We start from the raw sequence: 69,631 nt of genomic DNA, 5'->3' as shown, positions 1-69,631 counted from the left end.
ATCATCAAGTACAGTTCTAATTGCATCATAATTGTGGTTTCTAACCCAGTGGTCATTCTTACGTATGTTACCTGGAAACTAAGTGGATTACCCAAGCACCTTGTGATTGGAAGTGGGTATAATTTGGATTCTGCTAGATTTTGCTACCTTGTAGCTGAAAAACTTGGCATTCATCTCAGCAGCTGCCATGGATGGATTTTGGGAGAACATAGTCATTCAAGCATTGTTGTTCGGAGTGGTGTGAACATGGCAGGTGTTTCTCTCCAGAAATTGAATCCAGAAATGGGGACCAACAATGATCATGAAACTTGGAAGGAAGTTGCATTAAGACGGTGGTTGAAAGTGCCTATGAGGTCAACAAGCCAACAGGATACACCAACTCGGCTACTAGATTAAGTGTAGCTGATCTTGTTGAATCCATGTTGAAAAATCTATCCAGGATTCATCCAGAATGAACAATGATGAAGGGGATGAAGGGCATTGAGAATGAAGTCTTCCAGAGCCTTCCATGTATCCTCAATACTCGGGAATTAACCAGCGTTATCAATCAGAAGCTAAAAGATGATGAGTTTGCTCAGCTCAAGAAAAGTGCAGATACCCTGTGGGACATCCAAAAGGACCTAAAAGATCTGTGATTACTGAGCTGTGTAGGCTGTAGAAATTTTAAAACTACAATGAGATTAACCCTGAGCCTTTAGTTTCCGTCCATGTACACGGATCACAATTTTCTTTTGTTCTCTTCAATATGTGTATTTGGGCTCACAGAATCAAAGCCCATGCTTGGATTTATGCAAGGACTCATAATTAAATTAACTATTATAGTATGCTTCTAAAAAAAGAAGAAGAAAGAATTTGTGTGAGACTAATGAAGGGTTTTGCTTTTTTTTTTTTTTTTTTTTTGAGATGGAGTCTCGCTCTGTCACCCAAACTGGAGTGCAGTGGCTGGATCTCAGCTCACTGCAAGCTCCGCCTTTGGGGTTCACGCCATTCTCCTGCCTCACCCTCCCAAGTAGCTGGGACTATAGGCACCCGCCATTTCGCCTGGCTAGTTTTTTTGTATTTTTTAGTAGAGACGAGGTTTCACCGGGTTAGCCAGGATGGTCTCGATCTCCTGACCTTGTGATCCGCCTGTCTCAGCCTCCCAAAGTGCTGGGATTACAGGCTTGAGCCACCGCGCCCGGCCGGGTTTTGCTTTTGAACTTAGACTCTAGTAGACTCAGGGGCTATGTTGAGAGTTTGTTTATGTAATTAACATATTTGATACCCAGCAGCAGCTCTGCAAAGTGCTCTTGTGTTACTCACAGTCACGATGGCCCAGCCCCTTTCCCGACCTATTCCCACCACTGCTCTCTGGAGTTTGTGTTAATCACTCCCTTAATTCTTGCAAATGGCTTGACCCCTATGTGTGTTTTCCTGAGAACCGTCTTGTTTTTTGCTATATCTGAGCTTTATAAACAAGTGACTCTGCATAATCTGCTCCATGCTCCTCCGTTCAGCTTTAGGTCTTTTTCCATTACCAATACAATCATAATGTGTCCATTCTCCTGAGGAGGGAGAGTGGACCTTTCCAGGGTTTTGCTATCGTGAACTGTTTTCCTGTAGATGTTTCTTGCATGACTCTTGGTCACATGCACAAGGGCTGCTCTAGGTGCAGCCCAACCCAAAATGTAGCCACAGTTCAGTCCCCAAGAGTCAGTTGGTGCTGGTCCTCCAGGAGGCCAGGAGCTTGAGCCAGAAAAAGCATCAGCTCTGGCACCACTGCGTTCCAGCCCAGAAGACCTCTTTATTGGTACCAGTGCTCCCCCACCAAAGGAAGCTTATGTTTGTTTATTCTCTGGCTGCAGCTCCATCAACTGCATAGGTGGTTTTCACCAGTTTGTTTGTTTGTTTGTTTGTTTGTTTTTCTTTAAATACAGAGTCTCGCTCTGTCACTCAGGCTGGAGTACAACAGCACGATCTTGGCTCACTGCAACCCCCACCTCCTGGGTTCAAGCAATTTTTGTTGTGCCTAAGCCTCCTGAGTAGCTGGGATTACAGGCATGTGCCACCACCTCCTGCTAATTTTTGTATTTTTAGTAGAGACAGGGTTTCACCATGTTGGCCAGGCTGGTCTCGAATGCCTATCCTCAAATGATCTGTCTGCCTTGACCTCCCAATGTCCTAGGATTACAAGCATGAGCCCACGTTGGCAGGTTTATTTTTATAAATGCTAAGTCAAGGTTTTTGGAATTGTGAATATCTGCTGCACCAGGAGCTCCAGTGTGTTGCTGTGGCTGACCCAAGTCACCCATTGAGAATTATTACAAATTGCACAGTCCATGGCTCTTCTATAAAATCAGAGAGCAAAAATAATTGTAGAAAATCTTCCATTGTCAAATCATCTAGTAGGCTGGGCGCAGTGGCTCATGCCTGTAATCCCAGCACTTTGGGAAGCTGAGGAGGGCCGATCACTTGAGGTCAGGAGTTTGAGACCAGCCAGGTCAACATGGTGAAACCCCCCACTCTACTGAAAATACAAAAATTAGTCAGGCATGGTGGTGTGCACCTGTAATCCCAGCTACTCAGGAGACTGAGATAGGAGAATTTCTTGAACCCAGGAAGCAGAGGTTGCAGTGAGCCAAGATCACACCACCACACTCCAACCTGGGCAACAGAGCGAGACTGTCTCAAAAAAAAAAAAAAAAAAAAAAAAAAAGTCATCTAGAGATACTCAGGATTATTTGTCTCTGCTTCTAGTCATGGTTATTAGTATTTTCTTAGATTCTGTCTTGTATTCTTGTCCTGTGCTTGGATTTGATATGATCATATTCCCTCAGTGCTTGCCCCATTTTACAGATGAGTAACCAGCCTGAGGTCACCCAGTGCTGCAAGACTGTCCTGGGGCTGGAGCCCAGACCTGTGCTGGCTCGGGGCACACACTCCTAACTAGGGGTCAGTGGGCACAGTTGTTCTGAACAGCTGTGGTAATTTCCTTCATGTTCCGTGATCGCATAAGCATTTTCTTTTGTTATTCAACTCATGATCATTTCAACTGGCTGCCAAGACCTATGCATGTCACTGTGACCGCTCACCTGTGATCAATGTGCAGGCTAGTTCCTGTGAGGAGGTTTGGAAGCTCAGCCACATAGGATGAGGCCCAGGCTTGCAGGGATAAAAAGGAAGCGAGCTTCTGCAGCAAAGCTTTCCTGTTTACAAGGCCTCCCACCTTGCCCCGGAGTGCTTCTTTGAGCATGCTGAAAATTTATCCAATACCCAAATTCCTGCGCTTTTGTGTGGCTTGTGGTCTACAAACTATTTTTACCTTCTTGAATATCTGGGAATTTTTCTTTCTTTTTTTTTTTTTTTTTTGATGGAGTCTCTCTCTGTTGCTCAGGCTGGAGTGCAATGGTGTAATCTCAGCTCACTGCAACTTCTACTTCCCAGGTTCAAGCAATTCTCCTGCCTCAGCCTCCCAAATAGCTAAGATTACCAGGGCAGGCCACCATGCCCTGCTAATTTTTGTATTTTTAGTAGAGACAGGGTTTCACCATGTTGGCCATGCTGGTCTTGAACTTCTGGCCTCAAGTGATCTGCCCACCTTGGCCTCCCGAAAGCGCTGAGATTACAGACATAAGCCACCATGCCCGGCTATCTGGGCTTTTCTTGGTGAGACCTGGTGATTATTAGATTGCCTCTTCAGCACGTAAGTTTCACAGTAACTTCTCCTCTGTAAGAAGCAAGCTTTGAGGGTAGTGTTCTTTCTTTTTTCCAGTGTGTTCCTTTTCTTGCCACGTGTCCTCCTGCACAGACAGTGCCCCCTAGGTGTGCCCAGTCCCTCCTGAGCAGTCCAAGGGCCTTCATGACAGGGACATGTAGCGGGAGCGTAGGAACAGCCTACAGAGGCCACGCCAATGTGGGAAGGTGTGGGAATGCAGGCTCATCTTCCATTGGATCAGCCCTCAGTGACTGTGAGGTGCAATAACCAATAACCACACCCAGCTGCTCTCAGAAACAGTCCCCGTGCTGTGGCATGCGACCCTGCTACCAGCCCTGGGAGGCCTCTCCTCCTGGGAACAGAGGGTGTCAGGGTGGTGCAGCTGCTGCTCTGAATGGTGTGGGACTCCGGAAGCCCCCAGGCAGAAGCTCACTCACTGAAGTTTGGGGCTCTTGGGCTCCCTGCCTCCTGGGCTGAATGTCTGGCTAGTGGGGAGAAGTCAGGGATCCTGAGCTCAGTGGTGTCTGAAAGCCACTGTGCTGTGCCGCTGTCTACATGCCTGTCCAGCTGTGCATGCTATGGTGCCCCGCATAGAGGGACCTGCCATTGGCTGAGCTGCCACCTTTCCCCTCCACCACCTACTGCCATGCACGGACCCCTCCCTGGCACTGCCCTGAGCCTTCCTGGGCAAACATATCTGTGTCCAGACAGCTCTGCCTCCAGCCTGAGCAGGGCACAGGGAGTGCTGTCCCTGGCAGCTAGAAGGAGTGTGAATGAGTATAATGGGGCTGGTGGCCTACCTGGCCTGGTAGAATGTGGACAGTTTGTTTTCAGGTCCCAAAGCCCACCATGGTGAAGAAGGGATGGCAGCAGGCATCCATGGTCATCTGACTGCAAGCTCTTTCTGCACGATCTGCCTGAAGGAAAAGCCACCCAGCCTGGATCTCAGGTCTGTGTTCGAGGCAAGGCAGATCTCAGGGCTTCTGGGGAGAGGTGGAAGCTTGAGGGGAGGTGTGGGTCAGGGTAAGGGGATGCTTACAGGGGTCAATTTCCCCGAGTTATATGACGAGTTGGGTTCTGTTTGGTACTCCCTGAGACCTCATTGTCCCTGGTAGGACAAGGGCAGTGACAGCACCCACCGAAGAGAGCCATGCAGGGAGAAGACTGTGGGCCACAACAGGCAGCCCAGCACCCGGCAGGGGCTGCTCCCTCAGCTCTGAGTCAGGCAGCACAGCCTGGGCTGCTGCGGGAACAAGCAACTCAAATGGAAGCAGAAAGCATCTCTCTCCTTCCACAGTCCGCCAGGGGCAGGCCCCTGCTGGCACAGTCACATCCATGAGTGTGGGGCGAGCATTGGGTAGCAGGTGGTTTGGGGTCAGCAAGGATTTGCTTCCTGTTCTGCACCTGGCACAGCAGTGAGTCAGGACTGAAAAGTGCACGTGCGAGTGTCAGCCACTTTTGAAAAATGAACTATGGGCTATCGGAGTGAACTGCGGCATTCACAGGATGGGATACTATCCAGCACCCAGAGTCACGCATTCAGACACGCAGCAGAGGTGCCATGCAGTGCGGGTGCCCTGATCCAGGTTACAGGAGGCATCACCGCAGCTAAGCCAGGCCCCTAGGCAGAACACTCCCTGAACGGGGGCCGGGCTATCACTGGCGGCGCTGGTGACATCTCCAGTCACTTTGCTGCAGTCCAGCTGTGCACACGGGGTTGGTGCTGTGGTGCACACACATGGTCATGCCTGTGTGATTTGCCTTCCCACAGTGGTGGCATGAAGTGCCAGCTGGGTCCTAACTCCAGCTACTCAGTGCTGGCATCTGATCCCCAGATCAGAGCCACCCTGAGAGGTGGAGGGCACAGCCTCATCTTGCAGTAAAGGACACCAAACACCACTATGAGGCAGCCCACTCAGCAGGGCCCCAAGGCCTTCTATGTCCACCAGCAGCCTGTCCCTGCCCCAGCCCAGGGGGCCTGGCCCTGAACAGCTTGGCACGAGGAGGGAGAAGAATTATAGGAGTGACTCCTATGTTGAAATAAGCACAGTTTTATCTCTGAGAAACTGCCAGTTCTTCAGAAACTGATGTGACCAGAAGCCTAGAAGACAAATGGACTAGGGACCTCGAGGCACATTCCTGGGGTACTTACTGCCCTCACCAAGTTAGAAATAAAATTTGGAGAGAATACTTGGAGCAAAATATCTTCTCCCAGATGTCGGTGTCATCGCCTTATGACATGAATTGGTGATAAGCCATCTAGAGATTTGGACACTTCGCTGAGTCAGGAAGGAAATGGAGCATGGTTTATTCGGGGTGGGCATTTCCTATTATGGGATGTGGACTTCAGCAATAACCCTGAGGGCTGTGGGCAGCTCTGAGCAGAGCAAGGTGCAGCCATGGTGGAAAGCAGGCCTCGTGGTTTGGAGGCTGCAGAGGACTTCATACCAGTCGGGGAAAGTGCTCTGCCCACGTCCGGGGAACCAGGTGAGTCGAGAAGCTTGGGGCAGGAGTAGATAGATCCACCCTGGTGTGCCGGTCCTGCGTACACTTTAGTGCTCTAAGCACACTGTGGGTGGAGGAAGGTTAGGATGCTCATAACCCCTGTATCCCCTCCTCAATGCCAATGGCCACTCTCACTGTCTCACCACTCCAGTGATGAGATATTCAGCTTTCTCCCTCCACCATCCTAAAGGTCTTGACCTTTCCAGCACTTTTCTGAGCCTGTGGGCACTGATCTTGACTCTATTCACAGCACAGCAAGATCCAAAGCTGCTGCAGGATGATCCTTGGAAGTTTTTTTTTTTTTTTTTTTTTTTTGCCTGATAATGACCCTGATCCTGCTTCTGTTATTCTTGGTGTCATCCTGGTTCAAGGTAAGGTGGCCAGACCTGTGGGAATGGGTGATGGGAAGACACCTGGCCCCTCCTAATCCTGCCATCCTCAGAGGAGGGCCTGTCAGTGATGAGCAGGAAGGGATGGTTGGGCTGTCTTAGGACATAAGGATTTTAGGAAGAAACTGTTCTCCCCACCCTAACCAGGAGATATTAGAGGTAGGAAAATAACGCAGTAGCTTAAAGATCTGGAGTGTATTATTTTGTGCTCCCTTTCCCCCAGTCTTGCAGTTTATGTACAAGATGCAGCAGGAACTGAAGCAACCGGATGCCCAGTGTGAGTGTGAACTGAAACGGTGGGCCTCCTCCCGACCTCCCGCCCCTTCCCCTATCCAGGTCTTGACCATTTTTCCTCCATAGGTCGCTTAGCTCTACAGGGTCTGGCAGATGCTGGACGTATGTGAGATACTTTTTGGGGAGAAATGTTCTGGCACATGGTAAGGGGGCACAAGGCGGGGTTGAGTGGTGAGGAGTGAGAATTGGGAAAGGATGGGATGTTTGTCTTCACAGCATTGACAATAGTGGGTTTGCTGCCTGTAAATCTATGAGGGTTATTTTAACCAAGCCCTCACTTGCAGTTGATGCTGACATCAAGTTTGAGTCATTCTGCCTCACAATATTCTGCCTTGGTCATGTCCACTCAGAATGTATGCCCAGAGAGTTCATGTGCTCCTCATGCCAATGTGTGAAGGATGCAGTTGGTGGGTCAGGTTGAATCATCCCGCTTTGTTGGAGGCTCAGTTTGGTAGCTGGTGCAGCTCCCAGCCCCAGAAGAACTGACCTGCCTTCCTCTGCAGCATCCTCCTGTGAGCCCTGCCCGACAGCCTGGGTGACATTTGAGGGCTCCTGTTACAACTTTTCCACAAACACACACACACCTGGTTCCAAGCCAAGGATCACTGTGCTGAGGAGTGAGGCCATCACCAACAGCCAAGCAGAGCAAGTAGGAAGAGAGAAGGGGCATTTTAGGGAACTTTCAAGGCATTGCAAGCTCCTGTTCCTAATCCTTGTGGAAATGAGTGCAAATTCTTCATTCTACTCCTTGTAATTTACATCGACTTCAGGACATAGAGTGGTCACTATTCACTGGTGCCTGGCTTCTGAGCAATTATTCACACTGCCCTCTGTCTAGAATGCCCTTTCTCCTTTAATCTGCATGGATGATTCCTACTACTTCATGAACAGCTCAAACATCATCCATTAATATCCTTCCCTTGATCTCCTTAACTCTGGACTCTACTTACAGATATGGCACCATTACCCCACACCATGAGGAATCCCCCAGGCAAGGACTGAATTTTACTTGCTTTTGAGTCCCTAGTGCCTGGCACCGGGCTGGACATACAGCAGGACTGCACCTTTGTCAGTGGAATCCATTTGCTTGCCAGCACTATTGCTTCTGAGCGGAGCCCAAATTCCTCGCCCTGTCTTCCATGCCCTTGAATGATACTCCTCACTACCACTCATCCATAGCATGCTCTTATTCCCTCACTGAACCGTCAGAAATATCTGGAAGGCAGCTGCCTTTGGTATCCCCATTTTACAGATGAAGAGCCTGAGGATCACAGGGGCCATGATTTACTGAGCACATATTCCATGGTCAGGTTGGAAACAAGATCGATCCAGAGCTTTCATCCAGTGTATGCAACTGCTACACTGGACAATGCTCCCTGCCTGTGGGGACATCTAGGTCTGGTCTCATATGTCTTGACTTAACCTGCCTTCTTTCCATTTAGAATTTCTTGAGTCTAGCTAAAGATGTTACCTACCAAATTGGCCCTAGGAAAGGATACTCAAAAGGCATCTACAAGTAGTAAGATGGCTCAGCCCTCACCTTCATGTGAGTATCCCTGTGGGGACTCAGAGCCCCTCAGGCCCAATCAGATTCCCTCTGGAGCTGGAGAGATGTCGTCCATTAGATGGCTTCTCCACTGTCTCTATTCTTCTTTCGAGACGCAGTCTCACTCTGTCACTAGGCTGGAGTGCAGTGGCGTGATTTTGGCTTACTGCAACCTCGGTCTCCCAGGTTCAAGTGATTCTCCTGGCTCAGCCTCCTGAGTAGCTGGGACTACAGGTGTGTGCCACCACACCCGGCTAATTTTTGTATTTTTAGTAGAGATGGGGTTTCACCATGTTGGCCAGGATGATCTGGATCTTTTGACCTCGCAATCCACCCACCTCAGCCTCCCAGAGTGGTGGGATTACAGGTGTGAACCACCACACCCAGCCTCCATTCTAATTTGCTATAAACCAAACTACTTATCTATGGTTCTGATGCTTAATTTTATTTGTTACTTGCAAGCATGTGTGTTTGTGTGTGTGTGGCACATGCTTGCAAACCATACATTAAACAATATAAAACAAGAATTCATTCTTCAAGATAATCACAATACCTGTAACATGTTAAAGAGGAGAGCACAGTTTATGGAGGAGGGTAGAGAATGGAGGACTCCCAGGCTTTTTAAGAGGTAGACCTCCTCTGGAGTTATCTAGAGCTCCTAGTGAGCACACTGGAAGAAAGTGCCTGGGGAATCCCCTCCTAACTTTTCAGTATGGCATTTAAAAGCCCTCCTAGACCAGCTATCACCTGTCTTTGAGCTTTCCTTGATTTCCATGTACCTTACAAGAATTTCACCCCAGCCTGCTGGACCTCTCCTGAGAACTCCTGGTAGTCTTCATGCCATTGCTTCTGCTTCAGCTCAAGGATCAAAGTTTCTGGGCTGAACAATTGCTGTACATCTAGACTTACCCTTCTCAACCTATGTTCTATTCAAGGCCGTGGTGCCATTTTTCTACAATGTGTCTTTGACCATGGCTTAGAAAACATCCAAACAGGCCAGGTGCGGTGGCTCATACCTGTAATCCCAACACTTTGGGAGGCTGAGGCGGCCAGATCATGAGGTCAGGAGATCGAGATTATCCTGGTTAACACGTGAAACTCCGTCTCTACTAAAAATACAAAAAAAAAATTAGCCAGGCTTGCTGGTGGGCACCTATAGTCCCAGCTACTTGGGAGGCTGAGGCAGGAGAATGGCATGAACCCGGGAGGTGGAGCTTGCAGTGAGCCGAGATTGTGTCACGGCACTCTAGCCTGGGCAACAGAGCAAGACTTTGTCTCAAAAAAAAAAAAAAAAAAAAAAAAACCCAAAACACCCAAACACCCAACATACATGGACAAAGTCCAGACTTACCCATGGCACTGCTCAGTGCCCACACATTGGTGACCACTGATCTTGACATTCTCACCCCCTACCCTCGCATGTGCTGTCTACCTCTTTACAGTAGCTAAGTGCCAAATGAGTCCTCTTTTAAGACGTTGACTGGTATCTTATTCTGATATTGCTCTTGCCATGCCATCTGCCTGTAACATTTTATTTTTAGTCTGGTGAATTGCAATGTGACTTTTGTGGAAGATCCATCCTGTGTCCAGCAAGAATTAATGAGAATCTCCTACTGTCCCAGCCACACTCTATTGAGATTTTTGTGATTCTTTCTCTATTAGAATCTTCCTTTGCTTATGCATGTGTTATGCACCGAACAGGTTGCAACTTGAGGGGTGAGAGGGTACACACCTACATGTCTCTTACATACCTACACATCTCCCATACCCATCAGAACACTTGGTATGCAGCAGGTGTTCAACTTAAGAAAGAGGGCAGGGACGTATTCCACAGATTTAGCACCTCTTCTATGCCAGATACTGAAAAGCCTCATGTCCTCAAACTTTAGACCCGGGGATCCAGAGCTGTCAGGTCACTTATCTATATCAGCCTCATTTGTATCATGTACAATGCAAGAAGTTGCACGAGATGATTGCTATGAGACAGTAGCACTCAACAGGAGATGGTTTTCCTCTCAGGGATCCTTGGCACTGTCTGAAACTATTTTGGGTTGTCTCGATGGGGATGGAGATGCACTCGTGTCGTGTGGGTGGAGCCCAGGGATGCTGCTCACTACCCTTCAGTGCACAGGACAGTCCCTCACCACACATGATGATATGGCTTCAAATGTCAATAGTTCACTGTGGTCAAAACTCTGCTATAAAACATAGCAAGTATTTTTTTATTTATTGGGATTTCTCTACAATCCAAGAGGCTGGACCTTCACTCTGGTGGGCAGATCTTTCTCTGGGAGCTTGATGGGAGGACCAGCTAGGCATGGCTTAGTGTGCCCTGTCCCTGCTTGCGATTTGGAGACTTAACTAATTCTAGTTCATGTTTTCACAGTAATTGGCAGCCTGAAAAATCTTATACATATGAATGTGTCTACATGGGGAAGGCTGGTTCCTGGCTCACAGATCCAAGTGAGCACTATTGGGAGAAACACTGGATCTGCGAGAAGCCACAGATTTGCTGAGCTTGCTTCTTTTCTCTGTCCCCAGGCTTGTAAAAGATTGTTCTGATACGTGACCTCATAGCAATTTACTAAGTGCTCTGCAGAATAGGAAGTCTCTGAACCCCATTCTCCCTGGTAGGACTTTCTCCTCTTTTGCCTCCACTCTAATTCTGCATGGGGAATGTGTAAAAGGACACCTTGAAGAAACAATAAGCAAAACGTAGTGTGTAGGACAGTCTCCAAAACAATCCAGGTTTCCTAGACAAAAAAATGGCATGAATAAAGGAGGATGTCTGATTACCAGAATATAAAAAAATTATAAGAGGCACAACTAGATCAACCTGTGTTCCATGACTGGATTTTGATTTGATTCTTGAGTAAATCACAGCATTTGAGTATGCAATGGGTATCTGGAAGTATTAAGTCTTTTAAAAATTAATTTATTAGGTGGGCTAATAGCATGGTAGTTTTCTCTCTTTATCTATACCTATATCTTATCTATATATCTATCCATCCTATCTATCTATCTGTCTATATATCTATCTGAATTATATGGTAGCAAATCATACTATGAAATTATGGTAAAGTTTTGTAGTATGTGAGATTTTACTTAAAATAATAAATTTAAAAAGTGGATAGCTTATATATAAAAAGACAATTTGTCAAGTGATTATAATTGTTGAAGCTGAGACATAATTCATTATATATACATATTTTTCCTTTGTGTCTGGTGGCTTATTCTGTATAACACTTAAGTTAATCAATGTAATTTGTAATAACTCATATAAAGTAAACATGATTCAAAAAGAGACTCAGCAAACTAGTAATAGAAAGAAAATGCGCGGTGGCTCACGCATGTAATCCCAGCACTTTGGGAGGCTGAGACAGGCAGATCACTTGAGATCAGGAGTTTGAGGCTAGCCTGCCCAACATGGTGAAACCTCGTCTCTATTAAAAATACAAAAAAATTAGCCAGGCATGGTAGGTTCATGTGATTCTTGTGCCTTAACCTCCACCGGCTGAGAAAGGAAATGCCTTAACCTAAAAAAGGCACCAGCCCAGAGTCCTACCATTAATATCATACTGAACAGTGTAGTGTTAACAACATTTCATTTAGGCCGGGCTTGGTGTCTCACGCCTGTAATCCCAGCACTTTGGGAGGCCGAGGCGGATCATGAAGTCAAGAGATCGAGACCCTCCTGGCTAACACGGTGAAACCCTGTCTCTACTAAAAATACAAAAAATTAGCCAGGCGTGGTGGTGGGTGCCTGTAGTCCCAGCTACTTGGGAGGCTGAGGCAGGAGAATGGTGTGAACCTGGGAGGCAGAGCTTGCAGTGAGCCGAGTTCACGCCACTGTACTCCAGCCTGGGCGACAGAGCAAGACTCAGTCTCAAAAAAAAAAAAAGAAAAGAAAAGAAAAGAAAAGAAAAGAAAGAAAGAAAGAAAGAAAGAAAGAAAGAAAGAAAGAAAGAAAGAAAGAAAGAAAGAAAGAAAGAAAGAAAGAAAGAAAGAAAGAAAGAAAGAAAGAAAGAAAGAAAGAAAGAAAAGAAAAAAACATTTCACTTTAACGCAGGCAAAATACACAGGTTCTAACAGTTACAACTTCTCCTCAACACTAAACTGAGGGTCCCAGCAAAGGCAGTAAAACCAAAAGGAAACGAAAACAAACAAAATAAACCAAAGTACTTAATACTGGAAAGGAAGATACAAAACTATCATTGTTTCACAGATGACATTATTGTGTTCTCAGAGACCGAAGGATCTATGCACACCTTTAGACTCTTTTTTTTTTTTTTTTTTTTTTGAGACGGAGTCTCACTCTGACCCTCAGGCTGGAGTGTGGTGGTGCTATCTTGGCTCACTGCAAGCTCCGCCTCCCGAGTTCACGCCATTCTCCTGCCTCAGCCTCCCGAGTAGCTGGGATTATAGGCGTCCGCCACCACGCCTAGCTAATTTTTTGTATGTTAGTAGAGAGGGGGTTTCACTGTGTTGGCCAAGTTGGTCTCAAACTCCTGACCTCGTGATCCGCCCGCCTCGGCCCCCCAAAGTGCTGAGATTACAGGCATGAGCCACCGCGCCCGGCCTATGTATTTATTTTGAGATGGAATCTCACTCTGTAGCCCGGGCGGGAGTGCAGTAGCGCAATCTCGACTCACTGCAACCTCCACCTCCTGGGTTCAAGCGATTCTCCTGCCTCAGCCTGCCGAGTAGCTGGGATTACAGGCACGTGCCACCAAGCCTGGGTAATTTTCTTTTGTTTTTTATTTTATTTTATTTTACTTTTGAGACGGAGTCTCTCTCTTTCGCCCGAGCTGGAGCTGGAGTGCAGCGCACGATCTCGGCTCACTGCAAGCTCCGCCTCCCGGGTTCTCGCCATTCTCCTGCCTCAGCCTCCCGGGTAGCTGGGACTACAGGCGCCCGTCACTGCGCCAGGCTAATTTTTGTATTTTTAGTAGAGACGGGGTTTCACCATGTTAGCCAGGATGATCTTGATCTCCTGACCTTGTGATCCGCCTGCCTCGGCCTCCCAAAAAGCTTGGGATTGCAGGAGTGAGCCACCGCGCCCGGCCGCACACCTTTAGAATCTTAAGTGTGTAGCAAGTTTTCTGAATTCAAAATCAGTACAGAGATTAATTGGTCTTATAAATCAAGAAGAAACTAATAGAAAAAGAAATATTTAGAAAGATAACATTTCTCATAGCACAGACAGATTAAGGGGCCATAATGACTGCAGATAGTTCAATGTTTTTGAGTGAAAATTCCAAATTTATGTATGAAGATACATAAGTGGACCTAAATAAATGGAGAGTTATATCACATTTGTGGCTAAAATTTCAATATTATGAAGATGTTAATTATTTATTATTGTTCTAAAAAGCTATATTGTCTGGGCATGGTGGCTCACGCCTGTAATCCCAACACTTTGGGAGGCTGAGGTGGGTGGGTCACTTGGGGTCAGGAGTTTGAGAACAGCCTGGGCAACATGATGAAACCCTGTCTCTACTAAAAATACAAAAATCAGCTGGGCGTGATGGCACATGCCTGTAGTTCCAGCTACTCAGCGGCCTGAAGCAGGAGAATTGCCTGTACCTGGGAGGTGGAGGCTACAGTGAGCCGAGATCACACCACTGGACTCTGGCCTGGGTGACAGAGCGAGACTCTGTCTCAAAAAAAAAAAAAAAAAAGGAAAGAAAAGAAAAAAGAATAAAAAGAATGGAATCATATTTATAAACCCATTAATAAAGCATTAGTAAAAAGAAGATACACTGTGTTAATGGATTTGAAGACTTTATATTGTACTGATGTTCATTCTTCTTCAGTTGATCTATGAATCTGATGCAAATATACTTTTGAAATATATCAAAATTTGGAGGAATTGAAGCTGATTTCAAAATTCCATGAAAGCATTTTTTCCAGGAGTAGGCAATGATCTCCTGAACAAGAAGTAGGTAGAGGCCGTCCCAGGATGTTGTCATGACTTGGCTTCAGTGCTGATGATCACACATAAACATCTCACCTTGGGTATGCAGGATAATGCAAAGGATTATTTGGTTTTTATTTACTAATATAATTTAACGGTATAAACACAGGATAATACATCTTCTGACCATGTCGTCTTTTGATCTTTTGTGGATGTAATTACCTCATTCTTAAAGCATGATCTTTCTGTGTTGACCCTCCACACGTCAGCATCAACAGGAAGCAGAGGTGAGGGGCCTGCGTGCAGCATAAGAAGGGACGTCCCACTGTGAATAGATTATCCATCCTTCATCTGGCATAGCCTAAGACCAAACCAGGAAACCATAAAGTCGCCACATCAATTGGAGGCAAAGGGCATATCCACTAGAAAGGCCCACTGGCCTTGCAGGACATGGTACCAAAACACTTGAAGGACAGATGCATGGCTGTCTTTGGGGAGTGGGCCCATAAGTGGTGTGGAGCCAGGTGCTGACCTGTAGTGACCATCCTGGGTGCCAGAAGCAGAGAGTGCACAGATGAAGGAACACCAGTCACCATCCCTGCCCTGTTGAATACTGTAGACTAGAGATGCCACTTGGAAATGAATACATAAGATTGAATAAACAGGTGCAAGCACAATTCATACTGAAGGGTCGGTGCTGCCCCATGTGTATGCCAGAGCCCTGAACTTAGCCTGGGTCCGTGCCCAGTGGTCCCCAAAGTTATCTTGTTAGCATCTCTGGCAGTCAAATTAAAGTCAAAACCATGAAAAAAATGTCTTGGCAAATGGGCAAAGGAACAAGTCTCACAGCTATTTTAGACTTCTGATCAACCCTATGTGTGGGACCAAGGGTCTAGATTGTATCAAAGGGGAGATACAGGGACAAGAGCTGGCCTGAACAGATGGCAGGCACTGGAGGGGACTTTGGAAATGTTGAGGTAGGTGATTTCCTAACTGGGCTCTACAAGCTTCACTGAGGGCCTGATAACACTCCTGCAATGCACTTGCAGCCCTAGCTGAACCCAGGCACCAGAGGGTGGCTTCCTTTGAGGCAAACACTCAAAAGCTTTGGTCTCAGAGGTACAGAATTCAGGCAGGTGCCATGTTTTTTAAGTCAAAAGGCAGTATGGTATCCCTTAACAATACCCATAGCCAACTTTAGTGTTTCCGAGGCAATAGGCAAGGTCTTCTCATTGTGGAGAACACTCTTGGGAGGTAGTTATTGCAATTATTTCCATTTTACAGATTAGGAAACTAAGGTAAAGTCCCTAGCTGCCCTCCAGTTCCTGACCCTCTTCATCTTCCACTCGAGTGGGAGATGTAAGTAAAGATGTCCACATCTTTACTGACTTTGCTTGGGTGAGTTAGGCCTCCCCCCATCTGGGATTTTCTGACCACCACCAAGCACACATTTTACTGGATTACATCTATAAGAATTGCATGCCTGAGACTATTCAGAATTTTCTAGAGTTATTTCAACAAATTGGATAACCTAGGTAAAATGGACCAATTCTACAAATACACAACCTACCAAACTGAATAATAAATGAATAAAAATTTGAACAGACCTATAACTAGGAGGGAGATCAATGCAATAATCTAAAGCCTTCCAGCAAATAATTACCTAGGACCAGCAAATAGTGAAGCAGCGATGTAGAGGCTACTGTTAAATGTTTTGTAGGTTAAAACATCTTTTAAGGCCGGGTTTGGTGGCTCAGGTCTGTAATCCCAGCACTTTGGGAGGCTGAAGCTGACGAATTACGAGGTCAGGAGATCGAGACCATCCTGGCTAACACCGTGAAACCCCGTCTCTACTAAAAATACAAAAAATTAGCCAGGCATGGTGGCGGGCGCCTGTAGTCCCAGCTACTTGGGAGGCTGAGGAAGGAGAATGGCGTGAACCTGGGAGGCGGAGCTTGCAGTGAGCCGATATTACACCACTGCACTCCAGCCTGGGGAACAGAGGGAGACTCCGTCTCAAAAAAAAAAAAAGAAAAAAAGAAAAATCTGTTAAAAGATAGTCATACCTCAAGTGATTTTGAACCCTAAATAACTGTATCTCTACATTGCCACAGTGTGGCAGAATAGTGCCAATAAAGCAACAGCAGCAGCTAAAACAAAATCAGTCAGCTCTACTAGTTCATGGAAGAGTGAAATCTGAAATTATGTGTGGGTCCATGTTTCAGTTGTATAATTAGTAACCAGGACTGAAAAATTGACCAAGTGAAAAATATGTAACATAAATCAGTATAATGATAATACTTTAAACAACTGATTATTTGTGATGACATAGGAATTTGATTCTGAGCAAGATTTCTGACTGGCGCATGACAACGTACTGCTTTAGTTCCTTTACATGGCCATGGAGCATACCATGAGAACAGCCCTGTAAGTTCGGGAGAACCCTCCGTAAGCCTTGGTTTCCTCTTTGATAAAGCAAAGACAGTGTAGGACTCCTCATGCAGGGTGGTAAGATTTAATGAACACAGGTGAGGCAAGGATTCTGCATCGAGCAGGAAAGGCACTGGAGTCCAAACAGTGGCTCTGCCTCATGACCACGCGCTTGTGCTGTTCTCTGGGAGTGGTGTAAGGAACCCACGGTATCATCACAGTATTATTAGGATGGCTGGGAAACGCCAGTGACACCCATGCACATACAAAACCAAAGCTGAATGCTGGGAGAGCCTGTCTGGCCCTGTCCAGGCCTATCTAAAATCTCCACAATGACAGTCACGCTATTGTGTTACACTATTGTCATACACACTTGCCTGAGAAAACCTTTCATCTCAGCCTTTCTTGTGTTTTGTTTTTGCTGGTGGTGGTGGCAGCTGGGTGGGTGGGTAGGTGGGGATCTCTTTCCCGGGGCAGCACAGGATCCAGAAAGCTTGGGTATTACCTGGGGAAGACATCACATGAGATGGGCTGTCCACCTCATGCCTACCAGCAGCTGACACCGCCACATCCAAATCTGGATGATCCTTTGAGGTCAGGGAGCTTCCGTTCTAAGACGGGATGAACTGTGACCCGCCTCGGCCTCCCAAAGTGCTGAGATTACAGGCATGAACCACTGTGCCTGGACTACACATCAAGGATTTTCAAACTGATACATGGAAGAGCATAGAGTTAGCAGAGACAAACAAATAGTTGAAGACAAAGAAGAAGAGTCTTTAATGAGCTGGCATGTATACAAAGCTAACTAAAGATAGAGCCATCACTGTAGACTAGTGGGGGAAATATTAAGCACTTTTTTTTTTTTTTTTTTTTTTTTTTTGAGATGGAGTCTAGCTCTGTCGACCAGGCTGGAGTGCAGTGGCGCCAACTCGGCTCACTGCAAGCTCCGTCTCCCGGGTTTACGCCATTCTCCTGCCTCAGCCTCCTGAGTAACCGGGACTACAGGCGCCCACCGCCACACCCGGCTAATTTTTTGTATTTTTAGTAGAGACGGGGTTTCACCATGTTAGCCAGGATGGTCTCGATCTCCTGACCTCGTGATCCACCCACCTCGGCCTCCCAAAGTGCTGGGATTACAGGCGTGAGCCACCACGCCCGGCCTATTAAGCACTTTTAAACCTAGGGCAAAGTTAACTGGTATTGGTATTTAATTGATAATGCATTGTATTCCTCTCTATTCTCCATACAATAATAAAGGCACTATAGATTCAAATATGAAAGATAAAAGTAGAACGTTTAGACTCACAAGCAAATGTTTATCTGACAGAGGGGCCAGATTTTTTCTTTATGTTGCTCAAGCTAGAGTGCAGTGGCTAGTTACAGGCACAATCATAGTGCACTGTGGCCTTGAACTCCTGGCCTCACGCAATCCTACTGTTTCAGCCTCCTGAATGATTGAGACAACAAGCACCTGCCACAGTGGCCAGTTTCAGCAGTTTTTTTTTTTTTAATATAAGAAGAGTAATCAATAAAGGAAAAGGGTCTGACAAATTTTAATGTATTGAACCTGGGAGACTTAAAAGACAAGAAACACGGTGTAATAAAAATATACACTATGCACAATACAAAGGAAATTAGCATGCAGAGTAGAAAGGAATGAACACACAATTACCAAATAAGAAAGTAAGCAAAATATACTTAACAGAAGATAAAAGACCATATATGAAAAAAAGAATCCATCTCCTTGGTAATGAGGAAATAGCCCAATAAAATGTTATACAGATAATATTTGACATGGATTAGAAGGACAAATAGCAAGCTGAGACTCCTAAGTGGTGATGACCACAGCAGGCACGGCCCTCTGTGAGCCCGGTGACCACGGCAGCCCTGGTGGGGCCGCGAGTGTCTGGGCTCCTAGTGAGGCACCTGCGGCTCCCACGGGGCGGATGAGGACGCCAAGGTCAGGAGGCCCTGCTGCCACCGCGGGACGGCCCCTCTAGCCCCCAGCTTTCCGTAGTTCTCTGGGCCCCTCTGCAGTGGGGACTGGATCCTGAGGGGCAGAGCTTGAGGGACCCCGAGCTCGGGCCAGGACGCTTCCCTTGCGGATGGCGAAGCTGAGGTCCAGAGGAGGGCAGGGGCAGCTCCCGGGGCTCCCCAGGAAAAGGGAGCCGACTTCGGGGTTGGGGTCACAAGGAGCACTCCTGTGACCTCCAGGGCAGCCCTGGAGCCGGGGAGGAGGAGACAACGGGGACTTTTCATCCACCCCCGGGCAGAGGCTCATCCTGTGCCGCGCGACCCAAAGCTGCTTCCAGCCAGCCGGAGCCGCGGCCCCTTTAGGAGGGGGCGGTGCCTGAGTCTGGGCGCCAGAGACGCTAGGGCGGCGGGGCCGAGTTGCTGGCATCAGAGCGAGGCCTGGGGAGAGGTGTCCTCGTCGTCGTCACATCAGGGCCACGGCAGAGGCTGCGGCGGTGGCGGCAGCTTCCAAGGGGCGGTGGAGGACGAGGCAGCCTCGCCGGTAAGTGGCGGGCGCTTGCAACCCACAGGGGATTCGCCCGGGCCGGCCCGGCTTCTTCCCTGCGGCTCCCTGCCTCCGGGCCCTGACTTCCTCGTGGGCATCTGGGTCCCAGTGGTCTGCGTGGGGGCCGCTGTGGGGTCCGTGGCAGCGCCCGCACCCCTGCCGGGAAAGCTGTGCTCCGTCCCACCCGCGTCCAGCGCAGGGGAGCGCCCTGGCCGGGAGCCGGAGGCGAAGCAGCAGGGTCTGGGTGCCTCCGAGCCACACGGGCTTCCAGGCTGGGGTCTGCAGTTATTATTATTATTATTTGTTTGTCTATTTATTTATTTATTTATTTATTTTTGAGACGGAGTCTCGCTCTGTCGCCCAGGCTGGAGTACAGTGGCACAAACTCGGCTCACTGCAAGCTCCACCTCCCGGGTTCACGCCATTCTCCTGCCTCAGCCTCCCGAGTAGCTGGGACTACATGCGCCTGACACCACCCCGGGCTAATTTTGTTTTTGTATTTTTAGTAGAGACGGGGTTTCACCGTGTTATCCAGGATGGTCTCGATATCCTGACCTAGTGATCCACCTGCCTCAGCCTCCTAGAGGGCTGGGATTACAGCGTGAGCCACCGCGCCAGGCCAGGGTCTGTAGTTATTGAAGTCACAGGACGTTTAGAAAGAGACCTCACTAGAGCAGGGAACGTCTGTATTTTCAGTTATTTAAGGATAATTTCCATTCCCACCTGCAGGAGCAGGGAACGTCTGTATTTTCAGTTATTTAAGGATAATTTCCATTCCCACCTGCAGCGTATAAGAGCCCCTGTTTCTCCACTGTCACACGAGCATTCCTATTTTTAAAAACTGTTGGCCGGGCTCGGTGGCTCACGCCTGTAATTCCAGCACTTTGGGAGGCCGAGGCGGGCAGATCACGAGGTCACGCCACTGCACTCCAGCCTGGGAGACAGAGTGAGACTCCGTCTCAAAAAACCAAAACAAAAAAAGCCCGGTTATCTTTGTAGGAATAGGAATATGTATTCCAGTAAGTGTGAGATACCTGCCTGCGGTTTTGAATTACAGTTTTCTGATGAAGCATGATTTTGAGGATCTTCTGGCTTACTTGTTGTTCAGTTTGATGAACTGTCTACCCAGGTTCATTGCCAAATACTAGATTGGATTTTTTTGCTACTTCATTGTGTGTGGGGGGTGTAGGGGAGAGAGGGAGGTTGAGACAGAGTCTCGCCCTGTTGTCCAGGCTGGAGTGCAGTGGCATGATCTCCGCTCATTGCAACCTCCACCCTTCACTTCCCAGGTTCAAGCGATTCTGGTGCCTCCACCTCCCCAGTAGCTGGGATTACAGGCATAGGCCACTACGCCCGTCTACTTTTTGTATTTTTAGTACAGACGGGGTTTCACCATGTTGGCCAGGTTGGTCTCAAGGCCAGGATCACTCCTGGCCTCAAGTGATCTGCTTGCCCTGGTCTCCCAAAATACCGGGATTACAGGCATGAGCCACCTCGCCCAGCCTCTCAAAGCTGTTTATTGAGCAGAGGCTGCTTTCCTCATTGTGTCTTTGTAAAAGTGAGGTGACTATGTATATGTTTGGGTTGATCTTTTTTTGTGTTCTCTCTTCTTGTCTATGGCTCCAGGTTTTTGTGCAAATATCAAATATCCTGCATAACTATAGCTTGGCAATGTAATTTAGTATCGGGAATTCTGAGTCCTCAGTATTTCATTTTATTTCTCAGGATATCCTTTGGAGATTTAGGGCCTGTTGTGGGTCCTTGCGATTTTTAGTGTTGTGTATTAATATGTATTTAATTTCACTTTCTTGGCACATCATAAATGTCCATAATTAGTGTTACACTGGGACATTTGGATACGTCTGTATATTGGGTAATGATCAAATCAGGGTGTTTGCCATTTCTGTTTCCTAACACAGGTATTATTCTGTGTGGAGAGAACATTCAGAAGCCTTCCTTCCAGCTCCTTTGAAATCTGCAATACGAAATCATTAACCAGAGTCATCCAGCTATGAAATAGAACACCAGACTGTTCCTAACATGTAAGGGGAACTTTGTTTCCATAACCAATTCCTCCCCATTACCCCTCATCCCCCAGCCTCTGGTAACCAACAATGCCCTTTCTGTTGTTTATGATAATGTTTTTTAGATTTGAGTGATCCTGGGCACTGTTTGTCATTCTGGGCCTAACTTACTTCATTTAACAGAATGTGTTCCAGGTTCAACTGTGTTGCTCCAAGTGACATGTTATTATTTTGATGGCTGAAGTGTTTTGCCTTGTGTGTATATACACCAGAGGTTTTTAAAAATCTTTTCATCTGTGGATAGACAGGTAAGTTGGTTGCATTATCCTGGCTTTTGTGAATGATGCTGCAATAAACATGGGAAGTCAAGTATCTCTAGATAATACAGATTTCATTTGTTTTGAAGGTATATCCAGAAGACGAATTGCTAGATTGTATGGTATCTGTATTTTCAATTCTTTGAGGAACCTCTAACTTATTTTGTTAACTTTCAACTTCAGGGGTACACGTGGGAGTTTGTTATATAGTTAAACTTGTGTTGTGAGGGTTTGTTGTACAAATTATTTCTTCAGCCTAGTACCCATTAGTCATTGTTCCTGATCCTCTCCCTCCTCCCACCCTCTGCCTTCTGATAGGCCCCAGTGTGCGTCCTTCCCCTCCATGTGTCCATGTATTCTCATCATTTAGCTCCCACTTATAAGTGAGGACATACAGTATTGGATTTTCCAGGAACCTCTAACTCTTTCCCACAGTTTACTAATATTCATTCCCACCAACAGTGGATAATAGCGCCCCTTTCTCCAGATCCACAGCATCATTCTTATTTTTAGAAATCTTTATTCTTTTAGCAATATTCATTCCAATAAGCAGGAGATGCTATCTGAATGTGTTCATGAATTCTGTTTGTGGAATTAACAGTGTTGTTGAGGTTCTTATCTATCACCTGTTGGTCCATTTTACCTGTCCTTTGCAGAATGGTCTGTGGAGGTTCTTTGACAAATAGTTTTTTTTGCTACTTTTTAGTGTTTTTTCCTGTATATAGGTTCAAGAACAACCCATTATGAGTTATATGATTGCCTGAAATGCTTGCTTATTCGTTAGAATGCGTTTCAATTTGTAACATCGGTTTTTGTTTTTCCTTTGAGATGAAGTCTCGCTTTGTTGTCCAGGCTGGAGTACAGTGGTGCAAACTTGGCTCCACTGCAGTCTCCACCTCCTAGGTTCAAGGGATTTTCCTGCCTCAGCCTCCCAAGTAGCTGAGATTACAGGTACACACCACCATGCCTGGCTAATTTTTGTATTTTTAGTAGAGATGGGGTTTCATGATGTTGGCCAGGCTGGTCTTGAGCTCCTGACCTCAAGTGAGCCACCCACCTTGGCCTCCCAAAGTGCTGAGATTATAGACATGAGCCACTGTGCCTGGCCATAATCTAGAACATAGGTTTTTTTGTTTGTTTGTTTGTTTTTAAGTTCAGGGGTACATGTGCAGGTTTGTTACATAGGTAAACTTGTGTTTTGGGAGTTTGTTGTAAAGATTATTTCATCACCCAGACATTAAGCCTAGTACCCATTAGTGATTTTTCTTGATCCTCTTTTTCCTCTCACTCTCCACCCTCTGATAGGCCTAGTGTGGTTGTTCCCCTCTGTCTCCATGTGTTCTTATCCTTTAGCACACTTATAAGTGAGAACACGCAGTATTTGCGTTTCTGTTTCTGTGTTAGTGTGTTAAGAATAATGGCCTCTAGTTCCATCCATGTTTCCGCAAAGGACGTATCTAGTTCATTTTTATAGCTGCATAGTATTTCATGCTGTATATGTACCACATTGTCTTTTTCCAGTTTACCACTGATGGGCATTTAGGTTGATTCCATGTCTTTGCTATTGTGCATAGTGTTGCAGTGAACATACATGTGCATGTATCTTTATAATTTATATTCTTTTAGGTATATCCCCAGTAATGGGATTGCTCTGTCTTTAGGTCTTTGAGGAATTGCCACAATGTTTTCCACAATGGTCGAATGAATTTACACTCCCACCTGCAGTGTATAAGCATTCCTTTTTCTCCACAACTTTGCCAGCATTTGTTTTTATTTTTATTTTGTAAAATTTTATTTCAATGGTTTTTGGGGAACAGGTGGTTTTTGGTTATGTTGGGGTGATCAGACCCAACACCAGGCTGTGGAGGTGACGAAGTCCAGTCGAGTCAAAGGAATGAGAAAAGACAAGAGAGAAAGTGGGACCAGGGGGTTGATGCTAGTATGGAGGCTGGGAAGGCCTGGAGAGCTCTGGGAGCCCATGCTATTTATTGGTGATCAAACAAAGAAACAGGTGGTGAGGATGTGGGGGTTGAAAGGAAGTGATGTATCAAGAGCGAGTGAACTACAGCTGTGATGGTTTAGCATTTTCTTTGAAACATGTGGCTACATGGGATAATGGGAGTGCTAGAAGCCAGGAGCCAGCAAGTCTGGACACATTCCGAAGGCCAGGAGGAGATTTACCCTGGACCCTGGACATGTTCCAAGCCCTGCCTCAGCTTCTCTCCCAAAACTCAGCTTTCCTCCCAGCAGGTTACATGGATAAGTTCTTTAGTGGTGATTTCTGAGATTTTGGCACACCCATCACCCGAGCAAGTATACACTGGACCCAGTGAGCCTCTGTTGTTATTTATATTTACTTATTTTTTTGAGACAGAGTGTCACCATGTCACCTGGGCTGGAGTGCGGTGGTGCAATCTCAGCTCATTGCAACCTTCAGCTCTAGGGTTCCAGCAGTTCTCCTGCCTCAGCCTCCAGAGTAGCTGGGATTACAGGTATATACCACCCTGCCTGACTAATTTTTGTATTTTTTTTTAGCAGAGATGGGGTTTCACCATGTTGGCCAGGCTAGTACCAAACTCCTGGCCTCAAGTGATCTGCCCACCTGAGCCTCCCAAAGTGCTGGGATTATAGGTGTGAGCCACCACACTGGGCTAACAATGAGTTTTTTCCTTCAGGTGTGTGTGTGTGTCTTGCCCTTCTTTCAAAGTGGAACACAGATTTAAGGTCTCAAAGTGCACCCTCAACCTGTGTTTTCATTAAAGGCATTTTATGGCTTAAGGTCTTTTGATTTGTTCTGAGATCATTTTTTAGTTGATTTGCATATATCATGTAAAATAAGGGTTCAGTTTCTATCTTCTGCATATGGATATCATTTTTCTGACAGCTATTTACTGAGTGGCCTCTGCCTTCTACATTGTGTCTTTGTGGTGTGCTTTATAACAGTGAGTTGACTATGGATACAGTTGTGTTGATCATTTGCCTCCCCTTTTTTGCCCGTGGTGGCTGTAGGTCTTTGTTTTTATGCAAGTGCCATGGATTTTGCATAACTATAGATTTGCAGTGTCATTTGATATCAGAGATAGTGAGTCCTCACACTTTAGTTGTTTCTCAGGATTTCTTTGACTATTCGGAGCTTTGTGGTTCCCTGTGATTTTGAGCAATGTGTATTCATTTTTGTTAATTTTCATATCATAAAGGTCCATAATAAAGAGGTATTCTGGGACATTTTCACACATGTATATATTAGGTAATGACCAAATTGAGGTACTTAGCATTTCTATTCCTTCATACAGGTATTGTTGTTGGGTGGAGAGAATGCTGAAAATCCTCCCTTCTTGCCCTTTTGAAACATATATTATTTTTAATTCCAGCCACCAGGCTGAGGAAGAGAACAACCAAATTTATTTCTTTCATGTTAGGGCAACTTTGTTTCTATAACCAATTCCTCCTCATTCCCCCTCTATCCCCCACCCCCAGTAACCAAAATTGTGCTTTCTACTTCTTTAAGATAAATGTTTTAAGATTTCACATGAGTGATGACATGCACTGTTTGTCTTTCTGGGCCTAGCTCATTACATTTAACATAATGTTTTCCACGTTAATCTGTGTTGCCCCAGATGACATTGTTTCCTTATTTTGATGACTGAAAAGTATTCCCTTGTGTATATGTACTATAGTGAAGGGGGCCAGCCCCTCCACACCTGTGGGTATTTCTCGCCAGGTGGGATGAGAGACTGAGAAAAGAAGTAAGACACAAAGTATAGAGAAAGAACAGTGGGCCCAGGGGACTGGTGCTCAGCAAATGGAGGACCTGCACCGGCACCGGTCTCTGAGTTCCCTCAGTATTTATTGATTACTATTTTCACTATCTCAGCAAGAGGAATGTGACAGGAGAGCAGGGTGATAGTGGGGAGAAGGTCAGCAAGAAAACATGTGAGCAAAGGAATCTGTGTCACAAATAAGTTCAGGGGAAGGTACTACGCCTGGATGTGCACGTAGGCCAGATTTGTGCTTTTCTCACCCAGACATCTCAGTGGAGTAAAGAATAACAGAGCAGCATTGCTGTCAACATGTCTCGCCTCCTGCCACAGGGTGGTTTTTCTCCTATCTCAGAATTGAACAAATGTACAGTCAGGTTTTATACTGAGACATTTGGTTCCCAGGGACAGGCAGGAGACAGAGGCCTTCCTCTTAGTCTCAACTGCAAGAGGCTTTCCTCTTTACTAATCCTCCTCAGCACAGACCCTTCACGGGTGTCGGGCTGGGGGATGGTCAGGTCTTTCGCAACCCATGACTCCATATCTCAGGCTGTCACATGGGGAGAATACCTTTGTACCATACCCAGCTTTCCAGGGCAGAGGTCCCTGCGGCTTTCCGCAGTGCATTGTGCCCCTGGTTTATCGAGAATGGAGGTTGGTGATGACTTTTACCAAGCATACTGTCTGTAAACATTTTGTTAAGAAGGCACATCCTGCACAGCCCTAGATCCCTTAAACCTTCATTCCATACAATACATGTTTCTGTGAGCTTAAGGTTAGGGCAAAGTTACAGATTAACAGCATCTCAGGGCAAAGCAATTTTTCAGGGTACAGGTCAAAATGGAGTTTCTTATGTCTTCCCTTTCTACATAGACACAGTAACAGTCTGATCTCTCTTTTTTTTCCCTACACTGCCCAGCCCTGCTGTGCTTGAATGCCCCCAGCAAGGCCATGCGGGCAGCTGCCTGCTCTGATGGCCCAAGTGGACCATGTGTCTGAGGCTGCCCTGTATGTTTTGTTCAAAGGAGAGGCAGAAAAACAGGAAAAAAAAAAAAAAAAAGACTACCAAGAGGAAGCTGACTCCTAACACCACCTCCCCTTCCACCTCCACTACTGTCTGTGCCGGCACCATCTCCACCTCCACCACACCAGCCTCTACCACCCCAGCCTCCACCACCCTGGCCTCCACCAGCATGGTCAGCAGCCAGGCCTCACAGGAGGGCAGCTCACCAGAGCCCCCGCCTGAATTGCATAGCAGCAGCCTGATTGACCATGAGTAACCAGTGGCCAGTGCCTTCACCAGGGCTCAGGCTTTTAATTCTCCTCACACACCTGATTATGGTGAGTGGCAGAAACAGGAGGGGACGGAGCTCTAGCGGCAGCATTGAGAAAGCTGGCCTTTGGAAAACCACAGAAGGAAGTTGTGTTGTGGCATTGCTGTTCCTGTGCTAGAAATGACAGCAAGGGATCAATGCACACTGTAATGGTGCACAGTCCCCTTAATTGATCACTACGTGGAATTGAAAGATTGTTAGCAAAAAAGATGAATAAGCGAACCATCTTTTAGCTACTCCAGGCATCCTTCTTTTTCTCTATGAAATGAAATCAGAGGTTAAGTAAACACATCTAGACTCTCTGTTCTTTATGATATTTACTATTAACAATCTGTGTAACATTTATCATTAAACAGATCCTAAAATACTTTAGAATTGGGCTGCATGTCAATATTAGTTGAATGAGTAATTCTAAACAGTCTTCACTGAATTTGTGGAGCATTGTTAGTACTCCCAACTTTAAAAAGGTCCTTTAGTTAAGAGCCCCTTCAAATGTCCAATAGTGTCCACAAGGAGCCCACACCATGTCTTCTGAGAGGTCCACTGGACAATTCCACAGTGCAGTGAATAGGTTGGAGGAGCTCACAGGTTTGTATCTCATTTCCCCATGAGCCCCCACACAATGCAGTCCTCAAGGTTCCCATCCTGTGATAAACAGTAAAAATCCACACAGTCACCAGGCTTCAGCCCAGAAGTGGTGAGGGAGGCCATGTTGTTTGACTTGTACCTGGGGAAGAGGAGAGGCTTGGTAGTAAATGTATGAGAAGATAACTCATAAAGATACAGAGGGAGAGATTTGGTATTTTTGGAGAGAAAATTAGGGAAGTCATGAGTAGACAAGTCCAACTCCAGCATTCAGGCAGGAAATTGGAGAGAGCTGATGGGGACAGGCTGAGAGCCGAGCTGGGGTGGGGTCACTCTGGGGAGTTTCTGTATCACTTCCCCATGGGTCTGGAGAACTGTGTGATTACTGCTGCTATCACAAGAATGACAGGAGTAGTTGACTTCATTCTCAGACTGCAGCCCAGAGATGGTCAGGGAGGCAGAGTTGGATGGAGCTGCTGGAGCCAGAGAACCAATGCATAACACGGAAGGGTCTTTTGTTATCATTGTAGATTATGGTGGTGGGGGCACTGCCCAGGCGCTGATGGCACCAATGCACCAATGCACATATTTGCTGTCGATGCTACCACTGCTCCAGGTGCCAAAGATAGTGTTCTTTTGTCCCAGAGACCCTGACACAGAGTGGGACTGACTGAACACATCCTCCTACCAGGACCCTGCAAGAGGGAACAGTACAGAGAGCAGTGAGGACAGATCAGGTCTGCTGAGAGGAGGGAGAGGTCATCATCGCAGGGGACATCCGGGAGCCTCCCTTGAATTCTCTGCAGGCAGCCACCTGTGCAATGAGTGAGGAAAGTGAGGATGCGTGGAGCCCAGGCCACAGTGGAGATGCCCCAGGCTCTGCTGCCCGAGCCCGTAGCCAGGACTGAGCTCACCATCACCTCTGATCCATCACACCGATCCTCAGGGTGGGAGGACTCCATGCAAATCTTCCCCATTTCTGGAGGCTGTGCAAACCCCTCCTTTGACCTCAGTCTGAACTACAGCTGAGAAAAAGAAAAACTATAGAAGAAGAAAGACTTTCACCCCAGAGAGGGCACAGAAACACCTTCATGACGCAAGACAAAGGGGGCTCTCAGCTGAGGAGCCCTAAGCAGGTGCTTAGTCCACAGCACCCTCTGGTAAATGTGGGAGTCATGTGGACTCCAGGCAGGTACTGGTTCCCAAGGATCCTGCCCTCCCCACCACCACCACCATAAAATTTCCATCTTTTCAGATCGGCTTCTGTCATTTAGCAATATACATGTAACCTTTCTGCATATTATTTTGTGCCCCAGTACCTCCTTCTTACTGTAGAATAATACTTCATTTTATGAGTTACCAAGGCTTGTGGATCCATTTGCTTATTGAAGGACACATTGGTTGTTTTCAAGCTTTGACAATCATGATTAGAGTAGCTATAAGCATTTGGGTACAGGGTCTTGTGTGGTACATGTAACTCATTTAGTTAAATAGCTACAAATACATTCAGTTCAGCTAGGCTTCTAAATTGTAGGCTGAGTGTGTTCAGCTTTTTTAGAACCTGCCAACATGAGATCACCAATATTCTCATGTGTCGGAGAGATATGTCCTCACTTTGGAACATGCTAAGGCAAGGAGGGAGGTGATAGACAGTTTTGTTAGAATGACCTCTTTACAGCCGGGCGCGGTAGCTCATGCCTGTGATCCCAGCACTTTGGGAGGCCGAGGTGGGTGGATCACGAGGTCAGGAGATCAAGACTGAACACTGTGAAACCCCGTCGCTACAGAAAAAAAAAAAAAAAAAAAGCCAGATGTGGTGGCACATGCCTGTAATCCCAGCTACCAGGGAGGCTGAGGCAGGAGAATTGCTTCAACCAGGGAGAGGGAGGTTGCAGTGAGCCCAGGGGAGGCCGAGGCAGGCAGATCACCTAAGGTCAGGTGTTCGAGACCAGCCTGACCAACATGGAGAAACCCCGTGTCTACTAAAAATACAAAATTAGCCAGACATGGTGGCACATGCCTGTAATCCCAGCTACTCGGAATGCTGAGGCAGAAGAATCACTGGAACCCAGGAGGTGGAGGTTGCAGCGAACCAAGATCATGCCACTGCATTCTAGCAAAAGGATTATCTGTGCATTTATTCAGGTCTTCTTTAAGACCTGCATCTAAGCAATGTTTTATGACTTCTAGTGTGTAAAACAACAATTTTTGTCATACTTATCCTAAAGTATTTCATGTTTTATGCTATTTTCAATGTATTAACTTTTCAATTACTGATGGTTCATTACTGATATGGAGAATACAATTCCCTTCTGCATCCCTGTATTGTATCCCAAGGCTCGTATTAAAACTCAGACCAGCAGCATCTCTGAGTCACTTCTAGACTCTGAGCTGAGATGAACCCCAACCCACCCCTCTTGCCTTCTTCTATGTCAACACTGAGAGATTTTACCCCTGAGCAAGGGATGTCTGCCTGTGAAATGTTAGCAAGGTAGGACTTCATTTGACCTACTTGTCAGTGGGAGCTCCAGTGCTATTGGTGTGACAACAGATGTCACCCTCTGAGTTAGATTTGGTCAGAGTCACCAGCAGGGGTGACTTCACCAGGCCAGGAGAATAGAAGGGAGGTTTTTGTCTGACTTCCTCATGGGTCTGGAGCACTGTGTGAGTCTTAGAGTTGCCATGCCATGTACAACAGTAATAGTCAGCCTCATCCTCAGGCTGGAGCCCAGAGATATGCAGAATCCCTGCATTAGCTGATGCATCGTTGGATCCAGAGAAGCGGCTGGGAACTCCAGAGCCTTGGCCCTTGTCTGAGTCTGAGTGGTAGTACAGGAGATACCGGGGAGGGCTCCCTGGCTTTTGTTGGTACCATCTTATCCAGAAGTCACCAACACTGAAGCCACTGCTCAGCGTGCAGGTGAGTCTGGCTGGCGCTCCAGAAGATGCGGAATGGGAAGATGGCTGAGTCAGAACAGGCTGGGAGAGGGAACCTGAAAACACAGACATCATGGGTAATAAGGCAGTTCCCAGGGTAAAGTTTCTCGTAGGTCTGAGCCACAGGGGATGGTGTAGGCTGGTCACTGAGTCTCGGTTTATAAGGACTTTCCCTACCTGTGCAGTGAGAGAGGAGCATGAGAAGGAGAAGAGTCCAGGCCATGGTGGACAGAGCCCCTGAGCCCTAACAGTGGGCCTGGGCTGCCCCAGGTCTCCTTTTCTTCTCCACCCTCTGCCAGAGGAGGGGCTGCTCATGCAAATGAGTTTCCTTCCAAGAACTGCCCAGCCCCTCCCTGAGCCCCGGGGCTGAAGCTCAGCTCACACTGCAGACTCAGGAGGAGGAAGGTTTGGTTCCCCCTTGGGAGGGCCCTGGGAGGAAGCAACTGCCGAAACCGTGCACAGGTCTCTGTTTAGGGGACTCTGCCAGGCCAGAGAGGACACAACTCCTGAGTCCCCATCTTTGAGCACAGGGCACAGGTTCCTTGGAGTGAATGGTTCTTCCTAAGCAGCTGTGTAGGGACCATAGGGCAGTCCTGTGGCATCCCCTGCTGGTTGCAAGGCACACACCTCCCGATATAGTGTGGATGTGCGTCCTCTTTAAATCTCCTGTTGAAACATAATCCCCAGTGTTGGATGAGGCAGCTGGTGGGAGATGGTTGGGTCATCGGAGAGGATTCCGCAAGGCTTGGTGCTGTCCTCTTGACAGTGAGTGAGTTCTTGCAAGATCTGATTGTCTAGATGTGTGGAACTTCACCGCTTACTCTCTTTCTTGCTCCCACTCTGCCATGAGAGATGTCTGCTCCCACTTCATGTTCCACCAAGTAAAATCCCCTTGAGGTATCCTCAGAAGCCAGGCAAATGCAGGCACCATGACTCTTGTACAGCCTGCAGAATCATAAGCCAATTCAACCTCTTTTATTTGTAAATTTTCCAACCTCGAGTATTTCTTTGCAGCAAGCAAGAATGTCCTAACACAGATCACTGGTGCTGAGAAATAAAGTATTTTGCTAAAAGATACCTGATAGTACAAAAGCATCTGTGGAACTCAGTCATGGGCAGAGGTTGGAAGGGTTTAGGGGGCTCAGGAGAAGACAGTGTGAAAGGAAAATAGATCTTGGGAGCCCACCCAAGCTGGGAACTGCTTAGAGCAAACCTACCTCCCATTCTATTGAAAGTCTCCCCTCTGCTCACTGAGATAAATGCACATCTGATTGCCTCCTTTGGAGAGGCTCATCGGAAACTCAAAATAATGTGACCGTGTGTCTCTTATCTATCTAAGACTGGAAGTCCCTTCCCCGCTTTCAGTTGTCCTGCCTTCACCTGGAGCTGCCCCACCTTTCCAGACTGAACTGACGTACATCTTACACATGATGATCGATGTCTCATGTCTCCCTAGAATGTGTAAAACCAAGCTCTACTCCTACCACCTTGGACACATGTCATCAGGATCTCCTGAGGCTGTTACAGATGTGCCTCCTCAACCTTGGCAAAATAAGCTTTCTAAGTTAATTGAGACCTGTGTCAGATTTTGGGGGTTCACAACAGGAAGATTAGAAAATGCTTCGAACTTTATAGAGACTGGCTCAATGGTTGTGATCAAAATGCTGATGGTGTTATGAACAATGAAGTATAGGCTGTCAACGTCTCAGATGGAAAGCGAGTAACTTATTGGGAACTGGGACAAATATCTCCCATGTTATGCCTTAGGAAAGAGTTTGGCTGAATTCTATTCATGTTCTAGGAATCTGTGGAAGTTGGAACTTCAGAACCATCATTTAGAGTAAAAAAAAAAAAACAAAAAAAACCTAAATAAAAATTTAAAAATTAAATAAAAACTTAAAAAACTAAATAAAAATTTTATATAGTTTACTTTTGTTTTGATTTGTTTTGTTTTCACAAGTACATTATTTAACTTGGAAGTCAAATCTTATTAAAAGGATATGTGAATTTTTTAAAATTATACTTTAAGTTCTATGGTACATGTGCACAATGTGCAGATTTGATACATATGTATACATGTGCCATGTTGGTTTGCTGCACCCATCAACTCGTCATTTACATTAGGTATTTCTCCTAATGCTATCCCTCCCCGAGTCTCCCACCCTGTGACAGGCCCTGGTGTGTGATGTTCCCCACACTGTGTCCAAGTGTTCTCATTGTTCAATTCCCACCTATGAGTGAGAACGTGCGGTGTTTGGTTTTCTGTCCTCGTGATAGTTTGCTGAGAATGATGGTTTCCAGCTTCATCCACGTCCCTGCAAAGGACATGAACTCATCCTTTTTTATGGCTGCATAGTATTCCATGGTGTATATGTGCCACATTTTCTTTTTTATTTTATTTTATATTTTTATTATACCTTAAGTTCTAGGGTACATGTGCACAATGTGCAGGTTTGTTACATATGTATACTTGTGCCATGTTGGTATGCTGTACCCATCAACTAGTCAGCACCCATCAACTCATCATTTATATCAGGTATAGCTCCCAATGCAATCCCTCCCCCCTCCCCCCTCCCCATAATAGGCCCCGGTGTGTGATGTTCCCCTTCCCGAGTCCAAGTGATCTCATTGTTCAGTTCCCACCTATGAGTGAGAACATGTGGTGTTTGGTTTTCTGTTCTTGCAATAGTTTGCTGAGAATGATGGTTTCCAGCTGCATCCATGTCCCTACAAAGGACATAAACTCATCCTTTTTTATGGCTGCATAGTATTCCATGGTGTATATGATGTGCCACATTTTCTTAATCCAGTCTATCATTGATGGACATTTGGGTTGGTTCCAAGTCTTTGCTATTGTGAATAGTGCTGCAATAAACATATGTGTGCATGTGTCTTTATAGTGCTTGATTTATAGTCTAAACAGATATGTGAATTTAATTAACTATAAGAAGAGTATGCCTAGGGTTACAAATGCATATTATATTTTAGGGGAATGTAAGAAAATACATGTTTTATTATTGGGAATATATAGTTCTTATTAGAAGTATTTTGTTATAGTGAATGATTTAGAAATATTTAAATTATGTTAAAAATATACACTTTTAGATTTTTAAGACAAATATTTTAGCATTAGGCCATAAGAGTAGACTTAAAATTGAAGAAAGAATGTACCAGAGTTGTCCAATGTTTAAAGGAAAGATATATTATCTCACTGAAGTGAAAAACTTACGTCTTTTTAGGCTGGGCACAGTGACACACACCTGTAATCCCAGCACTTTGGGAGGCCAAGATGGGTGGATCACTTGAGATCAGGAGTTCCAGACCAACCTGACCAATATGGTGAGGCCCCATCTCTACTAAAAATACAAAAATTAGCCAGGCATGGTGGCACAGGCTTGTAATCCCAGCTACTCAGGAGAGTAGGCACTGAGGCACAAGAATCACTTGAACCTGCGAGGCAGAGGTTGCAGTGAGCCGAGATCGCCACACAGCACTCCCCTCTGCATGACAAAATGAGACTCCTTCTCAAAAAAGAAGGAAGGAAGGAAGAAAGGAAGGAAGGAAGGAAGGAAGGAAGGAAGGAAGGAAGGGAGGGAGGGAGGGAGGGAGGGAGGGAGGGAGGGAGGGAGGGAGGGAGGAAGGAAGGACTTATATCTTTTTAAAAGGTAGCGGAATCGAAATTTGTAAATTATGTGTAGCAAAGTATAACAAAATTTGAACTTTTGAGGTATAAATTTGAGAGTTTTAAAGAGAAATACATGATAGGATTAAAAATCAATTTTTAAAAATTTTATTCAGAGTAAATTAATATTTTAAGAAAATTTTGTTTTGACATGCAAAATTAAAATTTTTAGTTTTGTATTAGTGTATTGGCAATATTAAAATTTAATATTTAGGAAGACTGTGATAAATACATTCTTTATAGTAAAATTTATTATATATAATTTTATTAAATAATTTTATAATTTATCTTATAATTTGCATAGTGTTTAAGTCATGTTTTGACATTTTGTTTTTTTAATGCTCAATCATTTTATTTCAGGACAAAAAGCACAATATAAGATTTTCAATATAAAATTGTATTTTTTTACAAATATATATTTATAATTTATGATATGTCTCTGATTATGTATTGTTTTATAAATAACTCAACCTCTAAACTTGGCACAATTATTTTTAATAATGTATTTGCTTTATGCCTCTCACAATTTTTAAAATTAAAAACTTATTTTTATAATCTATACATATATCAGATGTTTACCTAAGAAACTTGATGTAAAAAATATGGGAATTTTGTCTAAAACATAGAAGATAAAGCCATTGTATTAAACTAACAATATCAAATTAGTTTTATTTATTTAAACATTATGTAAATAAATATTTTGTTTTGAACTGGGTTTGTAGTTTACAATATTGTGCCAAATCCTCACACCTTAGTCTGTTTAGCAGAGACAATTATAAAATGACCTGACCAGTAAACCCAGGGGAAAATGTATGTTGATAATTTTGAAAATTTTTAAATTTTATTAATAATTAGTTAATTATATGTGTTGCACAACCCATATCTAGAACATAGTCTTGGTTCACCACCAAATCCCCATTTTCTCCTCCCCACATTCCCTGGCAGCCACCATTCTGCTCTGTGTCTCTGGAATTTGTATATTTGAGGACCTTATGATTTCAGACTGAAAACTCAGTAAGAGCCAATACCACATTGAATATAAAATTGCCATAAAGTAGAAGGGTGGCCTTAGACGCTCTCATTACTTATAGCTTCTTGGGAAATCTTTTGAGAGGATGACATTCCTTGGAAATTTTGGGGCTTTGAAGACTGGAAGTGGAGCTCACCAAGACACATGGAAGGAAAAGCATTTCAGTACAAGAAAGAGGTAACAAGGCTCGGAGCTGGGAAGAACACAAAAGCTCCCAGGAGGACAGTAACTGCAAGAGAGCGTCGCAGATGAGGAGATGGGGGGAGTGGGAGAGCGCGGAAGAATATGGGAGATGACGAGGACTCAAAGGAAGAAATTGCATGGGAAACCACAAGGCTGGGAATAAATCTGAAACATGTTTAAGAAACACAACCTGGCCGGGCGCGGTGGCTCAAGCCTGTAATCCCAGCACTTTGGGAGGCCGAGACGGGCGGATCATGAGGTCAGGAGATCGAGACCATCCTGGCTAACACGGTGAAACCCCATCTCTACTAAAAATACAAAAAACTAGTCGGGCGAGGTGGCGGGCTCCTGTAGTCCCAGCTACTCGGGAGGCTGAGGCAGGAGAATGGCGTGAACCCGGGAGGCGGAGCTTGCAGTGAGCTGAGATCCGGCCACTGCACTCCAGCCTGGGCGACAGAGCGAGACTACGTCTCAAAAAAAAAAAAAAAAAAAAAAGAAACACAACCTATCGGGTGAATAAGCAACATGAGAAAAAAGAATACAATTGTGAACAAGGTGGTAGGAAAGTGGACACCGTGGGGATTGATGAACACACTTTATTGCCGTGGAGTACTCAGGAAATAATCCACATACCTTCTTTTGAACAGTAAAATGTTTAATTCAAATATTTTGCATTTATCTTTAAGAGTTTGTGTTTGAGAATAATTAACTTGTGATTCTACTATTCTCTATGTATGTAAGTTACCACTCTCATGTCTTTCTTCTGTTTGAATAAATGAAAAACAAGAACAGAAAACCCAATTATTTCTAAGATCATCACTTAAAGTAAATATGTTGTAAAAATTCCACCAACAGGAATTAACCTATGCTTCTCATGTGTTGTCTAACTTCTATATCTACAGCTCAGCAGAATTATTTTTCCTCTCCCATGGTTGTTTTCATGTTTATTTGCTTAATTTATCATGCTTAATTATTTGCCAATGAATAAAATGAAAAAAAAATATTTTGCAATCAAATAGTGTACTCAGTGCCCATAAAGGCAATTTTATTTTATATATTTTTTTACTTCTGTTCCTGAAGCTCCCCACATTTACTTATAATTTTCATAGCAGTCAGGCTTGGCTAGGCTTGGCTCCAGTAAAAGAAAACTACAAAAATTGCAGTGGCTTACAAAAATCAATGTCTATTTTTCACTTTTCCACCATTCACACGTCTGATTGAATTGACTGTGGCTCTGATTGACTTCGCTTTCATCCCTGGAGGCAGCCTGGCGGAGAAAATTCTACGTGGATGCCGTAGCATAGAGACAATAACATTTGACAAAGTGCAAGCCAATCGTACATCTTCTGCTCAGAAATTACACATTTTGGCCGGGCACAGTGACTCACACCTGTAATCCCAGCACTTTGTGAGGTGGAGGTGAGGTCAAGAGATCGAGACAATCCTGCCAACATGGGGAAACCCTGTCTCTACTAAAAATACAAAAATTAGCCAGGCGTGGTGGTGGGCGCCTGTAGTCCCAGCTACTCGGGACTAGGCAGGAGAATCCCTTGAACCCAGGAGGCAGAGGTTGCAGTGAGCCAAGATTGTACCACTGCACTCCCTCCAGCCTGGGGACAGAGCCTGATTCCATCTAAAAAAAAAAAAAAAGAAAAAGAAAAAGAAATTACACATTTTACTTCTTCTCATTCCAGTGGCCAAAACCAGCTACATGATCACCTCTGATACCTGTAGGGAGAGGGGGTCAATGTGATACTCCCCAGAGAAGAGTGCTGCAGAGAACTAGCGTGTTCCTCTGTCTCCATTTTACAGGTAATGAAACTGGTCTAAAGAAATGTTAAATCGATTGTCCAACTCAGCCCCCTGCAGTAGAACTTTGTGCTGTGGTGGAGCTGTCCTATGTCTGAACTCTCCAATATGGGAGCCATGGAGCACCTGAGTCCAGGAGGCAGGCGAAATGAAGCTGGTGTGGCTGAGGGATGTCTTTAGTTTATTTAGTATAATTAATTAACTTTGAGATATACATATCAACATGCAGTTTGTGGGGATGGTACTGGATGGTGCAGATCCAAGAATATAAAAATGGAGACAAGGTAAAATTTGCATCCACTGCTATGGCTAAAGATAGGACATCATTGTTCACTCAGTTCTGAGGCTGTCTTGTCTGCCATCCTCTGTCTATTCTGCAACGTAAACTCCAAGAGTAGAAGACCTTGTCATACTTTTGTTCACCTTTGTATACCATGCTTGAAAAGTATCCCCTAAGTAAAAAGAGAATCTGTTATGTTTTAGGAGTTTCATGTAAAAATTTGAACTAACAATTATGCAAGAAGTCTGGCCAAAAGTTACACTCCACACTTTGGTCAGGAGAAGTTGCTGTATATTTGGGTAACAGGTTCTCTGTCCTCACAGTGCTTAGAACGTTGTTTTTCTAACAGTATAAACTTTGGGGGTTGTATGCAGCACATTTAACAAAAGGGGAATTGGAAGTATAGAGAGATAATGCAGGTAGCCTTATGTTCAGCGGAATGGAATAAGGAGGACTCAAAGCAAAAGGCTGCTGAACACCTGAGACCATGTCCTTTTAATCCAATGATTCTCAGATGGGGTAATTCTGTGGTGATATCTCCCCAGGATATTTGGCAATATCTGGAGATTATTTTGTCAAGATTTGGGAATTAGTGTGCTATAGGCATCTGATGTGTGAGTCCTAATAATGATTATAAATGTCCGACCATGAACAGAATGGTCCCAATCACACAAGAAAAGATTCAGCCCACAATGTTGAAGTGACAATGCTCAGAAATCCTGGTTTAAACCAAATATTCTTCATGAGGTAATTGCACAGGGATCTGAACATCACCCATCCATAAAGACAAGAAAGAAAAAGTTGTGTATTTTGAAAAGAAAATTGAGAAACTCATACACAGAAAATTTCAATGCAAACATTCAAGCAGGGGACAGAAAAGAGCAATCCATGCTAGTGAGGACAGGCTGAGGGCAGACCCAGGGCAGGGGTGCTCTCACTGCCCCATGGGTCTGCAGCACTGTGAGAATAGATATTTAATACAGGAATGGTGACCACTTGTCTTCAAAATTTATATTAAATTTTTCAAAAATTATTTGATGAGAAGAATGAGAGGGACTAAGTAACCCTTCACACAAATCCATTTTTTACCTCACGCATTTGTATCTCCCTCCCACTTTGCTGTGAAGCTTCCCACCAGGGATTCTCGCCTGTGATCCCTGACTCCTGCTAGGAAGCCTCACTCCCAGCTACAGACCCTTTCAGGGAACACAGAACTCAGGCTGCTGACACAAATTAGGATAATAGGGAGACCCCAGGCACAGAGTCCTCCTCTCCCCTTCAACTTTCATAGATTATTCCCAACTTGGATAACACCCCACACATTTTCACCCCTGCTGTGACCATAACATCAGGAGACACAAAGCCCTAAGGATGTGGGTCCCCAGTAGTCAAAGTCACAGCACAGAGAACAGCACCACACAGGGGCAGGGGTGCAAGGCCTGAGTCCAGGTGGATGTTTAAGATTCAGCTCTGGACCCCCTACCAGGGCCATTGGCAGGATCCAGGTCTCCACTAGTTTGTCTCTTCATCTTTAGAGCAGAAGTAGTTGTGATACCATTCTTGTTAGGAAATTTGGGAGGACTGACACTGTTATTTATGTATGGCCCCTGGAAAATGACTGCCATGGTATAATTTGTTAAGTGCAGGTGGTTTGACCATCTGGCTGAATCACATCTTCTATAAAACTATGATGTGCTCAGTAGGTGTAGACAGGCACGTAGCTCTGAGATCCTCCTTAGGGACAGTCTCATCACAGTGCTCTCTCCCTATTGTCACCATCAGCACCTCACTCATGGTCAAGGTTTTCTCTGTGTAGGGTTAGGTGGCTGTATATTCCTTCTTAAACCATGGGTGGCTTCAGCTGATGTTGCTACTGAAGTTGGTCCTTACTGATAACATCTTTTAAGCTCAATCTGTACATATATGTTTTTGTATGTATGCCAAAATTCTCTCTCTCTCTCTCTCTCACACACACACACACACACACACACACACACACACACACACACAGAAGGAATTTCAATGTTGTGCTCTGCTGGGATGACTCAATGGGCGAATTATCCGGGACTCATATTTCCCCTATTCATTTCCAGTGTTGATTATAAACATAGCTAGTATTATTACATTCAGAAACCTGTCTTCTGTAACATCAAGGTGAAATCTACTAAACCTATAAAATGTGTGTGCTTTTTCCACATCATTTATTTTAATTGAAAGACATAGGCAAGTTTGGTGGTGGCATTAGAAAGAAAAAAAGATTAATATGAGAGAAATTGAAGAATTCTAGGTGGGTGCTAATTTTTCCTGTGCAGGTCCCATGACTGGGTTGTCCTGAGGGTGGGTGGAGGAGGAGGGTTCTCAGTTCTACCCCTGTGTCATCAGACCTTCTGCTCCTTCTGTCTTCCCGACTCATGGGATCCTGCTTTTTCCTCTTGGAGATTTGGAAACATCTCCTTTCGTCTGCATGAGACGCATTGTCTGGGAGCCCAGTCTCCTGAAGTTCTCCTAGCTGAGTGCTCAGGTTCAGTCACTTCGGTGGGGCATTTATAGATAATCTATCCACAGACAACACCTTCAGCATGGACCAGCAAACACAACTCAGCGCTCCTTCTTTTTTTGTCTCCCAGAGATATTAGAGTCTGAGGTCAACTCTCCAGGGCCAGAGGAGCCTTCTGGGCACTACAATGCACTGAGCCCTTCTGCATCTATTTCTGAGGCTCCTTAGGGATTCCAGCTGTGTTTATTTGGCAGATTTAGGTAATGACACTTGCCAAGGACTTGATCTGGGGGCCTCAGCCTAAGCCCAGAGGAGCTGGAGGCTGCTGAGTGCTGGGGGAAGGCTCCAATCAGACACATAGGCAAAAGCAGAAGCCACCTCCTTGTTCCTCCCAGAATGCCCCTCTCCAAGTCACTTAATGAAGGGAACATGTTTAGTTGGTTAATTGCTTGGCTAGATAATTAGATTAAATCTATATTTTCTATGTAATGCTAAATGTTTGTACATTAAACAACATTTATCTTCTACAGGCTATATTTTACATACAACATATACAGAGAAAAGCACCCTAAACAAAGTTACAGTTTAATGAAGGATTTAAAATTTACTGCCAAAGGAAAAAAATTGCATCAAAAGTTCTACCCTGGTGTACTAATTTTTTAAAAAATGAAAATTACTCTTCATGTAACTGTTCTCTGAAGTAATATATGTGTTGAATAAAATATTTGTTGTATATTCATGTTTATTTGCATGAGATTCATATATTTAAATGTTTGAAAATTACACTCTGAGCCTTTTGAAGGTTATTTAGGAAATGCCCCAGAAGATCCTTCTACCCAAGCTTTTTACATTGCTGTGCCTGAGGAGTGAACCTTTTCAGCTCAGGGATTTTTTTTTTTTTTTTTTTTTTTGGATCCTGGAGTGACCTCCAAGAGGCAGTAAAACTTTTTGTTGCTGACCCTGTGTTATCCTAGAACACCCTCCATTGTGACAGTGAGCTGTAGATGAATGTTTGGAGTCATTGGATAATTACTAGAAAATGAGTCATAAAATGGGATGAGAATATGAGACATTGTAGAAACTGGGAACATAAATGGCTGCAGGTCTGAGAATGTAACATGACATTATTGGGGAGAGGCAGAAATTTCTAGAAGGACACTGAGAATGGGAGTTCAGCGTGTGGGAAATCCAGGAGAGTCCACTCAGGGCTCCAGTAATTGGATTTGTGTCCTGAAGGGGCAGTCACCCAGCTGAATCACAGTCAGGCTGACACCGACCCAGATCCCTGTGACCAGGACTCTCGGCAATGACACAGAGGTGACCTGCAGAGCAGTCATCTTAGAATGGGAGGAGGAAGAGCGCCCATGTGGAGCATGTGAACAGAGGAAGAGGTGCAGGTGCTGGCCTCTGAGCCTGGTCTTCACCTGAGGGGGGGCAGGTGGAGGGCAGGTGCCCAGACAATAGTGGGCAGTGGCCGCTCGTGTAACTCCTTGAACTTCTTTTCCTTTCTTTCCCCTCTGGGATGAGAAGGCCATCACAAGGGTATTTTTTCCCTTGTTTCCTGAGACTGCCTGAATTTGAGATTGATGTTTTGTAAATGGGAGTGGCTGTGTCTTGACCTGGTTGCTGTTGAAGGAATATTGGAAAGGTCATGAAGCCAGAAATGTAACTTTCTGGGATGGAAATAGCCTGGCCTGTATCCCTTCCCATGTCCCAGCATCCACAGGACAGCACTCATCATGAGTTAAGGATGCAGGTGTGGGGCACAGTGACGCACACCCTGGGCCACTTAGGCAAACCTTCTGTTGTTTTCCTCTCCTGTCAGGACCACAAATCACCCAGCATATGACTAATCCCAGCTGCAGCTCCAGGGACAGGCCATGCATTATCCAACCAATGTGACAGTCCACTCCCAGTCACTACGATGGTGTCAGAGGAGACAGTGTGCGTGATCTGGACAAGTTGTCCTGAAGGCCAGGATTCCTGATCAAGTAGGTCAGGGACCCCAGATCTTAATCATTTTGGAGGATTTGTATCCAAATGTGATTCCCAGGATGGCAGAGGTATTTTGTTCCCATGGGAATTCTGCCAGGGGACAGGAAAGTGATAGCAATCCTGACCCTCAGTCTGAAGCCAGAAGTGGTCAAGGATGCCAAGTTGATGAAAGAGAATCAGGCTGAGACCCCTGAAGGTCCCCACTCCAGTCCTAGGTCACAAATTCAGGGTTTCTCTGCAGCCATTGGCGCTAGTTTCCATGGTAACCCTTAACTTCTCTGCTGTCCCCTGTGCGGGAGAAGGTGACCTCAGGATCTGGGCATATCAAGAGCTTCACACAGGGAGATTCACTTGCACAGGTTGAGGAGTTTCTGCTCCCTGATGTCCCACAGATTCCACCACAGCGCTAAGATTGTTGAAAAGCTCCAATGGGGTAGGAGAGAAGAGAACACAAGTCAGTGTTTGTGAGCTCAGGAAAATCCACCCATGGGGGTCCTCATGTTCCTGAGTGGAATGAGCTGGAGGGAAGCCACTTTCATGAGACCTACTCCCCTCAACTTCGTAGGCGCTCACTCACCATTTTCCCACCAATGGTGAAGTCTCCGTGACACCCTCTCACAGCCCACAAAGATGTTTTCTGGCCCCAGTTTCATAGTTCCCCCCATACCCAAACCCTTTCTATTCTGACAATTTAACAGGTAAAAGAACCTGCAAGTGAATCAGGCCAGCTCTATGCCTGGCATTTCTCCCAGGCCTATGACCTCCATGGCATTTCACACACAAGTGCCTTGTCCCAGGGCACAGGGAGCATCAGGCAGCTCTGACTACAGGTACATGGGGTGGGAAGGGGAGGTCTCTTCTTCAATTCCTTGAAGAACAGAGTTCATGCTATAGGCGACTGTTCACCTGCTGGCTCGGTGTTTGGGCTCTGAGCAAGATTTGCTCTAGGGAAGGCTTTTTTTTTTCTTCTTTCTCTCAAGAGAAAAGATGAGCTTCACAGGCTTTAGTATCAGCATGTGTAGACAAGCAGGCAACATCTCAACGTCATCAGAAGGTTTATGTTTTTGTTTTTACTTTTACTGAGACTTCAGAAACATTGAATGGGAAATTGAGAGTAGAATTGTTTTAAACCAGAGGATGCTTCCAAGTAGATTTTATACATATGAGACATGTCTTAAAATTGAAAATTGTCACAGAACAAGACCCTAAACAGGCTGAGGTTTTTGTCGCACTTCCTCATCTGCCTGTGTTACTGTGTGAATGCCAGTATCCCAGGTCTGACAGTAATAATCAGCCTCATCCTCAGACTGGAGGTTGGAGATGGTGAGGTAGCGCTCAGCCCCGGAGCTGGAGCCTGAGAAGCGATCAGGAATCCCGTCCCCCTTGCTATGGCTGCCATCACTGTTAAGCTTCATCAAGTACCGAGGGGCCTTCTCTGGCTGCTGCTGATGCCATGCGATGGTGTAGCTGCTGTGCCCACTGCTCAGAGTGCAGGTGAGCTTGACCGAGCCTCCCAGGGAGGCAGAGGCAGAGGGCGACTGAGTCAGCACCGGCTGGGAGAGAGACCCTGAAAACAGAGACACTCATTATGGCCTGAAGGAAGGACAAGAGGGAACAACATTTCTGGTATGAGTTTGGGAGGTGGTGGCAGCGAGCTGGGCCATGAGGATGCTGAGGGTCCTCCTGACCTGTGCAGTGAAGGAGGAGAGTGAGGAGGAGGAGGAGTGGGGTCCAGGCCATGGTGCAGACTCCCCAGGGCTCTGCTGAGGCAGCCACACTGCAGGTCTCTCTTATCCACTCTCCAGCATCAAAAGAGAGGGAGGGGTCCTGCATGCAAATGTGCTCCTCTTCCCCTGCCCAATCATACGTCTCCCTAAGCCTACCTGCAGCCTCTGTGGCTGGGTGTCATTTCTGGGAGGGGTGACCGCAGGGACCCAGAGAAGACCCAGCTGCTGGCCCCAGTGAGTCCTGAGTACAGACCAAGGTCAGGTGTTTCTTTTCTTGGCTTTGAGCCCCACAGAGCCCTCAGTGACCGGCTGCACAGCTCCCCCTGCTGCCCAGGCCAAAGCCCATTATGTCTGTGACCAGATACCAGGGGGTCCTGACAGAGGCTTCTGTCCCCACCAGCGCCTGACCACTGCCGATTGCCTGTCCGAGGGCAGGGTGAGACCCCTCCTCATAGCAGCCTCCTACTTCATCTCAGCCTTTAGTTTTCTATTTGGGCCTCCTCTGTGGGAACAAGACACACAATTCTCTCCATTTTATAAAGAGTCCCCAGGGGAAGGCTGTCTCATATACAAGCTATGCATAAAATAAAAAGTACATTTGCTGAGAACAGGGACAGTAGTTCAGCCATGCACCCACTTCCCCATGAACTCATGAAGCCATGTTTCTCCCTACTTGATTCTTCAGGAGATCACACATAGGGACCAGGGTGAGCACTTGGGAGGATCCTTTAACCTGACTGAGTGCTTCACTGGATGCTCTGGTAACTGGGGAGAGAAACGGGGAAGAACGAGAAGCTACTCGAGGGGATGGAAAAGAGAAGCAGTGGCCTCGGGCATCTTTTGTAGTAAGGGATTAGAGAGGTTCAAGAAAGAAGAGGGAATGTGAGCAGCGACTTTCAAGGAAAGATAGAAAATGCCCATGGATTTTCTTCTAGAAAGATTTTGGTGATTGTCTGAGGACGTCACAGAAGAGGAGAGAAGTGGAATGAAAGGGAGAGAAACAGGAAAACTGAGGAAACAAGTTGTAAACCAGAGATGGGGAAGAAGAAAGGGTGAGGAAGTCCACACTTTGTAAGCCACACCAGTGCGGAGATTGGGCCAGAGCCAGCAGGGATGGTGGGTCAAGAGGAGATTCAAGGTGTGTTTGCTTTCATTTCTCTTTATTTCTTAAAGAAAGTAGAGCCTCTCCCATAATTTGCATTATGTCCAGCAAATTCACAGAGATGACCAGGAGTGTTTTGTTAGTAACAAGGTGATCTTCCCACCTTCACATCTTGATACTGGTAAACAAGTGGAATTATGTAAAAGCTACAATTTTGCACCAGATGTCATAATGTTAATAATATTAAGCAGTCCTCGTGTACTTATGGATTTTTAAGACAGAGGATTTCTTACATTAACCTTAAATTACAAGCATATTTATAAGGTTAGATATATGAGCACAGATATGATCATACTCATAGAAAAATTGATTGCCAAGATAAAAGAAGTACAATCAAATTCAAAATATTGTGTAATTGATTGTTTGGTGTGTTAGTTTCCTAGAATTTCTGTCACAATGTATTATACACAGGGGGATTTAAGGTAACACCAATGTATTGTCTCACAGTTCTGGAGGCTAGCCTCCCAAAATGCATGGAAATGGCCATGATCCCTCATACACCTGAGGGGAGACCCTTCTTCCCTCTTCCTAGCTGCTGGTGATATGCCAACAATCTTTAGTGCTCCTTGTCCTGCAGCTGTGTAAGTTCAATCTCTGCCTTCGTCTTCACATGACATTCTCTGTGCATCTTCCAACCTCCTCACTACCATCATCTTATAAGGACACCAGGCACATTGAATCAGGAGGCCACCTGACTCTAGGATAGCTTCATCCTAATAATTATACAAGCAATAACACTATTTTCAAAATAAGGTCACATTCAGAAGTACTAAGGGTTAGACCTTCAACATATTTTCCTAGGTGAATTTTTTTTTTTTTTTTTTTTTTTTTTTTTTTTTTTTTTGAGACGAAGTCTAGCTCTGTCGCCCAGGCTGGAGTGCAGTGGCGCGATCTCGGCTCACTGCAAGCTCCGCCTCCCGGGTTTACGCCATTCTCCTGCCTCAGCCTCCCAAGTAGCTGGGACTACAGGCGCCCGCCATCTCGCCCGGCTAGTTTTTTTGTATTTTTTTTAGTAGAGACGGGGTTTCACCGTGTAGACCAGGATGGTCTCGATCTCCTGACCTCGTGATCCACCCGTCTCGGCCTCCCAAAGTGCTGGGATTACAGGCTTGAGCCACCGCGCCCGGCCTCCTAGGTGAATTTTTTTACATGACATTAGAGAAGAGAGTCCCTCCTAAAAATTTTATAGTTTTTAATACTTAAAAAAAACTACGAAATGCACTTGTATTAAATTAGAACATAAAATAAACTTTATTAATATATGAAAGCGAGTTTCCTCTCTTTGCTTTTAATTGGCAAAAACCAGCAGCAACAAAATCTTTGGAGATGCTTCTTTCTGGATGAAATGTGTTTGACCTTAGTCTTTAGACTTGATCCAATGATTACTGTTCTTTTTGGGATGTAAAATAACTAAATTCTTCTTTTTGGGAACCCACGTCTCCCAAATCATTCACAAATATTTTCCACTCTAAAATTCAAACAGATACAGGAATCAATTTACACCTTCAACCCACCTTTCTCTCTATGGATAGTTAAAATTTAGGTGTCCCTGAGATCTCAGGTGTCTGGCCATGTGATCCTGATATCCTATGTTCATGTTTGTGCCCAGGATCAGCCAAAAGCTCGTTCATGTCCTGTTTCCCCATCTGGGTCTCTCACTGTGCTAAGGACCACTGTGGTGTAGCCTGTAGTATACTCAGCCTCATCCTCACGCTGGGCCCCTGAGGGGTCAGGGCAGCTATTCTCCCAGGAGGGAGCCTGAGACTCAAGCGGGCATCCAGGGGTGTTTGTTATCTGAGTTACACACCAGTGTCCTGAGGGCTTGGTCAGGATCCAGTATGGATCCAGTGTGGTTAGTGACCTTTGGTGACAGCCATGGTGCAGGAGCCACACATGAGAATGACTGTCTCTCTTTGGGACACAATCAGTGAGGGCTCCTGAGTCACCACAGCCTGAGAACTGAACCAAGAAACAAGAACAGATACATGTTAGGAATGAGGAAGAGAAGCAGAGGGATCCCTCCAAAGGCCTGTCTGAAATCTCCATGAACCCGGGCAGAGAGTGAGGAGAAAGCGGAAGTGGAGGAGAAGCATCCAGGCCATGGTGTGGACTTTCCAAAGATCCCCAGGACCCTCAGCCACTGCTGGACTCTTGGACTGTTCCTCTAACTCTTCATCAGCTCCCTGGGTGAAGATGTGTGATTGGATGAGGCATTACGCAAATATGGTTCTTTACCAAAACCATCAGCTCCATGGGTTCTGAGTGCTCAGCCAGGGAGCAGTCGCTTTGTCGGGGAAGCTGGGCTGTTGGGAGCTCTGAATTTGCCTTTGGTAGAAAGCACCTGTCCTAACCCCCGACTCAGGCCAGTGAGTATGGGCCCAGGAGCCATAAATGAGAGCCCTGGGAGTTCATTTCCGGCCTTGCTCACCTCTGAGAAGATCCACAGCGCCCCCTGCTGGGATGAGGTGACTATTGTTTGTACCTCTCTATGGTAAATAATTCCTCTAATGCTTGAATTTTAATTTCACTGTTACCTGTTCCAGAGTCCCTCCAAACTATTGTTTCTAATTCCATGTATTGCATTTTTCAGTTCTCTAATTTTAATTTGGTTTGTTTTTATGACTTCTTTTTCTTTTCTGGGATTTGCTTCTCTTCCACTTGTTTCAAGAATGTTCCTTGTGACCCAAGTTAACCTATGGGTCACATAGGTAACATACCTGCACATGTATCCCTGAGCCTAAAACAAAACTTCAAAAAATAATGTCTAAAATTGCTCACTGAAGGGACTGTGTAATTGCTGCTTAAGTAATCTCAGTTACATAACGTCAGCTCCTAAATTGTTTCAGTACTGGTGTCTGTCAATTGTTTTTTCTTGTTTAAGTTGTGCTCTTCTGGTTCTTCGCATGGAAAGTTAATTTTTTACTGCATCCTAGGTATTCCGGATATCATGTTATAAGACTTTCTAGAGTTTTGTCAATAGATCTGAAATAGTACTTGCTTTTGTTTTATTGGGTTTTTTCCTTTTTTTTTTTTTTTTTTTTTTTTTTTTTACTATGTCAGTATCAGGAGAAATTAGATACATTTCCCTTTGTATGTATTTAATTTCAGATTCATATATTGGAAATGAATTACCCTATAGCCTGCTTTCCATCTGCTGAAATATTTCTGAAGTCTCATATCTCTGTCATCCTCTACCTTAGTCTTTTCCATTGAAGTTCACCAAATAGGCCACAGTGTTACCTACCACTTAAGTAGGAGGAAGTGCACCTTTCATCCAAAATGACTGCCATGGTTGATAGAAAAAGTGCTTGTGGTGATCCACTGGGGGCCTGAAGAACAAACGACCTGAGTCTACAGTAGTTGGAAACCAGCCTTCAAAAACAAAAAATGTGCGTCGGAAGCACAGGACTGAGGCTTGATCCAAGGTGTTAAAGTCTAGCTTCCCACCTGTATTTGTCCCTGTACTGACGTTGCAGATGCCACCTATCATGTAAAACTGGGCCTCATTTTTGTTCTGCCCCCATTATAATCAGGGTGGCTTTTTCTTTATGCAGGGAACCCAGGGGTCCCAGGACCTGATTGCTTGTGTCCACCATTGACCCCAAAGACAGTCACAGATGTTATGTTGGACCCAGCTGTCACGAGATGCCCAGATGACAGCCCCAATTTTGGAGCCATAGGTGAATGTCACTGTCCCTCTAGGAGGTGTGGACAGTGAAAGTTCCTGTGTCACCACAACCTGGGAAGTGACTCCTGAACCCAGAGAAAGAAAAAAGATATCATCAGGACAGGAGACAAAACCCTAGATAATATAGACACCTAGTAGTTTCTAACTATTTTTTTTTAACTATTAAAAAAATCATTGAGCAAATAAAGAAAAAACATACAAATATCTACCTTCTTAATTTGTGAGTTAAAAACAAAATAAAATATGATTTCAATGTTCTCTGTTTCTTTGGACTATAGTCACTATCCAAATTCTCATCCAGAAACATGAGAGTCAGCCTAGAAGCATCTATATCGTTCATGCACAAAGTCCAAGCCCTCTTCATGTCTAATGTATCCTGTGACATAAAGACATCACAAAGCTGCTTTCTGCTCTTCATCTCCACTCTAACTAACCTAGACCCATGCACCACCATCTCGCCAGGATGGCACCAGCACCGCCAGCCTCTTTCCCTGTCCCGGATCTTCTCCATTTCATTCTCATTGCAGCTGGAGAGTCACTGACCAAAGGCCCATGTGAGCTTGTCCCTGCCACCTCACAGTCCTTCAGTGACTCTGTGTGCCTTTCTCAGGGGTCATCGTGCTGATCTGCCTCAGCCTGCCTCTCAAGCTCACAGTCTCCCTTCAAGGAGCTCCTCCTGGCCCTTTCCCTGATCCAGTGACCTTAGGCTCAGGTCAAAGTCACTTTTCTCATCGACTGGAATGACCAATGTCTCCCCTGTAGATTCTCACCTCTGATGAGATGTTCCAACCCTCCCCCTCCACCTGTCTCACTCCTGCCCATTCTGAAAGTCTCACATGAGACTCCACTCCTGTGGATTAGGCCTGTTTGGCCAACTTCCCACCAACCCTCACTCCCACACCCACAGGGACCCTCCCCCACATGGGTCTCCTGTTCTTTATCTCTTACCTCTCAGCTCCTGTTCACTGGCCGATGACAGCATGCAAAGACAGAGTCATCAAGGCACAGTTGTTAAAGCTTTGGTTGTTGTTTTTAGTTAGGAAAATATTTATAATTCTGCCAGATGAAAACTCACTCATACAACATCTTGGGCCCCTAAAGCTTGGCCACACCAAAACCCTCCTACTCAGAACAGCCCACAGCACCATCTGCTGGGCCCACAGCCACAATCCTTCCAGGGCCTGTGATCCACCTGCAGAACGTGGGTGCTGAGCACCTTCGATCACCCTGATTAGGGGTCCTGGAATATTGGGCCACACAGAAACAGAAGACACCCTTCTATCTTCTCCAGGAGGGACTTCATAGGTGCCTTGGGATTGCTTGATTTGGAAGAAGAAGGGTTCTTGAAGTGATAAGAAAGATTTCACAACAAACGTAAGTTACTTAAACAGAACGGCTCATTCGACTCTTTGGGAAGAGGTTAAGGCTTGAGGTAAAAGGCACTTGAACCTAAATGTGCACCCAAACCACTGGCTCTTTGGAAGCTGACAATGTGCCACGAAAAGGACAGAGGAACCCAGGTGGGAAGAGGACATTCCCCACTAGAGTCCACCTCACCCTTCATGCACAACTTTCTCAAACACCTCAGAATTCCCAACGTGGTGCACTTTTGGGGTCACCTTTTCTGACAGCTGCCCACCTTGCCCATATATTTAGGCCTGAATAGTGGCCAGCGGAAGGCTATTTTGGGGGTGGAGCTTGCATTTTTGGTCAAGTTCTCATGTACCCCAGCCTTCTCCAGCCTCCAGGGCTTTGCACCTGCTGTTCCCTCTGCCTGGGATGTCCCCACCACCCCCCCATCCCAGCTCAGCTCACTCCACTGCTTCTCTCCATAGGTTTTATTTTCATTTCTTTGTTTTCACGTAGAAATCAACAAATATACATATTACACATTCGTATTTCCCCTGTGTAGGTTGTTGATTTCTTTCATTTGGGTTAGTTTGTTGTGGTGGCGGTTGTTGCCCGTTTGCAAATGTTTCCGATGAATCCTCGGTGATACCTTTTCACAGGGTAACTATGATTTCCTATTGTGTTACCACTCTGATAAGTTGTCCACAAATTTCTTCCCTATGTGTTTATTAATATTTATTAGTCTGACATTTTTCTGTAAATTTTACAGTCTATTTAAACATAAACCCCTACTTTTGGTTTAAAAACTATCATATACGTACTTTTAGAATCCAATAATTATTTTTCTCTTCAATTCTTTTTAAATTATACTTTGTTTTCATAGCAGTTTTAGGTGTAAAGAAAAAACTGAGCAGTAGGTACAGAACTCCCATACATTTCCCCCATCCCACCCTTCCAGAGACCCCTTGTTTTCACATAATGCATCCATTTGTACACTTGATAAAATTGTGTAATCCAGTATTAATAGACAAATGCTGATAATTTATCATTAACCATGGCTTTTAGTTTACGTTGAGGCTTACTCTGTGCTGCACAGTCCTATGGGTTCTGCCTCCTGCGGCCCAGGCTGGTCTCAAACTCCTGACCTCAAGGGATCTGCCCACCTTGGCCTCCCAAAGAGCTGGAATTACAGGCCTGAGCCACTGCTCCCAGCCAATTTTTTAATCTCTAATCAAATAATTTTTGTCTCTGAAAACATGACGATAAAGTATATAATAGCAATCTAAAAGTTGAACTGAAAAAAAAGTTAGAACATTTTGAGATCTACTGGTTTGAAGAAAATTAGGTGTTGGTTGAAGATGTGACAACAAAAGTCACCTCCTGACCTAGGCTTCATCAGAGCCACCAGCAGGGTGAAGGTACTAGGCTGGGAGAGTGGAGAGAGGGTTTTTTTCTCACTTCCCTGGGGGTCTGGAGCACTGTGTAAGCATTAGTGCTGTCACGCCATATCTTACAATAATAGTCAGCCTCATCCTCAGGCTGCAGCCCAGAGATGTGCAGAATCCCTAAGTTAGTTGAGGCATCTTTGGATCCAGAGAAGCGGCTGGGGACTCCAGAGCCCTGGTGCTTACTTGGCTCTGAGTAGTAGCTCAGGAGATACCGGGGATTGCTCCCTGGCTTCTGCTGGTACCAGTATACAATTTTTCCACCAACACTGATGTCACTGCTCAGGGTGCAGGTGAGTCTGGCAGATGCTCCCAGGGATGCAGAGAGGGAGGGTGGCTGAGTCAGCACGGGCTGGGAGAGGGAACCTGCAAACACAGACACACTTTAATGATGGAGCTGTTAAGTGTTAAACTCCTTGGGGCTCAAACCAGAGATGCTGACACAGGCTGGGGGCTGCCCCCAGCCCCAGAAAACTGGCTCACCTGTGCAGTGGGAGAGAAGCACAAGGAGAAGAGATGTCCAGGCCATGGTGGACACAGTTGACATGCCAGTCTCAGCTCTGTCACCTGAGGCTGCTTTTATCTTCTTCACTGGCCTGACAGAGGAGGGGCTGTTCCCACACATTTGTTTGTCTTCCTGGTGACCTCGGCCCCACCCCGAGAAGCAACTGCAGTCTGAGCTTGCTTCAGTCCACGGAAAGGACTAACGTGTAAGCCTCAGAGTTGGCCCCATGGGAAGGACCAGGGAGGAAGCAGCTGCTGGGACCTTCCACAGTTCTATGGGCAGAAGACGCTGCCCTGGGGAGTCTGGTGGGTGGCACAGCTGTGGGTTCCCTCTGTGCAGACCCTGAGACAGACCCACAGTACCCCCCCTGCTGCTCACTGGTTAGACTGCAGTCTCTCAGTGGGAATCGTGAGTGGAGTCACCTCAGAGCCTGGTCCCCGTCAGTCCACAGCATCCATGGGTCACACACTCACTCTGTCCTGAGTTACTGATATTAATAAAGAGCTTTTCTATAAGGACTTCTGAGTCACTAGAAGAAGGGCATGTAAGGAATACGAGGACCATCCTATGTGAGGAGGCTGCAGTGAGGGGAGAATGCAGAAGGCTCTGGGAGCAGAGGCCTGAGCAGCTCCTTCCACAGGGAATGGATTGGTTCATGATCTGGGGTTGTAAACAAGAGACAGGATGGATGAAACAGATGCTTTAGGGAGACATCTTTGATTCTACTTTCAAGAAACATCCGGAAGGCAGCAGAGCAGGTGAGGATGTGTCAGGAGGGCTGAGGGCTGGTCCCTGGGAGCTGGAGGAGGCTCAGGAGGAAGAACCCACGGGTGACTGTGGCCCCTGACACAAAGTGAGGGAGGGGTGGGGGTGAGGCTGATGGTTGCAGTTGGATTGATTGGGTGTTTTTTGTCTTCATTTGCTGTTATTGCAGGATGAGAGAGAGAGAGGGAGAGACAGAGCAATATGAAGAGAAGCAAATTTGTTTTATATTCTTTTTGTAAAATCAAGATTTGAAGGACACAGACACGTTTTAGTCCACTTTGTGCTACTACAACAAAATCCACAGACTGGGTAGTTAATAGAGAACAGATATTCATTTTCTCACTGTTTGTTTTGTTTTGTTTTGTTGACGGAGTCTTGCTCTGTCACCAGGCTGGAGTGCAGTGGCATGACCTTGGCTCACTGCAACCTCCACCTCCCAGGTTCTAGCGATTCTCCCGACTCAGCCTCCCGAGTAGCTGGGACTACAGGCACCTGCCACCATGCCCGGCTAATTTTTTGTATTATTTTTTATTTGTCTGTTTGTTTTTATATTTATGTATATATGTTTTTTGAGACAGAGTCTCCCTCTGTCACCCAGGCTGGAGTGCAGTGGCACGATCTCAGCTCACTGCAAGCTCTGCTTCCTGAGTTCATGCCATTCTCCTGCCTCAGCCTCCCAAGTAGCTGGGACTACAGGTGCCCGCCACCTCGCCCGGCTAGTTTTTTGTATTTTTTTTAGTAGAGACGGGGTTTCACCGTATTAGCCAGGATGGTCTCGATCTCCTGACCTCGTGATCCACCCGTCTCGGCCTCCCAAAGTGCTGGGATTACAGGCTTGAGCCACCGCGTCCAGCTTTCTCACAATTTTTGAGGCTGGTAAGTTCAGGATCAAGGCAGTGTCATCTGATAAGTGTCTTCTTTCTGTGTCCTCACATGGCAGATGGTGGAAAGAAGAGAGACAGACCACACTGCTACCTCCAGCCTTTGTATAAGGGCCCTAATCCCAACCATGAGGTCTCCATATTCAAGACTATGTCACCTTTTGAAGGCCCACCTCTTAATACTATCACATGGGCAATTAAGTATAAATCCTTTTGGAAGGGAGACATTCAAACCGGAGCACGATGGAAACAGCAGCACTGGAAGGCAGGGCTCCTCACCTCAGTCGTTTGCTCCAGGGGGATGGGAGACAGCCTGCAGAATGCAGCTCAGTCTTGAAGAGAGTGGAGGGGATAAGAATGGGACTAGGAATAGACATGGGAGTGCCCCCAGCTCACAGGACAGAGAGGAGAAGCATAAAATCAGGTAGAAATAATGAATGTTTCTTTTATTTCTTCTTGCACTTATTCAATCTTTTCAGTGATACATATTCATTAGCCAACTACCCTTCAGGTTTGGGCTCCTGGTGTCAGTGGTCAATTTGATTAAACAGGTTATTCACATATTGTTATGTGCAATTTTTTTTTCTGCTGATTCACTCAGTTAATAACAATGTGTATGCCATTATTTATAACTATAATTGTGAATTGACTCTCTTCCTTAGTCCTGCTAATTTATATTGTATATAAATTATATTATTAGGGACATGTTTTTGGGTTTGTGTGTGGGGGGGGCATTTTTGTTGTTGTTGTTGTTGTTGTTTGAGACGTTATCTCAGTCTGTCACCCTGGCAGGAGTGCAGTGGCATTGTCTTGGCTCACTGCAACCTCCACCTCTCAGGCTCAAAGGATCCTCCTACCTCAGGCTCCTAAGTATCTGGGACTACAGGCACATATGCCGCCATGCCTGGCTAATTTTTTTTCTGTACTTTTTAGAGTTGAAGTTTTGCCATGCTGCCCAGGCTGGTCTAGAACTCCTGAGCTCAAGTAATCCACCAGCCCCTGGCCTTCCAAAGTGCTGGGATTACAGGCGTGAGCCACCACGCCCGGCCTTTTTTCTTACTTTTTATTTTTCATGAATCAAGTAAGTGTTTCCACTGTATCATTTTACATTAGTACCTATTTAGTTTTGCATTCTATAAGTTTAATAGGAATCCTAGATATTGCAACATATAACCTCACCTTATTAGTGCCCACATGATTTATATATTTTGTGTAATTATTTTATAACATAGAACCTCATAAAAGTTTACACAACGCCTGTCCTTTGTAGTAATTATGGTTGCTAGAGGTTGTGTATGCACCTAAGTATGAATGATGAAAACCATTATCAGTGGTGGAGGTGGTGTTTTCAACATCAAAGTCATCTTATGTATCCAACACATTCCCTTCCCTGTGCTGTGACCCTGCAGGATTTTTCAGGTGAGTGCCTGGCAGGTCCCTGTCTCTTAAGCACCAAGAAACTGCAGAAATCCCCTCCACCTGTCGTTCAGAGATTTTGCCTCATCTTTTTAGCCTCTTAATATGGTTTGGAATTCAGCATCTGTTTGCACAAGGACCTAATGGGGGTTTGAAGCCCTCAATCTCCAATTTGTTTTTAATCCTCAAGGACACTGAATTACCCTCAAAGCTATTTCAGTATTCTTTGGCATGATCAAGTGCATACTTGCTGTTTAGCCCTTGCTGACATCTGTACCCTCGTCCTGTCTTGTCTTTTTGTCCCAGTCATCCATTCTACGGGATGTTTCCTCTCCATTTATGGAGAGTCTCAGAAACCTGCAGGCTTCAGGAGGCTGCCTCAGGTACAGGGAAGGGCAGGAAGGTGTACAAGTTTTATCTTTGACAACAGAAACCTCAGCACATTCTTCCTGGACCATATGGTGACCACTCTCACTCCTAACCCCAAATAGGACCTTAGTCATGGACACAAACACACACCAAGTCCATGTGCCCAGACATCTGGAATCACCAAGAGTATTTTCCTTCTGAGCTACCTGCCTGTGTGGCAATGCCCAGGCTGGGGATGTTTTATCCTAAAAACCCAGTGTATAGGTCGACTGGATAGGAGGCCACAGACCCAGGGAATGGCCTCAGTCCCTCAGTCCTGGAGGAAAAAATGACTGCAGGAATGTCCTGAGTCAGGTGACAGTCACACAAAATGAAAGCGAGTCTATAGGCCAGGCTGTGGGATCAGATGGAAGGCCTGTGCCTCATGTCCTCATGGGGCAGGTGTCCTGGGTTAACACACGGGGCTCTTTCCACATCCTGAAGAGTGATCATCACCCTTGTCCGTAGACAGGATCCCAGAGTATTGCAGGAGCCCAAGTGACCAAACCTAGAGCAAGAGCCCAAAACCAGAACTCTGCAAGCTGGAGACCGGCAGGCATTACCGTCTGGGGGTCCCGTAGGAGCTGGTGGTGTCAGGCCACACTGTCCACTTGACTCTGCTGCTTGTTCCAGTGCATGAGGAGGTGACCTTAACTTCCAGACAATGTGGCCAGCTGAGGGAGCACGGACTGCATGGAGGACCTTGGAAGAGCTTGCGGGGCACAACCTTGCTGGCACAAAGCCTGACACAGAAGGACACAGCCACCCCGCATGGTGAAGAGTGACTGATACTTGTCATTTACAAACCTCTTCTTCAGCTCATCCCCATGTTGAAAGCAAGAGCTGCTGAGGGAGGGTTACATGGAGCCAAAAATGAAAACTGAGGTTCAGAGAGTATGTGATTGCTTCAGTGGGCCCAGAGTAATGATGAGATATCCCCAGTGCTGATGTGACAAAATCTTGCCATTCTACTTATAGTGTTGCTTCTTCCAGGGCAGTGGATGTAGGAGTCTCTTCTGGGAGCTGAACCTTTGCAGGAGGCTGGACCAGCAGGGAGAGATGCAGAGAACTGTGGGCACAGGACAGGGTCCACTGATTGTGAAAGCAAGAATGGAATGAGAAGTATGAGCAATGGATCATTATACTAGTTGAACTGAAATAAGATATTGTCAGAACTATTTGTCCAAGGAAAATCAGGTGTTCACAAAAGAAGTTACATTCTGAGCTAGATTTGTCAGAGCCACCAGCCGGGATGACTGCCCCAGGCCTAGAGAGCAGAGGGAAGATTTGTGTCTCACTTTCCCACGGGCCTGGAGCACTGGGTAAGCCTCAGAGCTGCTGTAAAATCCACTGCCCCTGTGCAGACCCTGAAAAAGACCCATTCTCAGGCTGCAGCACAGCAATGTGCAAAATCCTTGCAAAGGCCGATGCATCTTTAGATCCCAAGATGTGACTGGGAGCCCCAGAGCCCTGTTTCTTACTTGAATCCAAGTAGAATTTCAAGAGATATTAGAGAGGGTTTTCCGGATTCTGCCAGAACCAGTCACTGATATCTTGTGATGGAATCTCTAATTCATTGTGGTGATTATCCAAGGGTGTATAAATATCTGAAAACACACAAAATTGGCCACTTTAAATATTGGGGGTTTATTTTATGTTAATTATTCCTCAATAAAAAGACACATAAAAAATAGGCTGAAACAGGCTGGTAACAGTGGCTCACACCTGTAATCCCAGCACTTTGGGAGGCAGAGGGTGGCGATCACGAGGTCAGGAGATCGAGACCATCCTGGCCAACATGGTGAAACCCCATCTCTAATAAAAATACAAAAAGTTAGCCAGGCATGGTGGCTGGTGCCTGTAGTACCGGCTACTCGGGAGGCTGAGGCAGGAAAATGGTGTGAACGTGGGAGGCGGAGCTTGTAGTGAGCCGAGATCGCGCCACTGCACTCCAGCCTGGGTGACAAAGTGAGACTCCATCTCAAAAAAAAAAAAAAAGAAAAAAAAATAGGCTGAAACAAAAAGAACAGGAATACACACTGAGGACCAGTGAGAGGAAGATATTGCTTTGAAAACTCCTGGAAAAAGCGAAAGGATGATGGAGATGTGGGTTCCCCATCAGAAGTAGATCTGAGATTTCACTGCTGAATTTGTCACTCCAGCCCTTAGACTTTAGAGCAGAGACCCTGTGTCCCAAGTTGCAGGGTACAGGACATTCTGTTTTCTGGAGGCCCTTTTCCTAGAAAGGGGCTTCTGTGGGTGACTCTGAGGATGGAGGGGAGGAGAAGCATCTACTCCCAGGTGGGGCCCTTGATGCCCCTGGGCCCAATGGGGAAGCAACAGCAGCAGAAGCCACAGGCCAGGCCTGTGTAGTAGCTGCTAGGCACTCACCCTCCTGGGAAAGGAGGAAGGGGGTTCTTGTCTCACTTCCCTGCAAGCCTGGAACACTGTACAAGCACTCACGCTGCTGCCATGGATCTGGCAGTGATACTCAGTCTCTTCCTCAGCCCAGAGGCCAGTGGTGGCCAAGGAGGCCGAGTTGCCGGACTTGGAGCCAGAGAATTGGTCAGATGCCCAGGAGGCCCAGTTCTTATCACTACGCCTGAGGAGTTTGGGGTCAGTTCTTGGGAGCTACTGCCAACAGTTTACATTATAGCCAGTGCCAATGTAGGAGCTGCTTCCAATGCAGGAGATAGTGAGCCTCGGCCCTGTGGCCCAAGACACTGAGGGTGACTGAGTCAGCACAGACTGAGCTCAGGATCCTGGAAGTGGGAGAGACACAGGCATGGTGATTCTGGGTCGAGAGACAAAAGGAGAGAGCAGGCCCCATGGGCTTCCTAGGGCTTTAGCCGTGGCCTTGTATCTTGTCGCCTGTGCAGTGTGCAAGGAGGGTGAGGAGGAGAGGAAAACAGGCCATGCTGGAGATTGTCCTGAGTCCTGCCTTCCTTCTGTGCTCACAGCTGAGGCAGAGCTTCCGCAAATCTCTCCCTTCCCCTCTTCATTCTCTGACAATGAGGGTCCATCCATGCAAATTAGAGTCCCCAGCCTTCTGATGCCACGCTGGCCTTGGATCAGGCCCCTCTTGTGGATATCAGGGAGACAGGCAGGGGTGGAACTGTGTGTTCCTGGGCATGAGGAGCTCACTGCTATGATCGCTGAGCAGAGGGCACCATGCAGGCAGTTGGCTGATCACAGCTCTGATCACCCCCAGATCACTTGGTAACCAGCCCTTCATGTCCCCAGGTGTCCAGATCCAGACACACTCTCCTGTGACATGATGACCAGAGGCCCCCAGAGCCAGCTGTGCATTCCGCCTGCTCTGATCACTGCCCCCAGGCTCAGCACCAGGCCAGGCAGGCCCCTTTTGTGATCTTCTCATTATCTCAGGGCAGTTCATGCTTTACTGGTCTTCTTAAGGGTGAATCTGTCCAGGGCTCTTTGGGTGTTCCTAGGTGAGGACTGAGGTGGTGACTCTGTACCAAGCCTCTTAGATCCAGTCAAGTCCAGAGCAGCAATTGATTCCCGTGGACTCACTTCTCTGGCCATGGGAGACACCAGGTCCTTTCTTCTGGTGTCTTCTGGTGGCTCCTCCCTGCTGGGCAGAGCTCTTCCTCCTCTGTGGACCCTGCAGCGCTGAGGAGAACAGGAGCTCTCTTGTCTAAGGGTGGTGAGGGTCTGGGGAGAATCTCTGGGGGGCATTTCTAGAGGGCTATTCTGGTAAAATTTTGTTCTCTAATTTCCACAGACTTGGGGTAATAGCTATTCAGATGCCGTGGTCAACTACTCACCCCTAGAAGTCTGTCCTCCAAGCACTGAACAGAGTTAGTGGCATGGCACATAACTTTCCAGCATTTTTATTGCATAGCAAAAATGGCAAATTTGCTCAATATTTGAAGACTGCAAGAGTTAAAATTACCAATTGTGTCCATCAGTGTTGGATCCCAGGTGAGGCGGAAACATGGTAGCTGGTAGGATCAGCCACTCCAAGTAGGATGTTCAGAAAACATAAATATGGAGCCAGGCAGGTGGCTCAAGCCTGTAATCCCAGCACTTTGGGAGGCTGAGGCAGGGGGATCACTTGAGGTCAGGAGTTCGAGACCAGCCTGGCCAACATGCTGAAACCCCATCTCTACTAAAAATACAAAAATTAGCTGGGCAAGGTGGCAGGTGCCTGTAATGCCAGTTACTCAGGATGCTGAGGCAGGAGGATCAATTAAACTTGGGAGGTAGAGGTTACAATGAGCAGAGATTGCACCATTGCACTCCAGCCTGGGTGATAGAGTGGGTCCCTGTCTCAAAAAAAAAAAAAAAAAAAAAAAAAAGAAAGAAAGAAAGAAAGAAAAGAAAAGAAAGAAAGAAGAAGAAAGAAAATATAAATATGCTTTACATTCAGTAATGAGTGCTGTGGGAGTAGTATAAACATAAGAGAAATTATTAATCTCTGATTTGTAATGACATTTGGTGTGCAATATATTTTTAAAAACCAAGCTTAAACAAAAAGATTATTTTCTCTATCAAAACATGAAATGAAACAAACTATGTATGTGGCTACAACAGTTCTGATACTACATTCTGTGAATTCATAATGAATTTTGAATTATGCAGGGGTGGAGAAGGACAGCAGGATTGTCACATTGATATTTATATTGATGAGTAGATTACTAGGCAGTTGCAGTACTGCAAGATTTTAAATATACCATGTAAAATGGAATAGTGACACACAATATTGTCTTGTAAATAAATCCAGGCCATATATGGAACTGAAAATAAATGTGTGCCCCACCTTAGGTTTGCAATTCAGGGGTGTCATTGTTTGAGGTTTCTTTTCTTCGAAAGCTGTGTTTTCTTAAAAGCATCATTTACAGTCAGTTTTGTAAATAGTTATTGTTTACAAAATACAGGTAATATCGAGTTTTATTTAATATTAGGTAGAAATGCATTATTACCACTGTGCTTGCATCCTGTGTTTTCTTGTCATTGCCTCCTCTGTGTGGATGCATAGAGGTTCCTACTGAATTCTGTTTTCCTTTTCTTCCCACCTGAGTGAACAGGGATCCCATAGTCTCAGCAGTGTCTCACACATAGGATGAGGCTGCCTGTGTCCCCTCCCTGCCCCTGGGTGCTCTCCTTGATGGGTGCCCCCTCAGCTCTCAGGCTGAGGACAGAGAGAAGAGCAGGTTCACAACTGACACTCCCAGTTTTGCCCCATCCTGAGCTCACTGCAATGTGTCCAGTGTGCTGAGAGGCAGGTCTGCATTTGGTAAACATTTATTGAGTGCCTACCATGTGCTGGGTGCTTTTTGACAGTGGGTATGTGAGTCTGAAGGGAAGAGCCTTGTCCCTACCTCAGGGAGCTGACCCTGAGGGGAAAGATGAGGATGTGATACATGCAGGGACCTCCCTTCCTCACCTTCACCATTGGAGGCAGTAGAGAGACTGGAGAGGGGGCACTGCCACACTCAGGGATCTGAGAAGGGGTGGGGTGCCTGAGCTCAAAGAAGAGGAGATAATCAGAGCAAAAATTTAAGAGCTGAGAGGATAATTATTTATTTATAGTGCAGATGAAGAGCAGTTCCTGACGTGGGTATAGCTGGAGGAACACAGAGATGAGCGATGAGGTCCAGGTGAAGAGGCTGCCAGGGACCACGGGATTAGGATTGAGAAAGGAGGATCTTGGCAGGACCAGAGTCCTAGAAACCCAGGAAGATGACCTCTGTCAGACCAAGGAGGCTGCTGACTGGTGGGTTTTCATCTACAGAGAGTGTTGGTATTGGCAGGAAAGGTGGGCTGGAGCCCTGAATTAGAGGGTGTGACATGAGCAGCACAGGAGAAAACTGAAAGAGGGAAAATAAGTCCTCCCACAGAAATGACTAGGTGGAAAGTGTAAGATGAAGCTCATCTACAATCTGCACATCATCCTCTGGAAACTTCATATAGTGAAATTGTGTTAGTGTGTAGATTTCTGTCAGAGGGGCAGATGAAGTTTCTGGTTTTATTAACCTGCAGGATATTAGCCAGCTTATCTCCACTCTGTTTGCATCAAAGGCCCTTTTCTTCTGCATTTTAGATCCTGTGCTGTTAAATGTTCATTCCCAAAGCTTTTTCATCCAGTTGGTCTCCTCCCTAACGTATCATTTGAATGAAACATTCAACAAGGTAATTCTGTCTTGTGTAAGGAGCAATGCGCCCATCATTGTAGAAATTCCCCCACCCCTTGTCCCTTGGCAGGTGATCCATTAAGAAGCCAAGGAGATCCCTGATCCTTTGTTACAAATTATATTGTGTTCATCCCAAATTTTTATGTTATAACTGAATTACCAATTTGTCTGTATTGTCAGAGCTGATTGTATTTATTGAAAACTTAAGATGTCAATAATCTTGTATCAACTACACAGGGTCCTTAATGTTTTCTCACTTAGCTGCAGCTCACCTACACCCGTCACAGGTCCTGAGAGCCCAGCGGTGGTCCCTGTCTCCTGACACTCCATTCCTCGGCACCTCCCACTTCTGAACCATGCAGACGTGACCTTTCACCACCAGCGTGTTCCACCCGTGTCCACAGTCTAATGTTTGTGTCAAAACCAGAGCCTCATCTGGCCCTGCCTGGACTCTCACCTCCTCTTAGTTCACTTCATGTGCAGCAGGTGAATTTTACAACCTTAATAGGTCTCTGCATTTTTGTCATCAACCCCTCTAAATCTGCTCACCCCACCTCTCCAAAACTGGCCTCTCTTCATTTTCCTAAAACGTATCATATTCCTGTGGATATGTTTACTGATGTGCTCTGTTTTCCCCTAAATATCATCAGTTGCTGGAGGACACAGACCTTCCTGTCTTATCCACATTGTACCCTGAGCACCAGAAACACATCCAGAATCTAGCACATAGTAGGAGCTCAGAGGAATGGCGTGACCAGGTGGCCTCTGCAGCATCACTTCTCCTGGGTCAGACACAGATGGACTCTGGGTTCCTGGACCCCTGATCCTTTGTTACAAATTATATTGTGTCCACCCGCCTTTTTTTTTAAGATGGAGTCTTGCTCTGTCATCCAGGCTGGAGTGCAGTGGGGTGATGTTACCTCACTGCAACCTCTGCCTCCCGGGTTCCAGCGATTCTCCTGCCTCAGCCTCCCAAGTAGCTGGGACTACAGGCATGTACCACCATGCCCAGCTAATTTTTTGTATTTTTAGGAGAGACGGAATTTCACCATGTTAGCCAGGATGGTCGTGATCTCCTGACCTCATGATCCGCCCACCTCAGCCTCCCAAAGTGCTGGAATTACAGGCGTAAGCCACTGAGCCTGGCCCCCTAGTAGATTACAGGCATGAGCCACCGTGCCCGTCTCCCCGATTTTTTATGTTATAACTAAATTACCAATTTCTCTGTATTGGGAGATCTGGACACTAAGATAGTTAGGAATCAATGAGGTCATAAGAATGAGTCTCTAATCCAAAAGGACTAATGACTTCATCAGAAATTTGTACAAAAACCACACACAGACCTGGGGGTGGCCATGTGAGGACACAGTGAGAAAAGAGCCATCTGGAAGCAAAGGAAAGAGGGCAAAGAGAAAACCAAATGGGGTGGCACCTTCATCTGGTCCTTCAGACTCCAGAAGAGTGAGAAAATAAATATCTGTCGGGGAAGACTCCAGTCTGTGGTGTGTTGCTGTGGAAGCCCCGGCTGACTGATTCACCCATATGTACTCCACTATGGGGAATCTGGCCTCTGGCGTTCAGGACCAGCTGCTGCCTCTGAGAAAAGAGCGCACGGTATTGTTGCAAAGAGTGAATTTGGGGCAGATATTGAGAGGGTGAGGACACATTCCCTAGAAAAATTACCCTGAAGAAGTTCTCAGGCCCCAGTTTTAGGACATACTAGTGAAAGAACACATTGACTTAGCTGCAGAGTAGGGGGTGCATGGGAGAGCTGCATGGCTGGGCACGCAGTATGTTTTGGTCTCACTTTCTTCAACCCGGGGCACTGTGAAAGCACTCAGGCTGTTTCTGTAGAACTGGCAGTAATGATCAGCCTCATCCTCAGGGTGTAGCACAGTGATGGTCAGGAAAATGGAGTTGCCAGACTTGAAGCCAGAGAATTGTCAGGGACCCACAGGGCTCCCCAATTGTTTTCATAGATGACTAGTTTGGGGGTCATTCCTTGGAGCTGCTGGAACCAGTGTACATCAGACCAACAACCAAAGTGGAGCTGCTTCCAGTGCGGGAGATGGTGACCCTCTGGCCCAGAGCTCCAGGGACTGAGGGTGACTGAGTCAGCGCAGATGGGGCCCGAGGCTGTAAAAGTGGGAAAGACACAGACATGGTGATTCTGGGTCTATCAATAAGAGGAGAAAGCAGCTCTCCATGGGCTTCCCAGGGCCCCTTCCATGGCCCCATGTCCAGTCACCTGTGCAGTGAATAAAGAGGGGAGCAGGAGAGGGGACCAGGCCATTCTTGAGATTGTCCTGAGTCCTGCCTTTTTGCCCCACAGTTGAAGTAAAGCTTTTCCCAACTCTCTCCTTTTCTCTCTTCATACTCTGAGATGGGGAGGATCTCCTCATGCAAATGAGAACCCCAAGCTTTCTGATCCCACCCTAAGCCCTGGATAAGACTCTTCTGCCTGAGGGCGTCACGAGAATAAGTATGAGTACTGCTGTGAGCGGTTCAGGGGTGAGGACGTCACAGCTGTGAGCCCTGAACAGAGAGCACCAGACAGGGGAAGTGACTGGTCTCAGCTCCGAACACCCCCAGACCCCTCAGGAACAGGCTCCAAGTGCCTTCTGCTGTCCAGGCCTAGACGCACCACTTTATAATATGCTAACTGTTTATGTTTAGTATTATTGTGGAAGTAAAATAAACTCCGATTACCTTCAGAAATAGTTCAGGGTATTTTTGTAAATGTAATATTTTTTGAAACAAAAATAGTTGAAGGTGTCCAAGTTCAATTTCAAATATTGTAGAGACTTCATCTTGAGTGTGACATTGAAAGTGAATATGTAATTCACTAATACCCTAGGATCTCCTACTGTTCATTTATATGGGAGCAGAAGTCATTGAGGACACCATACACCCAGTCTGTGCAGTGGCTGGGGCTGACTATGGATCAGTGTCCACTGGGCACATCCTGTCCCTCAGTTCTATACCTCCCAGAATGCATTGTGCCACACCCGCCTATTGTGACCCTCAGTGGAGACCCTTGAATTTAACCCAATGTCATCTGTCTGCAGTGGGTGCAAAGCCTGCAGGTTTTCAGGTGTAGGGACACCAGCAAAGGATTAGATTTCAGAGCCAGATGGGGACTTGTACTAAATTACTCTTACTGTCTCTCAAATCAACACATTGTAGTCGCCTCAAATTCTGTTATTGCATTTAGGTGACTTTCACGTGTACTTTCAACTAGCACACGTGAGAGTTTTTGTATAAAATATGTTATTTATTTTACAAAAGCTTATAAAATAGAAATGTTGAACAGTAAATACAAGAAATATTATAGATCAACAGTATAAACACACATAAATATTTAACATTTATGTTTGATTCCTTTCCTTCAAATTTTGTGTTCCTTCAACATTACAGTTTTATAATAACACTTTCTATAGAGAAAGAAGGAAAATAAATCCAATGGAAATATCATATATTGTTTCTCTGTCATCTGCCCAGGTTAGTGCTGGCTGCCATAGAGCACGTGCTTGTAGTGTATAGCTTCCAGTCCTGCACCGTTACGGCCAGGCTCCAGGAGAGTCAGCTCAGTAGGAGGCAGGAGAGATTCCAGAAGCCAGTCTACATGAGATTGTTCTGGGAGCAGAAATACTCATATAAACCACAAATCATATTCTTAGCAAACTTATGCCTGTGTTCTTACCAACTACTGGCTATTGTTTGAAGTCAAGTTACACTTTTTAACACTGATATAAATATGATTTTGAGTGTTCTTGGATTTTTGAATGGAGATTTCGAATAATTGAGTCATAAACTGCTACATGAACTGTATTTTAAACACAAATCTTCAGTAATGCTTTCAAAATAATAAAACGGTAGTTGCTTCCCAACATTGATGTTCTTAAAAATCTTCTGGAGAAATTGTAAAAACATGTTACTGGACACAAACTCAAGTTTCTTTGTCAGTAGGTCCAGGAGAAAACATTTCATTTCTGGCAAACTTCCAGGTAAAACTCTCATTTCAATGACAAAAGAAAGGCTATTGGATCTCCATCACTGAAATAATGAATAAGGACATGTCTGTTAGTGCTCTTGAATAAGAAGAGTCTTCCTGCCAATGGGCAGTCTCTGAGTGTCACTGTGGGTTCATGTATTTTGGAGCAGAGCTCCCTCCTTTTATTACTCGAGGCAGACAGAGGAGAGAAAGCACAAACTTGGAAGAGTCACACTAGAGACATGGACACACCCTGAGAGAGACTAGATGAAGCACCTGGCAACGAATCCCCGGACAGGAGAATGGGGCAAGGAGAATCACTCCTCCTCAGGGTGTTGACCGTTGCCATCCTCTCACTTTCTCTTCTGATTCTAAGAGCTGAGGCCCTCTTCACGCATAAAGAGGTGTTTAAAGTTGCACTTACCCCTGGGTTTAAATCGCTGGGAATATGCCACTACTCGTAACCAGTGTACACTGATGATAAGATACAGTATCTGGCTGAGTCCATGTAACGAGGAGGTCAGCTTTGTTCCCAAGGATGGTGCCTAAGAAGCAATCACAAACCCCAGAAGATCAAGTGCTTCACCCCTAGGAACCTCAACCCCACATTTTTTTCTGGAAAGCCTGAGGACTGAAGAATGAAACGAGTGTGTTCTCCCTCCTGCCACACGATCTGGTTTATGGCAAATCTAACCCCATTCTTTTGAGCATTTTATTCCCTCCCCAGTGAAAGGATTGCTATTACTTTGTAGGTGAGCAGCAGGCCCTCCTTCCTCCAACAGACAGCCCAATGGGAATCCACAGTGCTATGTCTGGGGAGGGTTCTCTAGCTGCCTCCAGATACAGGGGTCTCTCACTGGCTCAGTTCTGGGAACTACCTTCAGTAGCTGCAGTGGGGGACCAGGGATGGGGGTTCTAACACACAGAGCAGTACTACCAGTACTAGCCTCTCAAGGCTGCTTCTTCCTTGCACAAAGAAGACATCAATAGTAAGGAATACCTCCAGTGGAACTGCAGATTTCAAGGATAAAAATCATAATTTTACCATTATATTATGGAATTTATCCAAGCATCAAAAATAACAAATTAAGAAAACATGCACCTCATAATCAGAAATAGAAAAGGCGCTATGACTCAACAAGTTAGTGTGAACATCATGGAAAGGAAAAAACACCCGTGTACTCATCAGACTCCTGTGAAACAGAAGGACCTGGAAGGGGGAAGAGGGGATCTGGGAAGGTAGGACGAGGGCAGAAGATAAAATTTATCCATTTCCTTTGATAATACAATTTTTTAGAAAAAATATGTTCACCACCATGCAAAGTAAGATGTAATTTGACAGTCATTTCTGAACTATAAATTTGTTTAACAAAATTTGTACATTATTGTTTCTTCCTTTATTATCTAGATATGCAGGACGCAGCTCATATCAGGTGCAGAGGTTCATATTAAAGTATTTTATGCCCAATAATAAAAAATATATCTGTCTACCTGTGTGTGTATGTGTGTGTGTGTGTGATTTTTAGATAAAGATAATAATCTAAAGTTTAATTTAGAAATTTAAATAAAATCCAGAAAGGGTAACAAATATCCTAAACCCTAAAAATAACAACTTCCGTCATGCAACATAAAACCCAATGAAAGAAAATAATAGATAACAGACTAGTCAGGTTTATGATTTAAAAATACGACCAATAGGAATCAAAACACCTAAAATATCCAATGCTATCCTAAGCAAAAAGAACAAAAATGGATAAATCACATTACCTAATTTCAAACTATACTGCAGATCTGTAGTAACCAAACAGCATGTTACTGGCATAAAAGCAGACACCTAGACCAATGGAACAAAACAGAGAACCCATAAATAAATCCACACGTCTACAGTGAACTCACTTTCAACAAAATGTCAAGAACATACACTGGGGAAAAGACGGTCTGTTTATTAAACAGTGCTGGGAAAACTGGATATCCATATGCAAAGACCCCTATTTCTCACCCCACACAAAAATCAAATAGAAATGGATTAAAGACTTAAATCTAAGACCTCAAACTGTGAAACTACTACAAGAAAACTTCAGGGAAAATCTCCAGGACATTTGTCTGGGTAAAAATTTGTTGAGCAATACCCCACAAGCACAGGCAACCAAAGCGAAAATGGACAAATGGGATCATATCAAGTTAAGAAGATTCTGCACTGCAAAAGGTATAATCAGCGAAGTGCAGAGGCAGCACACAGAGTGGAAGAAAAGATTTGCAAACTCCCCATCTGACAAGGGATTAACAACCAGAATAAAGGAAGAGCTCAAATAACTCTACAGGAAAAAATCTAATAATCTGGTCAAGAGATGGGCAAAAGATTTAAACAGATGTTTCTCAAAAGAAGACATACAAGTGGCAAAACGTCATATAAAAAGGTGCTCAAAATCATCAATTATCAGAGAAATGCAAATCAAAACTACAATGATATATTATCTCATCCCAGATAAAATGGCTCATATCTAAAAGACAGACAATAACAAATGCTGGCAAGGATGTGGAAAGAAGGGAATCCTCATACACTGCTGCTGGGAATGTAAATTAGTACAGCCACTATGGAGGACCACTTGGAGGTTCCTCAAAACAACTAAAAACAGGGCTACCATATGATCCAGCAATTTCACTGCTGGATAGATATCCAAAATAAGGAAAATCAGTATATCAGAGAAATATCTGCACTCCTATGTTTGCTGCAGCACTGTTTAGCTAAGATTTGGAAGCAATCTAAGTGTCCATCAACAGATGAATGCATAAAAAAATGTGGTAAGTATACACGATGAAGTACTATTCAGCCATAAAATAGAATAAGAGTCTGTCATTTGCAATAACAGGGATGGAACTGGAGATCATTGTATTAAGTGTAATAAGCCAGTCCCAGAAAGGCAAATATCACATGTTCTCGCTTTTTTATGGAATCTAAAAATCGAAACATTTGAACTCATGTACATAGAAAGTAGGATAATGGTTAACAGAGGCTGGGAAGGTAGTAGCAACTAGGGGGTGATGTGGGAATGGTTAATGGGTATAAAAAATAGTTAGAAAGAATGAATAATACCTACCATTTGATAGCACAACAGGATACCTGTGGTCATAATAGCTTAATTGTACATTTTTTAATTAGGGAAAGAGTGTAATTGGATCATTTGTAACACAAATCATAAATGCTTGAGGGGATGGATATCCCATTCTCCATGATATAATTATTTCACATTGCATGCCTGCATCAAAACCTCTCATAAACTCCGTAAATATATACACCTGCTATGTACCCACGATAATAAAAAATTAAAAAGAACAAAAGCGTAAAGCATTTGTCATATATTTCATCATAAATACATTACGAATTCAATGTGACTGATGAGTCGTCTTGGTCTCTGACAGCTTTCCTGGGGCTGCGTTTTCTCTCCTGAAGACTGTGCTAATGCATGCTGCCTGCTCTTTGCTAGAGCATTAATGAGCACCATTGCATTGTATCTGGTAACTTTATCTTTCTCTCCCACAGGGTATCAGGGAAGCAGCACTGGAAGCTCCAGGGTTCTCTCCCTGCTTGGGGCATTTAACACATGGCTCAGCACCTCTCATACCTGCTCTCTCTCCAAAGTTCATGCTTATTCCCCACAGACCTCACAAATGTCCTGTTCTCAGCCTAAATCCTAGTGGTCAGAGGTCCAGCATGGGTTCTACTTGTGAATATGCCGAGGAATTTTCACATCTATGTTCATAAATGAAATTGTTCTATTTTATCCAAAACCCAGTGCTCATGTGTGTCCTGTAGCCCAGGTACAAGAAAGTCACTCTTCAGGGAGGTCACTGCTTATCCAAGTGTGTAAGAGCCAGTGGAATGTTTTCCAATGTGGCCTGGTAACCCTGTCGTCTCGGGATCCATCCCACAGTGCCCCCTACTTGCCTCAGATCCCAGGTCTTCCAGCATCCCTGGTACTGCCCAACCCTCCTGGAAGGGCATTCTGACTGTTGGCAGATGGATCTTTCTGATGTCACTACTCAGGGCAGCAGAATGAGTAAGTCTTTCTGTGGACAACACTGCAGCTGACACATCATTTCTTCCAGGCCATTAATGACCTCTGGGCAGCAAATTGTAGGCTGTGTTACAGGATCGTAAACCAAAAATAAAATTCTAAGACTCCCATCCATCTGAACAGACCCCTCCTCTTGGCCAAGGGCATTCCAAAGTTAATCTGAAAGAAAGTTTAGGCCATCATGGGAAGGGGGAGCCAGATATGCCTGCTCATTTTTGGAATTTCTGAGAGAACAGACTTTTTACATCTGATAAGAAACATTTGCACTCTATTCTCTTTGAAGCCTGCTACCTGGACGCTTCCTCTGCACAATAAAACCTTTGTCACTACAA

At 45.4% G+C, this 69,631-nt stretch overlaps 1 long non-coding RNA gene and 3 gene segments (V, D, J or C); 1 reads left to right on the top strand and 3 right to left on the bottom strand.

Annotated features, from left to right (window-relative positions):
• The first annotated feature begins 19,064 nt into the window (after nucleotides 1-19,064).
• LOC115892874 lies at nucleotides 19,065-32,328 on the top strand. 2 transcript variants are annotated; one of them, XR_004052775.1, is made up of 5 exons: nucleotides 19,065-19,290; nucleotides 21,213-21,335; nucleotides 21,501-21,625; nucleotides 30,032-30,231; nucleotides 31,588-32,328. It is a non-coding gene; the product is annotated as an uncharacterized LOC115892874 (long non-coding RNA). The 2 variants fall into 2 exon arrangements; XR_004052776.1 differs by lacking the exon at nucleotides 21,501-21,625 and having other exon boundaries at nucleotides 19,068-19,290.
• Nucleotides 29,430-30,696, bottom strand: LOC104676888. The segment is given in 2 exon segments: nucleotides 29,430-30,304; nucleotides 30,426-30,696. Coding segments are annotated over 2 exon segments (531 nt in total).
• Nucleotides 32,329-40,931: 8,603 nt separating the features above from the next.
• Nucleotides 40,932-43,493, bottom strand: LOC104676913. The segment is given in 3 exon segments: nucleotides 40,932-41,066; nucleotides 42,978-43,291; nucleotides 43,413-43,493. Coding segments are annotated over 3 exon segments (501 nt in total).
• A 5,930-nt stretch (nucleotides 43,494-49,423) lies between these two features.
• LOC104676914 lies at nucleotides 49,424-51,636 on the bottom strand. The segment is given in 3 exon segments: nucleotides 49,424-49,528; nucleotides 51,110-51,462; nucleotides 51,580-51,636. Coding segments are annotated over 3 exon segments (504 nt in total).
• Between the last annotated feature and the right edge of the window lie 17,995 nt (nucleotides 51,637-69,631).

The sequence above is a fragment of the Rhinopithecus roxellana genome, chromosome 13 (assembly GCF_007565055.1).
Source record: "Rhinopithecus roxellana isolate Shanxi Qingling chromosome 13, ASM756505v1, whole genome shotgun sequence".
In the NCBI taxonomy this organism is placed as follows: Eukaryota; Metazoa; Chordata; class Mammalia; order Primates; family Cercopithecidae; genus Rhinopithecus; species Rhinopithecus roxellana.
The sequence above is the reverse complement of the archived record's forward strand: the minus strand, read 5'-3'. Positions and strand labels throughout refer to the sequence as shown.